The sequence below is a fragment of the Abrus precatorius genome, unplaced genomic scaffold (genome assembly GCF_003935025.1).
Source record: "Abrus precatorius isolate BTA unplaced genomic scaffold, Abrus_2018 Scaffold9, whole genome shotgun sequence".
NCBI classification, from domain to species: domain Eukaryota; kingdom Viridiplantae; phylum Streptophyta; class Magnoliopsida; order Fabales; family Fabaceae; genus Abrus; species Abrus precatorius.
The window spans coordinates 11,459,754-11,520,701 of NW_020874439.1; the positions used below are offsets into that span (position 1 = coordinate 11,459,754).

At 30.9% G+C, this 60,948-nt stretch overlaps 5 protein-coding genes across 8 annotated transcripts; 3 read left to right on the top strand and 2 right to left on the bottom strand.

Annotated features, from left to right (window-relative positions):
- The first annotated feature begins 3,772 nt into the window (after window positions 1–3,772).
- On the top strand, window positions 3,773–5,424 carry LOC113850584 (pentatricopeptide repeat-containing protein At1g71460, chloroplastic-like). The gene has a single exon (XM_027481165.1). It carries the CDS (start codon window positions 3,797–3,799, stop codon window positions 5,324–5,326), a length of 1,530 nt encoding a protein of 509 aa, XP_027336966.1. The 5' UTR covers window positions 3,773–3,796; the 3' UTR covers window positions 5,327–5,424.
- Window positions 5,425–22,359: 16,935 nt separating this feature from the next.
- LOC113850804 (pentatricopeptide repeat-containing protein At4g21065-like) lies at window positions 22,360–24,765 on the top strand. Its single transcript, XM_027481338.1, has one exon. The coding sequence runs from the start codon at window positions 22,360–22,362 to the stop codon at window positions 24,763–24,765; it is 2,406 nt and encodes an 801-aa protein (XP_027337139.1).
- A 2,860-nt stretch (window positions 24,766–27,625) lies between these two features.
- Window positions 27,626–33,528, top strand: LOC113849045 (elongator complex protein 4). Of its 2 annotated transcripts, none has more exons than XM_027478607.1 (8): window positions 27,626–27,892; window positions 28,024–28,244; window positions 28,330–28,372; window positions 29,459–29,615; window positions 30,649–30,727; window positions 32,584–32,743; window positions 32,828–32,919; window positions 33,279–33,528. In XM_027478607.1, the coding sequence occupies exons 1-8, from the start codon at window positions 27,763–27,765 to the stop codon at window positions 33,444–33,446; spliced, it is 1,050 nt and encodes a 349-aa protein (XP_027334408.1). In that variant the 5' UTR covers window positions 27,626–27,762; the 3' UTR covers window positions 33,447–33,528. The 2 variants fall into 2 exon arrangements, with proteins under 2 accessions (XP_027334408.1, XP_027334407.1); XM_027478606.1 differs by having other exon boundaries at window positions 27,631–27,892; window positions 28,330–28,405.
- Window positions 33,529–34,568: 1,040 nt separating this feature from the next.
- On the bottom strand, window positions 34,569–41,394 carry LOC113849044 (tryptophan--tRNA ligase, cytoplasmic). Of its 3 annotated transcripts, none has more exons than XR_003502063.1 (11): window positions 41,071–41,358; window positions 40,878–40,997; window positions 39,973–40,158; window positions 39,047–39,164; window positions 38,759–38,845; window positions 38,177–38,269; window positions 37,281–37,361; window positions 36,537–36,608; window positions 36,290–36,318; window positions 36,090–36,200; window positions 34,569–35,157 (listed from the first exon to the last, which is right to left on the bottom strand). XR_003502063.1 is itself a non-coding variant. In XM_027478605.1 (11 exons), exons 1-11 carry the CDS (start codon window positions 41,292–41,294, stop codon window positions 35,107–35,109), a joined length of 1,212 nt encoding a protein of 403 aa, XP_027334406.1. In that variant the 5' UTR covers window positions 41,295–41,394; the 3' UTR covers window positions 34,570–35,106. The 3 variants fall into 3 exon arrangements, 1 of the variants encoding a protein (XP_027334406.1); XR_003502062.1 differs by having other exon boundaries at window positions 36,290–36,321; XM_027478605.1 differs by having other exon boundaries at window positions 34,570–35,157; window positions 36,290–36,358; window positions 41,071–41,394.
- A 1,951-nt stretch (window positions 41,395–43,345) lies between these two features.
- On the bottom strand, window positions 43,346–59,650 carry LOC113849043 (lysine--tRNA ligase, chloroplastic/mitochondrial). The gene is made up of 14 exons (XM_027478603.1): window positions 59,377–59,650; window positions 58,435–58,653; window positions 58,096–58,207; window positions 57,204–57,312; window positions 56,731–56,788; window positions 49,973–50,041; window positions 49,141–49,248; window positions 48,536–48,628; window positions 48,036–48,140; window positions 46,074–46,280; window positions 45,756–45,850; window positions 45,061–45,151; window positions 44,324–44,494; window positions 43,346–43,707 (listed from the first exon to the last, which is right to left on the bottom strand). The coding sequence occupies exons 1-14, from the start codon at window positions 59,596–59,598 to the stop codon at window positions 43,615–43,617; spliced, it is 1,752 nt and encodes a 583-aa protein (XP_027334404.1). The 5' UTR covers window positions 59,599–59,650; the 3' UTR covers window positions 43,346–43,614.
- Between the last annotated feature and the right edge of the window lie 1,298 nt (window positions 59,651–60,948).

The window sequence follows — 60,948 nt, forward strand, 5'->3', positions numbered from 1 at the left end:
GTATGCTGTAGCTATGTGCATTAGGGGTTACCCCATTTCGGATCATGTTGTTGAATACATATTAGGGGTTTCTCCCACTTTACATAATCCATTGATTAACGTCCCATAACTAAATTGGTCCATCTGAAATCCTTGAGCCAGCGCCTTGTCACGAAAATGCAGGGCTCCACTGACGTTGCCAAAGACACAGACCATTCATGAGTGTATTGAAGGTTACAGTATCCGGCTGATAACTATCCTGGCCAATATATATAATTATGTTAATATCTAAATCATAGATATTTTTTAAATATTTTATAAATTTTACAATCAACTACTATATTAATAGTATTATTATTTATTAATAAAATTTACATATAATCATTTTACAGGTTAAATATGATAATTGATTGAGTCTTTTATAACTATATATATGTTTTTATTCAATAGACAATATTTATTAAACAAAAAGTTACAAATTTAAAAATATAAAAAATGTTAAGCATATTAATTTTAATTATAAAGTATCATTTGGTATAAATTATAAATTAAATAAACTCAGTTTTAAAAATATATATGTATTCTAAAATAATATATATTGTTTATATAACAATATAATAGAAAAATTAATATAAGTTTATATTTATGACTTTTTTAATTTAATTTTGAATATAAGAATTGGAAATCAAATTGAATAATGCAAAAAATTATAATTAATAATTTATATCAATTATTTAATTCAACTAAAGATAACTTAAAATTTATGAAAAAAAACTTATTTCATACACTTATCTAATCTTACTGTTTTATTTGTTGAATAAATAGATATTTATATTTTAAGTAATATTATTATATTTTTTAATTTATAATTTTTTATTTTCAAAATTTCTCTCTTATACTAATAAGAGATTAAAATTTTTAATATAAATCTATTTAAATTTTGTCACACATTTGTTAAAAAGGGAGAAAGATTTCATATGCTTGAAGAAGAAATTGTAGAGTCTCTCGACGACGTTGTTGTGTACAAATTTGACCTTCTCTTAATCTCACTAATAAAATGAGAATGAGAGGGGTAGAAATGCATGGTGGGTAGACACTTGTGAGAGCTGAGGAAATCATAATAAAATTTTGTCAATTACATCAATCGAGTAAAAATGTTACCAACATTTTTTTTTACAAATTTTTTGGAGAGTCATAGTGTTCACATTATGACAGATATTTTAGAGGTATGGAAAGATTGAGAATTTGTTTACTCTAAAGAAATGGGATAAGAAGGGATGTAGATTTGGACTCGTGCAGTCTGTGGAGGTCAAGTATGTCCACAATATGGAAAAAAAGGTTGAATTTCATAACAATAGATAACATGCAAATGATGGTGAATGTGTCTTGATATAGCAAAAAAAGTAGTAAGCACAGTACCAAAGGACAAACTCATGATGGGGTGCGTGTAACTTATCGCTACATTCATATTTACTTCATTGCAGGTAGTGATTTGAAGTTGTGTCTAGTGTAGGCATTATGCAAAATTTGAAAGGTCATTGCACTGAGAAAAGTAGTGGTATTTGTGTGTTTTCTATTGCTTAATGCAATTCCAGTACTGAGAAATTTAACCAAACATATATTGACGATTTCTTTATAAGCTTGTGGATTTTGTGATATCAAATATGAGAAGGTACTGCACCTTTTTTTGCATTGCGACACTTTTATGAGACTTAGATACATGGTGTTTGAATAATTTAGTGTCAGTATATGTTTACCTGAAAATTTGCATGAGACATTACTAAGTATGTGTGAAATTTCATATGGAAAAAGGAAATGAAACAGAGTTATAATGATGTGGTTTGCAGTAGTATGAATTATTTAGCTTCAAAAGAATAATATTATCTTTAATAAATGTTAGTGAAATATTTAATTCTATTAATTATCGTTCTTGAAAATGGCTCACGTCAAAACTTCTGAGAAGCTCAAATGTGTATATAAATTTGATTTTTTAACATGTATTGTTAATTTTTTTTTAGAGATGTAATGGGTTAGAGTATCCCTTAAACTTAGATTTTATCTTTAATAAAATGTTGATGCTTAACAAAAAAAATAATTTAATATAAATATTTATATTATTCAAATAAATAAACGTATGTACAAGGATATAAATATTTATATCACAAAAAATAAATATTTACATTATATATAAATGGTTAGTTTATAAGATTAGTATAAAATATATTTATTGATAAAGTCAACCACAAAAATTGTTAATTTTTTTAAATATTTTTCATTAAAAAAGTTTGTTTATTATTTTTTATTATTATTAAATTAAGCTAATTGTTGCACTATTGACAAGAATGAATATATATATATATATATATATATATATATAATTTATTATTTTATTTATCGTTAGATATAAATTAAATGAAAGGCTCAGAATAAATGTAAGAAATTTTAGACTTATAACAATGCGAGAAGATTTTTCTCTGACATTAATATAATTATATAATATTTATGTGAAACAAAGTCTTATAAAATATTTGTTAACTTCCTTGCTCTCTTTAAAATTACTTTCACAAAAGTTTAAATTTTGAGACAAATTTCTTTCAAAGTAAATTCAATTTTTTTTAAAAAATTTATAAATAAATTATTACAACAAATTAGTAAAAAAATAAAAAAAAACACCAATTTAAACTTGCCTTTATCAACATGCAGAATCTAAATATGTTAACTGATTGAATGATTTTAAAAAAATACTTATAAAATATAATTATAAAAAAATCATAAAAAAGAAAAAGATATTACCAAATTATATGAAAATACCACATAATTTATATTTAACAAATATATAATAATTTTAATTATTAAAAATTTAATTATAAAAATTTAAAATTATAAATACTTAATTAAAATTATTTAAATTATGAAGACGTAATTATAAATTAAAATACTATAGAGACTAATAAATAAATTTTATCAAAATGTTAATACATTTCAAAAAGAAATTCTTTAGTCTTACGTTAATTATATAATAATTAAATTTTATAAGTCTAATCTAAAGATATAAAATAATAAATAAATATTTTTCATTAAAAAATTAACAATCATAGTAATTTACTTTATAAAAAATTAATTTATTTTTTATACTAATTTTATAAAATAACTATTTATATATAATATAAATATTTATTTTATATTTATATTTTTTATACACATAAATAATTATAACTTGAAAGATATAATAACAAAATTTAAAATTAAAAAATTACTCATTCCAAAATTAAGGCATTAGTGCTTAACTAATGCGCATGACAAGTTCTTTCAAGAACTTGAGAATATCTAATTAATAATGTTAAAGAAATAATTAAAATCATTTTAATATACTAAAAATTATTGAAAAAATTGAAATTGAATAAATAAAAATTATTATTAAAAAATTTATAATATATAAATAAAAATTATTATTAAAAAATTTATAATACTTTAATTTTCGTGGAATATCAATGTTTGTTTTTATAATTTAAATATTAATATGTTCTATTTTTATTTTCTTTGTAAAATTTATAAATTTGTTATTATTATAATTCAGGTACAACAGAAGTGCAAAATTTTTGAAAAAAAAATTAAGATGGCTTGAATATTATCAAAATAAGATTTGAAAAAAATAATTAGTATGTTATAGTTATATTAATTTAAATATAATTAATATTTAGTTTATGTGAGTAATTTAGCTTCTAAATGAAAATAACCACGTTTCCTTGTTCCTTAAGGATTTGTGTTTATTTGCCGCCACTGTACCTCTCGTCACAGGCGAGCCAAAACCGCAACGATGTTCTGCGTGCGTCACCCGAACACGGTGGCGCATCGACGTTTCAATCCTTCTATGGAAATTCAAACCTCTGCTTCGCCCTTTCTCGTTCTTCACCTTCACTCGTTCCCTCCAACCACCGCCACGCGCCACGCTCTCTCACTCTCCAACTTCAAACCTCTCCCACTCTCTGCGCAACAAAATCACGCGCCACCCTCGCTGCCATTACCACTCCACGCCAAAACGACGCGTTTCGGTTACGACCCTTCCAACGAGGCGCGTCTTATTGATTTGTATTTTCAGCGCGGGAAGGTAGAGCTTGCGCGCCAAGTGTTCGATGAAAATTCCGAACGAGATGTTGGCGTGTGGAGTGCTATGATCACTGGTTTTGCTCGCAATGGAATGCCAAGGAAAGCGTTGGAATATGCAAGGTTAATGGTAGAGGAAGGAATAAAGCCAAATTTGGTTGCAATGACAGTTATTCTTAATGCGGTTGGAGAAGTTTGTGCTCAGAAGTTAGGTCGGGAGGTTCATGGAGTTGTTGTGAAGATGATATTGTTTTATGAGGAATTGCCAATTCTATCGGCATTGATTGATATGTATTGGAAATGTGGTGATATTGGCTCGGGAAGCCGAGTTTTGTATAGCGTGATACTGAGGAACGATGGTTGTTGGATTGGATTGATGTCAGGGAGACTTGAGGTGGCAATGAGGTCCATGATTCGGTTGAAAAAGTTCCGGCCTGGTGTTGTCGTGGTTGCTTCGTCACTTCCGATTTGTGCGCAGTTGAGGGCTCTGAGACAGGGGAAGGAGATTCATGCTTATGCTTTGAAACATTGGTATTTACCTCACGTGTCCATTGTTGCTTCATTGATGGTGTTGTACTCTAAGTGTGGTGTGATTGAGTATTCTGTGAGACTGTTTAATGGAATGGAGGAGAGGAATGTGATTTTGTGGACTGCCATGATTGATTCGTTTGTGGAAAATGGCTGTGTGTACGAAGCGCTTGATGTCATAAGGTCAATGCAATTGACAAAGCATAGGCCAGATACAGTTACCATGGCTAGGATGTTGCGTGTTTGTGGCAAGCTAAGACTTGTAAAGCTTGGGAAGGAGGTTCATGGGCAGGTATTGAAAAGGGGTTTTACATCAGCGCATTATGTGGCTGCAGAACTTATCAATATGTATGGGATTTGTGGTGTTGTTAATAAGGCGAAGTTGGTGTTTAGTGCAGTTCCTGTTAAAGGTTCAATGACATGGAGTGCTCTTATAAGGGCCTATGGATATAAAGAATGGTATCGAGATGCAATTGACCTTTTTGATCACATGATAGCAAATGGTTGTTCTCCAAACCGCTACACTTTTGAATATGTTCTGTCTATTTGCGATAGAGCTGGATTTGTTGAAGATGCTTTTAGGATCTTTGATTTATTGTCAAGATATAAAATTGAAGCATCTGAGGAACACTGCATTATAATGATTCGACTTCTAACTCGCTATGGTAAATTAGACGAGGCTCAAAGATTTCTAGAAATGAGTTCTTCCTTATAGCAGTGGGTCACATGCAATAGGATTTTCTCTTTTGAATGATTTATAGATAGTTAAAATTCTTGCACTACAGTTTTTATGAGCTAGCTGCAGCTGTTTAAAGTGACATTGAGCAGACATGTAACTTTTGGCTAGGGATATTCAAGTTTTAAGTATAGTGTCATACTCAATAGCATAACTGTATCAAAATTGTAAAGTTGCTTTAACTTAACATATGATTGCTTAAATGCTTTGATTTGCTGGAAGCAAATTTATTTTTCAGTTGCCATTTGCCAATTTTTAATGAGCGACTTCACCTGGTAGAAGCATAATGAACTTCACCTGATAGTTGAATTGAGAAGTCCAATAGTTTTTATTATTATTATGAGCATTTTAGCATGCTTATTGGATTTTCTCTGGTTGATAAGGTGCTGAGAAGGGAATTTTGTGAATTTCTTTAGGTTCAATGTATCTATTGTCAAAACTATCACATGGGTAGGTGCGTCTGTCCTTTTGGAGACCAGTGTGAAATTTGCCTTGTGCTAATGCTAAAATGAGTTTTTTTTTTCTTCTAATTCTCGGTTCCGTGATGGATGGTTGTTTTGCCTTCAATTTGCTTTTGGTTCTATTTTCCATTCATTGCACGTCTTGCTTATAGACCAATTTTCCTTTTAGTTTAGATTGCAGGGTTCTTGTAGTTTTGCCATCCTTGTGCAAGTGCTGTCTCAAAGGTGCTCTATATATGGTGAGCTGATCTTCTTGCACGTATTATAAGATCACTTCTGAAGGAATGGTATATTTTCCACACTAATTCTAGTACATGGATTATTGATTTTCTATTCCATCCTTTCTTTTTTGGTATAATGGGGCTGGACGGTAATTGATTTTGATAACCAAGTTAATGTTCCACCCTTCATCTTCAGCAAAATTTCTCTGCTCCAGGTGGAAAATCATGATGAGGAAACTCGTTTAGTTTTCGTTACTGCAATTAAAATTACAGTTCTAAATTGGAGACGCATATTTTTCGGTACTTATGCCAGTATAATGGTAAAATAACTTGGAAAAGTTAATAATAGTTAACAATTTATTTATTCTCAATAATTTCAACCCGAACTCATGGCTCTAATATTTAAAGTGCCCAAATTTTAATGTCTATAAACTACGTCTCCAAAAATTTCAATTTGCGATTAGATACTTTCAGACACAGGCTATATATCTCGGAGACAATTTTCGTGTTTTCCTTTCAGACTGTTGCAAAAGATCATTAAAATCTGCGTCGTGCTCTTTCAGCATCAATTATTTTTTATTCACAAGACGTGAATAACCCAAAATCTTCCTTAAAAATAAACCGAGATCACTGTTAACAGGTTACATTTGGTTACCCGTTCCACAAAGTATGATCAATTTGCAAGATAAAAACGCTGGCATAAATTTCTAAAAATAGTCAATTTTTTACCAGAAAAATTTCTTAACTTTTTAAAAAATACTAACTAATAATCAAACAATGAAATCTCAGGCAAGTTGATCGGCATATTTTCATTTTTCACGAAAATCGATTCTGCAGTGTATGGAAACACATGCTGAACAAATTTCGGAGACCAATTTGTGTTGGATTTTTCTTATTCTAAGAGAATAATCAATTTTGCAATAACCTTCAGAAAGATTTAAAACATACATTATTTATTTTTCCTAAAATTATCCTGCTCCGGAACACGAGTATCAAATATTTAACCCTAAACACTTCACATCAACGCGTAAGCTCCATAGCATAACTAAGAATCAGCGTTGACCCAACCACATGCTCTATCGCTTTTTTCTTTTTTAAAAATATCAAAAACTAAAAATAAAAACGAGAAGCATACAAAATAAGTTGGAATTAGTGAACAAACACAACGATTTTTGTTAACAACAATCTCTAAACTCTTTAACATAATATAAAGGGAATAAGAGCGAAACTCACATAAAAGGATAACAATAGAACCATAAGAAACGCTATCTTGAGGGAAGGTTCAAGAATCCTTAGAAGAAGGCGCGTGATCTGGGGACTTTGGGGGTGAATCGGGCCCGCGGGGCTGGCGATAGCGCGTGACGAAGATGTTGATGAGGCTGTAGAAATGGTAGAACAACTGAGCCATCAGCAACAGTACTAAGCACAAAACGATGAAATCCATTCTCAAATTCCGAAGAAGAAGTGAAGCGAACGGAGGATTCGGTTTCGGTGCAGCCTTCAAATTAGGGTAACTATGAGGAAGTTTTTACTAATATAATATAAAAATAAAATAAAATTACCTGAATGGACCGGTCCTCACAAAATTTACAGAATTAAACCCAATTACTGTAGTAATAATTGGGTAGCCAGAATTCGGTTCCTTGGCAACCGAATTCTGGAAGTTGAATTTTGATTGTTTTTCAATTTTTTAAATATTTGTATATAAATAAATAAATTTAATTATTTAAATTATATTTATATATTTATATTCTATTATGTGAAAATAAATAAAAATAAAAATAATATTTATTTTACATATTTATTAATTATTTTACATAATTATGATAATAAATAATATTTTTATTTTTGTTATCATATTATTTAATATAATTTTAATTTTTGTAAAACGGTATTAATATTATATTCTGAAATTATATTTTTGTTTATTTAATATTATTTAAAAAAATTACAATAATCTAATATTTATGTTTATATATTTATATTATGTCAATCTGTGTGACAGATTTTGATTGAGAAAATCGACTTCTAAGCCGCTCTCCAAAGTCTACTTATAAGAGCGGTTAAGTAAGAACCGTTCTCCAAAGTCTATATCTAAGAGCGGTCAGTTTTGAACCGCTCTCCAAAGTCTATATCTAAGAGCGGTCCATTTTGAACCGCTCTCTTAAGTCTAATTCTAAGAGCGGTTCCAATTGAACCACTCTCCAAAGTCGTACACGCTGGGCTGATGTGGAGGATTTAGAGAGCTGTTCAAAACCAACCGCTCTCAGTATTCGAATTTCGAGAGCGGTTCGTTTTGAACCGCTCTCAGAAGCTTCGTAACTTCTATCCACCATTACCTATCTTCTATCTTCATTCTCAATAGGAGTTCCCTGTTGGGAAGTGAGTTCTATCTCTCAACATAATGTAGCAAGATTCCTCAAGTATTAATTAACATAATATAAATATTTATTTTCACACAATATAAAAATAAAAATATAATTCAAATAATAAATTTTATTTTATTATTTAAAACTATTTTTATTATTAAATTTGACAATATATAATTATTATATAAACATAAATATTAGATAATATTTTTTATTATATATAAAAACAAAAATACAAATTATGTATGGAATTTGGTGAGATTTTTACATAAATAATATTAAAAATTATAATAATAATTGAAGAATTTTAAATTTGTATTTGATAAAAATTAAAATAATAATTTATTTAATTTTATATTTTTATAAAATAAATAAAAGTATTAAATAATAATAAGATTATTTATTTAATTTGAGATATTAATCTTTATTAAAATTTATACATAATTATTTATTTAAAAAATATTTTATTAATATTAATAAACATTATTAAATAATATTATGTAGATATATATATATATATATATATATATAATATTTAATCTAAATTACTAATACTAAAATTTAGAAGTTGCAATGACATTCATAGAATTAAAAATTACATGAAGAAAATTTTAAAGTAATAACAACAACATAAATCAATGACGGGAAGTAGAAGCTTGAGTAATGTTTGGACATGTCTTCCTTGTGTGACCAGGGGTGTGACAATAAGAACAATTTTTTTGCCGACTTTGTTGTTCTCTAATGTCCATCTCTGTCCTTATCCTACTAGACTTGGGTCGACCTTTTGAAGTTCTTTTCAGTTCTGGATTTGGACACAAAGTTGGGCCCGTGTAAGTTGGCCAATAGTCTTCATGTCTGAGTTCTCCAAACTGACCTTCGTATACCTTAGAAACTTGTTGTAAGGTATACACGGGAGATATGTATATGTCAAAGTTGTGGTGTGCGTATAAGCATGAAGCAAGTACATGCGAGCATGGGATGTGAACTTTTTGAAACTTGCCACAATCACATTACATTTCATCTAACCGTACGGTAAATCTTCCTACGGGTCGAATTTCTATCGGATGTTGCATTTCTTCGACTAAAAATCTAGTGCTTGTTCTGTCAAAGGTGATGACTCTATGAGTGTTTGCATTTGACTGTGCATCTTGAATTGCTTTAGTTGCAACCTCCGAGTACATATGTCCAGCATTAATCATTGCATTTACTTCTCTGCCTCTGTCAATAAAGAACTTATTGCAACGGGTGTATGTTGCCAGGACCATGGAGCAAATTGGCAAGTTTCTGGTTTTTTTCAAGACCGAATTGATTGACTCCGCTAGGTTTGTTGTCATGTGTCCCCAACGTCGTCCATTGTCCCATGCCAGTGTCCATTTTTCCCTTGGGATGTTGTCCAACCATTGTGCAGCTTCAGGATTATTATCTTTTACTATGTTGTAATAGTAAAAGAATCTCGGTTCAGTCATCCCATATGCTGGAAACAAGATTACAAAAAAAATTAATATAACTAGCAAAGCAATTGTATAAAATATTAATAAGAATATAAAGTACGTAAAAAATTAAAATTACCTATATTGACGACATCTTTCTTCAGTGCAGCGTTTTTGAATCGTCGCATGAAGTTTTGTGCAATATGTCTAATGCAATAGACATGGACAGAATTGTTTTCCGTCCAATCACTTCCATTTTTGGAGTATGCACTTCTTATGGCCTCGTGACGATCCGAAATGAGGCACAACCCCTCTTGCGGAGTTACGTACCTCTTTAAGTTTTTCAAAAAAAAGAACCATGCATCGCTAGTTTCACCTTCTACCACAGCAAAGGCAATGGGGATTATGTTGTTGCGGCCGTCTTGCGCAACTGCCACTAATAAAGTCCCTTTGTATTTGCCATACAAAAATGTTCCATCCACTTAAACAATTGGTTTGCAGAAGGCAAAACCATCAATGCATGGCTTGAAGGTCCAAAATAACCTCTTGAAGAACACATTCCCCTCGTCAAGCAAGCCACCCTTGTATGCTGGTTGTGTACTCAATTTCCAGATGAAGCCTGGAATATACAGTTGCATTGCAAGCAACTGTCTAGGTAACTTATGGTATGACTCCTCCCAATTTTCGAAGATATTTTCAATGGCATGTTGTTTCGCTAACCATCTCTTCCTATAGCTGATTGTGTAACCCATTGTGGACTTTATGTGGGCTAAGATTGTTGTGATGGGTGTGGATGGATCACTCTGTATTATTTCACGAATCCCATGAGAAATCATTCGTGATCTCAAGTTGTTATTATCCTGTGAAATGAGTGGGGAAGCACATGTATGGCACCCGTCAAGCTTCATTATTTCCCAGTGTTGCTCTTTGGTGCGCAATATTGCGCGACATCTCCAAGAACAGTCGTTGTGAACGCATTCCACGACAAGCCTAGTTGTGCTTGACATCTTCACCTTGTAAGTGCAATGATTGACAATGTGAAATCTATTTATGGCATCTTGCACTTGTTCTTTTGTTTGGAAGCGCTGGCTAACAAATAGTGTTCCAGGTGGATACACTACCATTTCACGTTCAAGTACATGGCCAAACTCAGAGTCATGTTCTTGTATTTGACTGGAAAAGTCTAAAAAATGTGGAGGTAGGTTGTATAATGGTAATGGTTGTGATGGTGGAATATTTGGAAGTGGGAGGGAGTCTTCTTCATCATCCTGCTGTTGAGATAGGATTTCATCTTCGTCCTCGCTAAAAGGATCAAATACTTCGTTTGGGAGACCCACAACAGCATGTTCTTCAATGGGAGTTTCTTCAAGAGGCTGAGAGGGTTGGGTTTGCTCAAACGGTTGTGAGGATATTTCATTAAGGTCCATGAATTGACCAGTTAAAAGTTGTGTGTAGGACTGAAGGTCGAAATTCATATTATATGTTGGAAAAGATGGATTTATGGTTTCGTAAGTTTGGTAAGGTGAAGATGAAGGCGAAAGTTGTGGTGGCTGTGTTTCGTTTGTAGCAAATGTAACATATAATTCTATACCTGATTGAAGTTGATTTGAATCGTGGATGTTGAACAGTGCCTCAACGTCTTCATCATCATTTAACTCAACACACGTGTAGTTACTAACTCCTGGGCCAAGTCTAATTGGGTAGCGAAAATGTATGGTTGTCAACCTTTCATTTTCGTCTCGGTTGAGTTTTGTGTGGATGATTTTCTTGAGCCTTTGTAGAGTCACTCCTCTCTTTAGATGTACCAATTTAGCTGATGATGAGGTGAACGTGACTCCTTCATAAGGACATTGGTTAATGGCACAATCAGAGTGAACAATGACATAGATTGAAGACATTTTTAGTAGGAGAAGGTTCACAAGAACAAGGAACAAGCTGAGAAGGTTGAATGAATAAAATGAACATGAATATGTCTATTTATAATGGTAACATTGGATTCTCAGTCATTCAATGCTTCACCACGTTTTACAAGTGAGAGTGACTTATCAGGTCACGCGGACCAAGAGATAGTGACTTCTGAGTCACGCAGACCAAGAGATAGTGACTTCTCAGGTCACGCAGACCAATAAATAGTAACTTCTGAGTCACGCAGACCAATAAATAGTGACTTCTGAGTCACGCAGACCAAGAGATAGTGACTTCTGAGTCACGCAGACCAAGAGATAGTGACTTCTGAGTCACGCAGACCAAGAGATAGTGACTTCTCAAGTCACGCAGACCAATAAATAGTGACTTCTCAGGTCACGCAGACCAAGAGATAGTGACTTCTGAGTCACGCAAACCAAGAGATAGTGACTTCTCAGGTCACGCAGACCAAGAGATAGTGACTTCTGAGTCACGCAGACCAAGAGATAGTGACTTCTCAGGTCACGTAGACCAATAAATAGTGACTTCTGAGTCATGCAGACCAATAAATAGTGACTTCTGAGTCACGCAGACCAAGAGATAGTGACTTCTTAGGTCACGCAGACCAAGAGATAGTGACTTCTCAGGTCACGCAGACCAATAAATAGTGACTTCTGAGTCACGCAGACCAAGAGATAGTGACTTCTCAAGATTCTAAGGCTACTCTTTCATACCGAAGTTTGTCTATAAATATGTTCATCCAAGGGCACATGTTTTCATTCAAACTTGCGTCCATCTTTGTTCTTCATTTCTCTTTATCTTTGATCTCATTACTAAAAATGTTGCTCTGGAAGCAAAATGAACACAGGTCCGCCTTTATTGGAAGAACGGTAAGTGTTATACATTACCATTGTGTAAATCAATATTCTACATATAATGTTACTAATTTATGAATAACTACAGGAAACTGAAAACATGATTTCATCTTTCTGTCATTCAATGCCAGAACCCAGTCCTCTAATTGTACCCATACTTGAACAACTTGGTTTTGCTGGGGTTGCAAAATTAAGGCATCTTAAGGTGGATCACGCATTGATAACAGCTTTGGTCGAGAGGTGGAGACCTGAAACTCACACATTTCATTTTTCAACAGGGGAGTGCACCATAACCTTGGAAGATGTTGCACTACAACTAGGGCTAAGAGTTGATGGTTTACCAGTCATTGCTCCAACAATGTTTGACTGGGAGGAAATGTGTGACAAATATCTCGGTATCGTACCAGTCAAGGGAGAGTCACTAATTGGCTCTATGGTAAAACTGAAGTGGCTGAGAGACAACATGTTGCCATTACAAGAAGAATCATCTGAAGAAGAAGTTCACACTCATTGTAGGGCTTACATACTAGGTTTAATTGGAGGTGTTTTGATGTCTGACAAAACAGGCAACAAAGTACATCTTAGGTATTTAGCTTTATTAACTAATCTTAGAAGAACAAGACGATATAGTTGGGGTTCTGCTTGCTTAGCTATGTTGTACAGGGAAATGTGTAGAGCCACGGAAGTTGGTAGCAAAACAATGGGTGGTTGCTCATCACTCTTAATGTCCTGGGCATGGTATCGCATGCCATATATTGCGCCAATTTCTAGTAATTTACCAACATACCCTCTCGTGTGCAGATGGAGTGGGGGTAGAGTACTCAACTTTCGAAATAAACCTCACAATGATGTTGTGAGGTACAGATCAATGTTTGATCACATTCAAGCTAATTAGGTAACTTTTCATATTTATTTTCTTATCTTTTATACATCATCTTAAGTAACAAAGTTAATTTTATTTGTAGTTTTTATGGGCGCCATATCAAGACTTGCAAACATCAATACCCATGGAAGCATATAGAGATGTCCAATTGTGGACTTCATGTACTGCCATCCTTTGTTTTGCAATTGTTGAATGGCACCAAACAGATAGAGTCAAATTACAGTTTCGTCTCTTCCAAGAAGTCCCTTCTCCACCGAATAATTTGAATGACCTCCACAAAATTGACATGAGAGGAAGACAGGATGAAAATTGGGTTACAAGACATGCTCAATGGATCGAGATATGGAACAACAGACGTGAGCTGATAATAACGGGTCATCCAATGCAAGGCCCATTGTGTCACACACAAGAATACATGGAATGGTACATTGCCAATTCCATCTATTTTCTATCTGTGCCACCACTACTACAAGATCCAAGGAGGAGTGACCAACAATTAAGGACTACCAACACATTTGAAATCGGTACGACTTCCACACCGTCGTACCACGAGACTGCATCAATTTCTCCGAACATTACGCCAGAAGCAAACATTATTAATACAAGACATTCGTCTGCAACAACATCGGAGGATTTTTTTACAAACTTATTTGGAGTTGATTTTACAACTCCATCTTCAGCACAAACTTACATGCAGTCTCTTTACCAACCGGATTTTGCTAATGAACCTGGTAATTCATCAAATGCATTCCAACAAGTACACCTTCATGATGATCCAAATCCTCCACAAGTTCACCCTGAAATTCCAGAGCAACAACCACAACTACGAAACCCACCACGTCACAGACGTCGCCCTCGTTGTGGAACTGGCCACCATTACGGAGATAGTTAATTATTAATGTTGTTATGAATTTGTTATCATCTTTGTTAATGCACTTTATCTTCATCAATGTTACCTTAATAATATGAAACCGTTAATATTAAAATATTTGTTTCAAGTATAAATAATTAACTTATAATTTAATATTTTATTTACTTTTTAAAAATAAATTTTTTTCTCAAAAAAAATTTATTTAAAATTATAATCATAAAGTTTTAGAGTTTAGGATATTAAAAATTATAATATTAAATAATGTCATTTTCAAACAAAATTAAAGTATTAAAAATTATAATATTAAATAATGTCACTTTTAAAAAAAACTGATTTAATTAACGTGAATGTCAGAAGGCATCTTTATTGGTTAGGATGAGACAAAGCTCGTTTGGAAGTATGTGAGATGGCTTGAATGAGAAGAGAATCTAATGTTGAGCGTGACTGACTAGTCACTATCTATTGGTTGGGAGGAAAGAATTGTGTCATGGAGAGGTCAAAATCACTCGTAAGATGTGATATGGCATTGAATGACGAGGAATCCAATGTGCCATTATAAATAGTCATATTCGTGTTCATGTTCTTCATTCGTGATACTGTTTATTATGATGGACCATGCGTCAAAGTGTCATTAACTTTACATAAGAAATCTATGACACTGCGTCAGTGCGTCAAATTGTCATTAACTTTACGTCAGGGTGTTAGGAATCAATTGCTTTATGTCAGTGCGTCAGAGTGTCATTAACTTTATGTCAGGAATCAATGACACCGCGTCAGTGTGTCAAATTGTCATTGACTTTACGTTACCAAAGTTAATCTCAACCATTGAACACATTATAAACGATCCTGACCATCCTTTTTTTTTCAAGCACCTACTTTACAAATTGTCTATAAAAGACATATCATGTAGTTAACAAACACCACACATTCATTACAAAATATAACATTAACATCCAAAACTTTAGATGGAGGACTTCGGTATAACAAACATCGACAATTTCACAAATTCTCATCTAGCTGTTACGTTTGCAAATGGCCAGATTACCCATAATCACGAAGGTGTGAGCTTGCAGTGTTCATCTCCAAAATTATTTACGATCCCACATGAGTGCACATTCGTGGAGCTGAAACAAAGAATTTGTAATGCTTTAGGCATTGATCATAACACCCAGTTCATTAACTTGTACTATCGGAAACCAAATCACAGCGGTGAGGGTTTAGTTATATTTGAAGCTTTTTCTATTTTAACTGATGTTCATGTGGCGCAGATGCTTTCCTGGAAATCCAATTTTCCAGTCTCTTTGATCATTGAAATTTATGTCATCTATCAAAGATCAATAGAACAAATTATGACGCTTCTAAACCCTCCAGCCCCAAGCTCTTCATCAAATCCTCAATTCATCACTTCTAGCAAAGCTATAATATATTTTGGGGGACCTATCCAGCATGCCACCATCATGAACTGTCCACATGGTTATGGCCTTATGTTTAAATGTCTTCACCCAATAAGAATGATCATCCAACACAGCTGGACTTTCAATCAATTGTTTCAAGAGGTAAGTGAGGTATTGGATTATGAAGACAGGAAACAAATTACAATAATCAATTATAGACGACCGATCCGGGTCATCAACCAAAAACTCGTCTATGATTGCATAGAAATAAAAAATGATTATGATGTGCAACAGATGATTGCACGATGGAAAAAAATATTTGAACTTCATTCAAGCATTCAACGTACACATAACTGGTCAAAGATTGAATTGTTTGTAGAAACAAAAGACCTACGATCCCCAACACTTGAAGAAAGACTTCGTGATTGGCATGACAGTAAGTATATTGACCATCATGGAGAGAAAAAATATGCAATAGAAGATCTTTTTTAATTTTTAACCAATTAAATGTGTATTTTGTATTTTCTTTTCTATTTCCATTTCTGTTTCATTTTATTTTAATTATGAAAGTTTCATTTAGTTGTTGTTTATCTTCTTTTATTTAATTTTTTTATCTATAAATTCATTTCATATTATCTAATAAAAATAATCTTAATGATTTCATTTAATTAATTTTGCATACAATAAATTAAAAAACAAAGATATTATCATAACTCAAATTTTTTTTTTAATATCATTTTACAAACTAATTTATTAATTTTTAAAAAATTTAATATTTTATTTTCATTAAATATAATTTTATTATTTAATTTATTAATAACTTTTATATTAATATATATTAATTAAATAAATATTATTAAAATAAATAAAAACATGTTGAGATAAATATTATTAGTTAGGTAAATAAATATTAAAATGGGTGATTGAGATAAATAAAAAAAAATTATTCAAAATAATATTATCATGACCAGTTTACGTACAGAATTCGACTCCCCTAAAGCCGAATTCTGGTCGTCAAAAATGTAGTGCCAAAGTCGACTTATGAGAGCGGTTAAATAAGAACCGCTCTCCAAAGGAGACTTCTAAGAGCGGTTCGTATATAACCGCTCTCAGAAGTCGACTTTGGAGAGCGGTTCTGATTTAACTGCTCTCAGAAGTCGACTTTGGAGAGCGGTTCTGATTTAACTGCTTTCAGAAGTCGCCTTTTTCGCCACTTATTTGAAGACCAGAATTCGGCTTTCGGGGAGTCGAATTCTGTACGTAAACAGTAATTCGATCTATTTTGGTAAATATTTTTGGGACAGGTCTATTTCAGTATTTTTATTTTTTTTATATATTATTTTGGTTAAAAATTCAAGTCTGAGAGTAAAGTTTTACCTTCTGCGCTCTATCGAACTTCATAGATAATTTTATACTTTTTTAAACCAATAATTGTAATTTTTTAATATTTTAAAAATTTAAAAATATTTGTATATTTTTATCTATTTACATATTTAATATAATATTAATAGTAATAATTATTTTTAAAGTATATAATATTTTTTTTAATTTTTTAGGCATAAGATAAATTATAATATATATATATATATATATATATATTAATTTTAAGAATAAAGTTTTGTTGACACAATAATCGTTTATTTAAAATACGTAACTAGAGTTTAGAGAAGTTTATGGAAAAAATAGTTTCAAAAATAATTCAATTTTTATTATAAGTTATTTTTATTTGTTGAGAAGGTTTTTATTCGAATTTTTAAAACTAAAAAACTTATTAAATTAAATAGATAAAATTCTTATGTTAAAAAATAAATCATAAAAAATTAAATTGAATTTTTTTTATCTTTATTAACATAATTTGTTAAAGTTTAAAATGTAAAAATAATTGTCGCTATCTGTTATTTTTTTAATTTTACATTAAACTATGTTGAACGGTAAAGAAAAATGCAAAAAATAATTTTAAATTAATATTAATTATGACTTTAATAATTTTAAATTTTAATATCTAAAAAATTAAATTAATATAGTATATCAATCTTTATAATTTAAATACATAAATATTTATTAAAAATAAAAATATTAAATCTAATAAAAAATAACTGAAAATTAAATATTTAATAAAAAAAAAGTAACGATAACGATAGCAATAAAGTAAAATTTATATTACCATTCATAATTAAAAAGATTTATTTTTTATATGTGTAATAATTATTATCATTAATTTTATACTAGTAGATAATAAGGTTAGTGAATTAATTAAAAAATATTAATACTTACAATCGTGAAAATCAAAAAGTATAAAATACTTCTCAAATCTTCTTATAGTATAACAAATACCTAAAAATAACTCTGAATTAAAAATACTTTTAGACTAAAAAATTAATTTAATATATATAAAGAAATTAAAAAAATAAAAACAAAAATTATGTTTTATAATTGATTTTTTTTTATTTTTAACTTAAATTTATTTATTTTTCTTTTTTAATTATATTTTTAGATAATTTTTATGGTGCATTGTAATTTAAGATAACATTCTACTCTTTTTTTACGTGAAATAATTATTATCATTAATTTTAATTAAACATGTATAATAGGAGAGATTAATAATATTTAAAAATATAAATTTTTTTAATTAAAGTATACAATATCTTCTTAAAAATCATTAACAATAATTTTTTTTTAATCTCTATTTAACTAAACAGGCTACGCCGTGTATTTTTAGCCGTTTATGTTGGAAGGAAGTGATAACCGGTTGGCCCACGTTATTTTCGAATATAAGATAGCTATGATTCGATTCTTAAAAAGATTTTAGATTCGTTACGTTAGCTTTTAAAAGTTAACGTTGTTTTAGATATTTTTTTAAAAGTTTTGCCAATTTAAAAATTCAAGACATGGTTAATTTTTTTCATAATCATACTTTAATTTGATAGTTATTTCAATTTACCACAATATGTCTTTTTTCTTCTTCATTTTACCTATCATCTTTTTCTTCTTTTAAACATGAAAACTTGGAGAATATATATTAAATGAAAATACGAGGAGATTAAATAAAACATTCTTAATTAAAGTACAATAATATTTTATATTAATTAAAGGTGTCTTAATCCATATATTTAATATTAAACTTCAATTGGAACTCACATGTTTTCTTCTCTTACTTTGTTTCAATGTCCAAATAGGTCAAAATGAGTTGATTAATTTAATTAGCCGGCTAAAGTTTTTTATATTTTTAATAATTTTTAAATTTATATTATATGATAAAATATTAATAAATTATATAAAATTATAACGTTTAATACTAAAGTCAACACATTCAATCCTATTATTTTTAATTAAAAAATTATATATACAATTTTCTATTATTTTAGAAAAACCTTTTTCTTAACTGTATATTATTTGCATGTTTGGAAAAAATAAAACCTTAATTTGGTAATTTTTCTATAATGCCTAATTTGGTATTTAAAAGATAAAAAAAATTAATTTAATATTTAAAATGAAAAGCATTAATTTTAGTCTTTGAACACGTGGTCTATTATTTATTTTAGTCTTTGAAAAAATAACATCTTAAAATTAATTTTTGAATATGTAATATATTATTCATTTTAATCTTTCAGCTAAAATTCATTAAAATATAGTTAGTTCTATAATTTTAATTATCAAAGTTTTATTTCAAAAGATAATTATTTTATCATAATCATAATATTTTTTGTTAAATCAAGTAAATAAATTATTCTGTTTATAGTTTTTAATATAACATATTTGTGTAAAATCTCTTCTATTTTATTTTCAATAATTTTTTATTTCTGTATGAATAACATTAACTATTTTATTAAAAATATATTTAAAAAAATATTTCCTTTTAAATGATTAGATAATATAATTTCTTATGGTGAGAAAATATGAAAATGTTGAATATGCAAGTAGATATTCCTTAAAAGATTGCAAAATGTGATCTCTAACCTAGTTTAGATACTAAGTTATGATGAACCTAAAATTACAAATAGAATAATAATTTTTTTTTGTCTTAGATAATTTTTGTTAATTAGTATGTTTATGATTTATGAAATTTAGATAATGTTAATTTATATTTTATTAAGGTAACAAGTATATAAATTGTCAATCGCTTATAATAATCTTATCGTGTTCAAATAAGATTAATTCTACGTGAGAAAGCCTATGGTCTAGATAAATAAGAAACACATATATAAATTGTTTTAATAAAATCCTAAATCATAATATAGATTGCATTAATATTTAAGTAAAATATTTTTTTATTTTTTTATTTCTTAACAACTTACTTTTATTTTTAAAAATCATAATTTTTTAATATATTACACTTAAACTTCAAAAATATAATATGATTTAAAAAAAATACTTTATTAGCATATTACATTCTTTTTTTAAAAATTAATTAATAAATTATAAACAAGAAATAAAGAAATAAATAATAAATCACACATTTAGAGATTAATTTTAAAATATTTTTAAAAAAACTAAATTGCATAGTTTTTTATCTTTCAAAAATTGAAATAAATAATAAACTACATGTTTACAATTAATTATATTTTTTAAAGACTTAAATTAAAAATATTTTTCACTTTAAAAACTAAATAAAATTTTATTAAATTCTTTTTTTAAAATAATAGAGTGACAAAATTTGTATCAAATTAAGCTTTGATTCTATGCATTAATTTTTTTTTAATTATAGGTATTTATTGTGATACCATAAATTTGAAAGGATATTCTATATTCTCTTTAGATTAATAGTTGTAATTTTTTTAATATTAGAAAGAGTATTAACATCTTTTTCATTTAAACTATTACCTCCATTATCTAATAAAATATAAAATTATCGGTCAAAATTATTTCATGTGTAAGAAAGATACTAAACTTTCTCAACCGTAAATTTTACTCTAATTATATCGCTTCTTTTATATATATATATTATAAATTAATTTGTATATATTTTTAAAAATTATAAGAAAGTTTTATTATATTTTAGTTCTTCGTATCATAGTACTATTAACAATGTTATAATAGAAGGGAAGAAAAAAAAAAAACTGTACAAGAACTTAAAATGTAAATTCTTAACTGTATCATTCTTGCAACCTTTAATGAAAAGCAAAGCCTATATTTTCTAACTTGAAGATGAGCTTTTAACATGGAAGAGTTCCAATTCCTATTGTAGTGCTCACATATTTACAAAACCAGAAGAAGATGAAAGTTAGTATTTGTTTGATGTTCTTAAAATTCTTCCTCAATTTTTTGATCTATGGAAGATCTCTATAATCTTCAAAATGACTGCATAATTGGTTCACTGTATAGTGAGGACACAGCCTATGAAGGTAAATCAACATATTAAACAAAAACAAAATTTGCAGTTTCATATAGCAACACACATTCAGAACCACATAAATTTTTCTGATCCCAAAGGAAAGATAAATTTTGATACCACAAACATAAATCCAAATGGTGGGGACAGCACCAATAAAGTGAGTTAATATTCAAAAAGCCACAGTTACAAGAAAATGTGATGGATAAGCTTGTTGAAGCTTCTCTGTTTCTTACGAAGCATCTTGAACTGAATTATATGAATCACTAAAAGTAGTAGTGGTTATTTAAAATTACTACACTTATCATAGTTAAAGTTAATTTTTTTTTAAATACTACAAAATACCAATTTTATCTTCATTTAATATTATTATATGTAATTTTATCATCAACATTTTAAATTTCAAAATTTACTCCTTTCTTATTGAGTTTAATTTACGGTTTTCACCACCTCCATTTAACAGAAGTAAATAAGGAAAAAACTAAAAAATAAAATAAAATTTTACAACCACCTGTATAAATATCTGAAAACAGAAAATTAAAAAATAAAATATTTTTTATAATTAAAAACAAAACAAAAAAAATTGAAACCAAAAGAACCTAATTTTTTTAATAACAAAGGAGCATCTTGGGTAATAACCAGTAAAAAGAAAAAAGTAGCAAACAGCAAGCTAAATTCTCGGAGAAAGAAAGCGAAGTGCAAGTAAGAATAATAAATCAATACCAAGAAACAGTCGTGAATTTCATATTGGAACACAAATTATAATATTTCAACGTTTATTTTTTTCTTATATTTCATTTACATATATATTATTTGTTTTTCTCATCTTTACTTATCACAATATTTGTTACTACTCTATTTTCTCTCCTGTTATATTTTTTTTTACTATCTATCTTTCTCTTCTTTGCGGCTATTTCAAATTCAATGAATGAGTGTAAAAAAATCATTTACCTCAAAACAAAAGCATGGCATGCTCTAAACAAGAAACCAATTAAACAAGATTCTCCTTATTCCTTCCTTATCTGTTTTCTATAACATAACAACCACATGAATGAACCTATTTGAAACCAAACACAGGTGCTTCACTCTATCTGAAACCAACCCACCAACTTGATCACTCATCTTATGCACAATTGGGTAAAGAAGCTGCAATTGAAGTTTAGGCACTTGCTTGAGATTGGTGTGAAATGAGACCATCTATTTGAAGCCTATGCTTGAGTATTCAGTGAAAGAAATGATGATGAATTTTGCAAAAACTGAAGGATTAAACTAAGATGGTTACAAGCGATTCCCACCTCTCTAGAGCTCCTCCTTCACTCTTTCCAATCTCAATTCAAAAGTTCCAAAACTCTAATCATTATCAATCCTCCACATTGAAAATCACCCAACTCCAACCAAAACGAAATGTGCCTCTCATCCAACATGAGCTTAACATAAACCTTCATGAAACACAACAACTTCATGGTCACTTCATCAAAACATGTTTTAACAGCAGTTACAAAGTCCCTTTTTCTTCTCTTGAATCCTATTCTAGCAATGCAGCGTTTTACAGCTTCCTAATAACTTCTTACATCAAGAACAACTGCCCCAAAGATGCAGTGAAAATCTATTCCTATATGCGTGGAACAGACACTGAAGTGGACAATTTTATCATACCATCAGTTCTCAAAGCATGTTGTCTTATCCCTTCAACCTTGTTAGGAAAAGAGGTGCATGGTTTTTTGGTGAAAAAAGGATTTCATGGAGATGTTTTTGTGTGTAACGCTTTGGTCATGATGTATAGTGAGGTTGGAAGCTTGGCATCTGCACGCCTATTATTTGATAAGATCGAGAATAAAGATGTTGTTTCTTGGAGTACTATGATTAGGAACTACGATAAGAGTGGGTTTCTTGATGAAGCATTGGACCTTATGAGAGTTATGCATGTTAAGGGAGTAAAGCCTAGTAAAATTGCACTGATAAGCATGATTCATGTTTTTGCAGAACTTGCTGATTCGAAATTGGGGAAAGCCTTGCATGGATATGTGATTAGGAATGGTAATTGTGGGAAATCAGGAGTTCCTTTAAGTACTGCTTTAATAGATATGTATGCTAAGTGTACAAATTTAGCATATGCAAGAAGGGTTTTTGATGGTGTATCTGGGGCTAGTATCATTTCATGGACTACTATGATTGCAGCCTACATTCATTGCAATAATTTGAATGAAGGGCAAAAATTGTTTGTCAAAATGCTAGGGGAGGGTGTGTTTCCAAATGAGATTACAATCCTTAGTTTGGTCAAAGAATGCGGCACCGCAGGATCTCTAGGACTAGGGAAGTGGTTACATGCTTTCACTTTAAGAAATGGGTTTACCATTTCTTTGGTTCTGGCCACTGCTTTTGTTGATATGTATGGCAAATGTGGCGATGTAACAAGTGCGAGACATGTTTTTGATAGCATCAAGAACATAGATTTAATGATGTGGAGTGCCATGATTTCAGCTTATGCTCAAAACAATTGTATAGATGAGGCATTTGGTATCTTTGTTCACATGACTGGTTGTGGAATTAGGCCAAATGAGATAACCATGGTTACCCTCCTTGTGTTATGTGCAAAAGCTGGATCCCTTGAAATGGGTAAGTGGATCCATTCTTACATAGACAAGCAAGGAATTAAAGGAGACATGATTCTTGAAACATCTTTGGTTGACATGTATGCCAAGTGTGGAGACATAGATACAGCTCATAGCCTATTTGCTGCCGCAACCAACCGAGACGTTTCAATGTGGAATGCCATGATATCAGGTTTTGCAATGCATGGTCATGGGGAGGCAGCATTGGAACTTCTTGAAGAAATGGAAGCACTAGGGTTTATCCCTAATGACATCACATTTATTGGAGCTCTTCATGCTTGTAGTCATTCTGGATTGTTGCAAGAAGGGAAGAGTCTGTTTCAAAAAATGGTTAATGATTTTGGTTTGGTACCAAAAATTGAGCACTATGGTTGTATGGTGGATCTCCTTGGTAGAGCTGGTTTGCTTAATGAAGCAAAGGAACTAATTGAGAACATGCCAATGAGGCCAAACATTGCTGTATTGGGATCTCTCCTCGCTGCATGCAAACTTCACAAAAATATCAAACTTGGAGAATGGGTAGCAAAACAGTTTCTCTCATTGGAACCCCACAAATGTGGATATAATGTTCTAATGTCAAACATATATGCATCAGCAAATAGATGGGGTGATGTTGCTTACATAAGGAGAGCTATGAAGGATGTAGGAATTAGTAAAGAACCAGGTGTTAGCTCCATTCAAGTGAATGGAATAGTTCACGAATTCATAACGGGAGGCAGGGAACACTCAGATACTAAAAAAATCTATGAAATGATTGATGAGATGAGAGAAAAACTTGAAGATGCTGGATACACCCCAGATATATCTTCTGTTTTGTTGAACATAGACAATGAGGAGAAAGAAACTACACTCAACTATCACAGTGAGAAACTGGCAATGGCATATGGTCTAATTAGCACAGCTCCTGGTGTTCCAATTAGAATTGTGAAGAATCTTAGAATTTGTGATGATTGTCATAATGCTACCAAGTTACTGTCCAAGATTTATGGGAGGGAGATCATAGTGAGGGACCGCAATCGTTTTCATCACTTCAAAGAAGGATCATGTTCTTGTTATGATTATTGGTAACAAAAACTGTACAAACATAAGGGTGTACACTTTAAAGTTTTCATATATAATAGGCAGCATAAAATTGATCAAACATCACAAATAATGCAATTAAAGCATTCCAAGCACCCTCATTGTTGTTCTTGACTAAAACAAAATTGTCAATGTAACATAACCTTATAGTAAAATATCTACTTTGTTTAATATTTTCATAGTGTTTTTGGTAGAATGTGCACTTTATTCCCAATTAGCATTGTGTCCAATTTGGTAGAAATTGACAAAGTGGCAACTGAATGATTTCGCTTGCAACTTACAATAGCCAATATTTGTGTAATAACAGTACGCTTTTCTCACTCATGATCATGCCACATTCCAATATAAATATCAATTCAAAGAAGGAAAAAATTTAGATGAGTGCAATGATTTCAATAAAACGTTGCTAGAATAAAGAATTTAGATAGTGATTATTGTAATTGCTGGTCTAGATTCTTCAAGTTTTAGAGGGGGCTACGGCTATAGAATTATTTCAGTCTATGTAATCTTTCCACAAAATTATGAAACTTAGCATGTATGGTTTTTTTTATTTTTATTCTTTTCAAGTAAAAAATAAGAGTAGACTGTTAAATTAAAAGTGACAACTATCAAAGCATTAGTATTATAAGTGTATAAAAAAATTTGCTCCGTGGATATATAGTCACTTATAGTCAATGAAACACTACTAGAAAGTACTTGATTTTCGAAAAAAAATTTAGGGACAAAACTATTCCTATATCTATTAGAAACAAATAATAAATAGTTGTATTATTTAAAAATGAAATGTTCATTTCATACATTAGGTATGGACTTCAGCCATGAAAATACCATTTTATGACCAAATTTGTCTCCATTAATCAATTCAATATTATAAAAGTTAAAAAAAAAATTTTAAAAATGCAATTGCAGTCAATCTTTACTTCCATATCAATCAATCAACTGAGTTACTGAGTTTAAATATTCAAATGTAATTAGAGATGAAAAACTTGTTTTTAAGTAATAAATATTATTTTAATAACAAAAAAAAACATATTTTTATCTTCTTTTCTCTTTAAATTTAACAATTACATTGATAAAAAAATTTTACAATAAAAAATATTAAATATATTATTTCATTATGTTTAATATTTGGTATCATTTGATCCTATCCCATACATACATGATTTTTTAATAATTTTATTTAACTTTAGTAAATTTTCAAGTTAATTTAGTGAGTTCAAAACAATAAAATATTTTTTAATTGATCTAGTTCAATTGACTAAATTAATTAGTTCGCTTCTTATTTAGTTTCCCATCTTAACAAATGTTTTCAGAAAGTTTTCTTTTTAATAGTTACTTGTTTTTGAAAATTATTTCTCAAGAAACCATTAAAACTAATCATTAATTTCTCCAAATAAGGTGAATTAAATATACTTTTAAACCCTAATAATACTAAATTAACAAAAATGTATAACAAATAAAATAAGGAATCCTTGTATGACAAAAAATGTAAAAAAAAATCAGTGAATTAAAATGATTTTGTTTTTAATCTTTTGATTAAGAAAAAATAAATATATAACTATAATTAAAAAAATTAAAATGGAACAAGAAACACAAACAATTGTGCGAAACCAACAAAACAGAAACTCCCTCGCTTTGAAGAAAACCCCAAACTCTCACACTCTCACTGCTTCGAACTCTGTCTCCTTCTTTCAGGTTTTCTCTCTCTTTGTTCTCTTTAAATTTTTGTTTCGTTCTTTCCTATTTCTCGTGTTTGGTTGCTGTTTGTGATTCTTAAAAGTGTTTAATATATGTGTGTGTGTGTGTGAATGCAAATACATATGCATGCGTACACACATATGTATGTTTCTGAATTGAGAAGTTTAGATTGTCTAATGTTGGAAAAATCAAAATTTCTTTTGCTCGTAGCCCATATGTTTGATAACATGTCTGGACAAGCCTATACATGTTTTTTGAGTTTTATTCACAGTTTCCTCCTTTTTATACCACTTCTTTTATTCGTCACATTATTTCTTCAATTACTGTTTTCTTTTCTCTTAGTATTGTTTAGCTTGGACATCGTTGGATTTTAACTGATATGTAGTTGTTTTCTCACATTCCTGTCCCGTGATAAAAATATTGGATACTGGTATTGCTTCTGAATAGTGAGCCTTTAAGCTGTTTGTTATTAGTTTAAGAGGGCGTTTAGTCTTGCTATTTGATTCAGTCAGTGCATCTTTAATTTGTAACTTGATCTAATGTTATTATTGTGATATGAATATTAGTTGTGTTTTTTTGTCAATTGTATTATTTTATGGATTAAATTACATGTTACTGTAAATGATATTATTTAGCATTTTATTTTATTATGTACATGTTGAAATACTATAAAATACATAACTATTTATACTATATGTATAATAATTCTTTATTTTTATTATTTACATGAAGGAAATAATTTATTGCATAAAAAATGCAAAAGTCCTTTACACTTTCTTTTTTAAGCAATTTAAAAAATTAATAAGGTGTGTTTAATGCTCCATAACATCATCCCTTATGACACATTTTAACAAAACCTTTTATCCAGTCAGTGTTTTTTGAAAGCTATGATTACATTCTGTTAAATATGCATTATGAGTAAATAGGATTTTAAGCTATTTTAATATTTTTCGTACAAATTCTTTATTAAAAAATAATTCTAATAAAAAAAGGTTTTTAAACACAAAAAAAGGAGAAAATCCTTGTGATAATATCTAGGGTTTAAAAATGTGATTTCAAGAAATCTAATAAAAATCGTCATAGAAACACATTAATTCTGCTTGTTTCTGGTTAATGATTGGTTTGGTTTCCTTTGTTGCATTTTACACATCACCATTTTTATGATGTTTGCTGATCTTGTGATTGAAAATGTTTTCTTGAATCTTGACACAAGTTGCAGCCCCCATAAACATGTACTCTTTGCTTCCTTAGGTGTCAGGGTGGTTTATCATAAAGTGTTGATGTAGAATGGCTGCAACCAGGACTCGAGTTAGTAGCTTCTCTCGCAATCTGTCAAGTGTGACATCTCAGAATCCTGGGCTTAAGCATGGCCCTAATGGGACAATGTTCATCTCGTCTGGGATTCCCGATCTGGACAGTAATTATCTCTTTGACTTCCTTTAAATAGGCAATGTAGTAAATGAATGAGTTTACTAGTTTTATTTGTTTTGTCTGTATTGTTTTTTCATTAAAGATTCTTATGCTTGCTTCTTTTTTCCTTCTGAATAGAGATTTTGGGTGGTGGTTTTTCTCTGGGTAGCCTTGTCATGGTTATGGAAGATGCTGAAGCACCTCATCATATGCTTCTATTGAGAAATTTTATGTCTCAAGGACTAGTGCACAAACAACCACTCTTGTATGCTAGTGCGTCTAGAGACCCTAAAGGATTTCTTGGTACTTTACCTAGTCCAATGTCATCCAAAGAGGATAAATCTCGAGAGCTTAGCCATGTACTTTTGTTCATCCTTTGCACCTGTGATATGCATTAAATTTTTCTAATGGTAATATGATTGTTGATTATGCTTATAACTACAGGAAAAGGATCTTAGAATTGCTTGGCAGTACAAGAAGTATTTTGGTGAGTCTCAGCCAAATCTCAACACTAATAATGGTAAGTTTGTCTTTGTACTTCTCTCCACTGTTTGTTCAACTATCATTGTGTTGTTGTTACTTCATTTCTAGTGTTAATTTTTTTTCTTATGACAAGTGACCAATACATGCCTATCTTATATCACTATGGACCATTAAGTTTACTAGTATTTGCATTGTATTTATTTTAACCGTCATGAAAAATGAGTTTTCACTCAAAAGTTCTCAGGGGTTTAAGTAAAAGTGAGATGTTATAATTTTATGATATATAGGATACCATTTAAAGATAGTAGATTCATAGAATAGAAGTATTAATATGTAAATCTTGTTAGTATCAACTAAAATATAGGTGCTGAAATTGCAAATTTTGTAACAATATGTTGCAAATTATTTGTACATATCACATTCCATAAAGTTTACAAAAGCAAAAGGATAAACAATAGCTACAGCTTACAATACTAACAGTAACAATTAGTTTCCTCCTTTGTCAGTGTCCTCTCAGTTTGCAGTCATTGCAGACTTGCCATCCTCAAGCACTCTTAATTTTAATTTAGAAAAGTAATACTGCCCTTTTCTTTGTTTTAAAATTATTGTTTGAGCAGTAGGACTGATTATTGATTGGTCTTTGTATAAACTCAATCAGAAGTCCATCATTTATATCTTAAACACCCCTCCATGCTAGAGCCATTTGGGTTTAAAGGGTGGCAAGTTCATAGGGATGCAGGGATTGAGTTCCTAACCTTGTGGTCATGAGGCTCTATTACCTTGTTAATTACCCAATACTCCTAAGAGCTTAAGTTATCAGGTGAAAGCCCATGAATGGTTTTATATCTACTATGATAATAAGCCAAAAGCAACAAAAACAAGTCATTCAAATTTCAGATGCAGAAGTAATAGTGTAAAATCACAAGGTAAATGTGTGATTTGAATGCTTTATGGACTAAATTGAAATGCTTTTATGAATAGCACTTAGGTTTTGTAGGCATAGCACTGTAATATGTGATTTTAAATGTAGGGAGCTTCATACCAAATCATGTTGTGTAAATTGTATAGTTGAATCATACTTACATTGCAGGTGGTCAGCATGATTACTGCAATGATTTTGACTTGCGGAAGCCCCTGGACCGACATTTTTTTAGTGGCAATAATGTAGACTGTGTTAGCATCCAAGATTCTCCAAACCTTACTGCTCTTCAAGATCATTGTGCTGGATTTCTAGCTCAATTTTCAAGGTGCAATGGTCTATAGACTATTTTATAAATGTATTCTTTTTTGGATATATGAGATCATTGAGATGATTCCTAGGCCTTCACCTAATCGCTAAAGATTTAGGAGAACAGGTTCTAGACAGTATTCAACTGTTTATTCATTTTGTCATACTTGGTTGAGTCAAGTTTTTCTGGATAGAATAAAGTAAAATAAGATTTAATAGAATGAAGTTTGCTGTTTGGATTTGGACCATATGTGTATAATTGCTTTTTCTAAACAAAGTTCAACCATATGTTTGATAGATCTTTCTTTTGGCACATGCAATTTAAGATTTTATTTTTGAAGAAGGCTTCATTTGACCCATGTAGCCATCTCCACCTATTGGGAAATGCCTTTGATTGTTGTTGTTGTGTGCAATTTAGGATTTAGATCATTGAGCTCTATTTTTAGTACTTTTGTTTTGCCTCTGGTTGGCACTTCATTGTTATGTTTGATGGCCTTACACAGCTAGCTGTCTGGTAGTATTTGTTATTTTGATGGGCACCTGGTGAGCACAAACACAATATAGTTTTTATGCATCAGGATAGCAATCCCTATTTGCAAGCATTGCAAATGCATGCAATTGTCACAAATGATTTTCACAATATAGTGTTTATGCATCAGGATAGCAATCCCTATTTGCAAGCATTGCAAATGCATGCAACTGTCACAAATGATTTTCAAGAAACTTTTTATCGCTATACCAGAAACTCCTCCAATGTCATTCTTTTGAATGCTCAAGCGGAAAGGATAGTTAACATTGCATTATTGGAAATTTTGAACCTCATTTTTTTGCTGATTCTGCGCCCTTCTCTTGCATTAGATACATGGACACATGATCAAGATATTAAGTAATTAGAGATGGAGATTTTCTGCAAAGCCTTTCCTGATTCCCTCTGAATTTCTTGTTTTGCATCAATTAGGTTGGGATACAGATTGTTTTGGTGATTTTTTCTGAAAAACAGCTTTCATTCTACTTAGTTTTCTATTTGCTAACATTATGGATGACATCAACAGAAATGAAGGCAGCCTACCCTCTGCTGGTCGTATTGCGATTCAATCATTCTGTTCTCCACAATGCAAGTATTCAGATATGGTGAGTTAATATATCTTCCTTGTGTTTTTTTTTTTTTTTAATGATCATGAAGATAATATAAAAACATTCAATGGTTAGATTGGGTATTCTTGCGTTCTATGAAAAGTTATTAAGTGGTGGAAGTGTTCAAGTTTGACACCTATGTCAATGAATCATGACTCTCTCTCTCTCTCTCTCTATATATATATATATATATATATATTATGATTTCATATAATCTTTAGGATTATCTTATTGTTAATCCTTTTTTGTAATCCTGGGTTGGATCACAATTATTCATTCTATAAATATTTAAGGTTTAATTATGTTTTTGGTTCCTATAAAAGTAACACCCTCTGTGATAAGTCCATAGAAAGTTTTTTGTTAGGATTTAGCCTATGCTTTTTTTAAAATGTTAGAATTTAGTCCCTACAGTCAATCCCCTTCTATTAAATGATAAATTGGCTGACAGAGAACCAGTTTATTATGTTACGTCACTGCCATGTCATTTAAATGTTTTAATATTTTATTATTTAAAATTAAGACTTGCAAATGAATCTCTGAAGACATCTTAAATATTTGCAACTAAGTCCCTAGAACATTAATCCCAATTCCCTTCCTGGCCTTCTTCTCTTTCTCCCTCTGTTCCTTCTCAACGTCACTCCCTCACTCAACCATTTTGGATTGCATCAACCAACCCGGTGTAGTTCCAGTTCTTAATCATGTTGTATGGTCTGTGGTGAATTTCAACCTCAATGGTGTGCTTTAAAGTTGAACACAAGTATACCTGAACCATTATTGTAACACCCACAACATAAGAAAAACATATAAGGGGGCAAGGAAAGAAACAGCAAGTGAAATAAATCAATCATTTGCAGCCCCAAAATAAATATTTTGAACCAAACTCACATTACGGCCCAAGACGGAACATCCACCAATCAGATTTGCAATACCGAGAGCAACAATGCTCACTGCAAATACAAAGTCAAGAATAACATTAGTCTCTTGACCCCAAAAAAAGAAGAACAGAATAACATTAATTAACAAATTTATTAGCACTAGTTGAAGTCCATGATCCATCAGATATTTTTTACTTTCTGCAATTATTAAACTATTTGGATGCCTACCTTTTGTTGGGAAAGTTACCTTTTCCACCATTATTGAATTATTAGGATTGTTAATTCGGTTTTGCATCAATTTTTTACTGGCTATATATACTTTTAAGTATATATATATATATATAGCCAGTAAGAGACAGAAAATTATTTCAAGTAAAATGTAGAACTGGAGTTGGTGTTTTGCATTTTGACTCTGATGCTTGTGCTTGAATTGGTACTTTTGGAGGAGTTTTGAGCATGTTTTCCATGAGATTCTGTACTTGGGATATTTTGTGTATGCAAAACTCAGCTATAGGGCTAAGGAGCAACTAAAATGTGTTTACGTGGGAACTGAGAGGCATTGCTATGAAGAAGTAATAGAGGGAGAAGGAGACAGAGAAGGAGAAGAAGGCGCGTAAGAAGGGAATGGGGATTAGGGTTCTAGGAGAATTTTTTGTAAATATTTAAAATGTGTTCAAAGATTTGTTTGCAAATATTAATTTTAAATAATATAATATTAAAAAAATTTAAATAACATAACAGTGAAGTAACATGATGAACTAATTCTCTGTCAGCCAACTCATCACTTATCAGAAGAGAATTGATGGCAGTAATTAAATCCTAACATTTTAAAAAGATCAAGAACTGAATTTTAACAAAAAACTTTCAAAGGACTTATCACAAATGGTGCTACTTTTATAAGGACAAAAAATATAATTAAGCCAATATTTAATATTTTTATAATTTGAAATATGTTAACTTTTCACATCTTTATTGTAGGAGTGGCATATGCTTTCCTTTATTAAGTCCTTAAAAGGTATGGCAAGGTCTTCAAATGCTGTTGTTGTTGTTACCTTTCCACCTTCTCTTCTTTCTCCATCTTGTTCAAAAAGATTGCAACATATGGCAGACACCTTGCTTTCAGTCAGAGCCATTCCAGGTTTATAGTCAACTCAGATCTTAAATTTCACATTCTTATTTATGAATTACATCAAATTTCACTAATAGACTAAATTTGTTTCAGACGAGGACAAGGAACTCGCAAAACTCCTCACTGGTTACCAGGACATGATTGGACTTTTAAATGTACAAAAAATTGCACGGTTAAATACACAGGTTATATTCATACTTCGTTTTGAATTTTTGATTTATCTATTGACTTTATTATATTTTTTGTTTACTTCTGTTTTGCACTTGTAGTTCACAATGTGACATGCATACAACTATTTGCATCCATTTACCCCATTACATAACCTTTTTGGTATGCTAGTAAACTCTACCTGTCCTCCTTTTTCTGTCTCTAATGTATTCCTAATTCCTGAATTTATGGTGCTTGCTTGCACATACACAGCATGCTTAAACAACAGCTTTTAGTATTACATGCATTGTTGCCCCTTTTTATATTAATTTGTTTGTTAACTAATTTTGACGTATCTGATCTAGCTTATGTCCACTGTCTGATTTTCAACTTGCAGGTTCCTGTGATTCTGGACGCCACAACATTCTCAATAAAATTGCAAAAACGGAGGTTTTTGGTTTTAGAATGTCTAAATCAAGCGCCAATTGACGGTTCAAGTGGGAGTTCATATGGTACATCTGGTGGTTGTTCTGGGTCAAGTAAAGCCGGGCCACTTGATTTTTAGATTATACCTTATTTATAGCAGAAGATTTGTATCACCAAAAATACGCTAGCAATAGTGACTCAGGCTCAATGTTTTTTCTCAACGCATGATGTGGTCTTTTATTTTTACTCAGGATCTTTGATAATCAACTATTTTCACCATTGGTTCCTCTGCACGTACATATCTTGAACTATATCAGAAAAACACACTTCTCACCTGTACAATTTGAGCAATTTCCTACACACGATGATCAATGACTTCTGGTTCTAATTTTGTACATGCCCGTTAATATGATTCTGGTTTGATCTGGTGGTACCTATTATGTCCTAAATCTTAAACCTTAATTTTGTACATGCCCTTGTTTATATGATTTCGGTCTAATTATGATATAGTGATATCTATTGTGCTCGGTATGATCTTTTATAATAAACATTCATTAGTCTGTTTGTGTACAAATTAAAATTGAGTTTACTATCTTTTCAAAACACTGCAATGGAGTTTTCACAAAGCCAAAAATTTTATTTTTCGTAAACGAAGGTCTAGAATGGACACCTTTTTTCGGTTAACTTAAAATGAAGACACAAACATTTAGTTGATGCCTATGTAACCTGGTTTATTATCAACTACGGAGGTTTTAAGCTTCTACATGATTGACCTAACTCTTAAGTTAGCTTGCATATAAATAGATATTTTTTAATATATATTGACACTTGATACTCTTTTTAAATTGACTCGTAAATTATGATAGAAAAAGTATAAATTTTGTTAAATTACAAATTTGAGCATCAAGCATAAAATATAAAATCAATACTAGACGAACCAAACTCGTACACAAGTCAAGCCCAAATCTTTATCATGTTAAACAATGCTTAGCTCAGTTCACTGAACATAATAAATAAATCCTACATTCATCAATTGCACGGATTTGAGTTCCCATATCCTATAATTCACTAATCATTCCTCCCCCAAAAGATCTTGTAACATGGGCTACAAGTTTGCATTATTTTGGAAAACAAGTGATTGTTCAAGAGGCATCTTGTCAGCGAACCTTCATTAATCCTTCAACCTTAGTTACTAATACTATCATAACCGACCTTTACTATTTTTCAATCGCAAGAAAATTAACCGCAATTGCAAGCATTCAAACAATTATACCGCAATGTTGTGTAAATTGTACATGTTGAATTATAAATTAGTCCAACACCTGGTACGTAAAAAAGGGCCAGGGGAAGCCAAGAGGTTAATCAATTTATTGGGTTACTAGTGTACATTCCCACTTAATTGGCATATAGATATTTCTCACGAAAATTGCAATGCCATCCATCAAAATTTCAATTATTCAGTGGCACCTTCACTACTGTTAGCTGCAATCTAATTGACAAGGACATGTTAAATTACATAATCCATTCATCCTCCAGTCAACATACAAAGCCACCTTCGAGCTTGACTAATCCAAATCAACTTCATGGACCCAATCAAGACGAATCACAAGAACTCAGTTCCTTGCCACCTGATTGGTGGTAAACAAAGGTACAAATTTTGGTGATAGCATGACCATATAACAATTGAAGTGCAGAAAATTGACAGCAAACCCAATTTTCAAGTTGATAAATAAAATAAATCCAGCTATCCAGTGATCTCCACGCAATATTTGCGCAGGCAAAAAGCTTATACGATAACTTCAGTCAAACATGTGCGGAAGTGGTCTGACGGCCATAAATGCATCCACCATCTGAAAGAATTATGAAAAAAATGAGAATATGTTTAGCACCATATAAATGAATACAGACTTATAACCTGCCAATCTTATGGAGATGAAGTAGAAAAAAGAATAACCAAGCACATACTCAGCTTTTGCTATGATTTCATTAAGAGACCAAAATTTGTTAATAGAAGCAAACAATGAACCCCAAAAATTTGTGAAAAGTGTCAACTGAGGGATACTTTTTTTTTTTACCTTGACATTGTTTGTTCTTATTAGGAGGGTGACAGTTTTGGGACAATGGTAAGGTTGCTACCTTATGACATGGTGATTAGGGTTTCTAATCATGGAGGTAGGTGTATATTTATGGTATTGTCACATTCACACAATATTCCAGCTAGGTGGACAAATTGGAGAAGTCAAGAAAGAAATACTTCAGGCATAATTTATAATCACAATCTGCTTATTAAACTTTGTTGAAGTCCCATATTGACTGTAGATATCGCTAAATAAGAGCTTATAAAAGGTTAAGGCAATCCCCACCTTACAATCTAGCTTTTAGGGTTGAGTTAGGCTTAAAGCCCAAATTCAACAAACCTAAATGCAGAGAACTTGTTTTTCTTTTTTTTCATTTTCCATTATAAAAGAGCCAAACAGACTTAGGTCTTTGTAAATTCAGAAAATCAAAATGGATTCCTACTTACAAAAAAAAAGGTAGTATGTAGAATTAGTTTTCAATCTCCACCCTCCAGAGATTGTCCTCGGCATTCAACATGTATTTTCCCTAATACCACTCTAGAAATTGTCCTAGCACCTGGGGTAATCTTTGCTTTCAGTAATACTTAAATAATGTAATTAACAATTGGGATATCAATTCAGTAGCCCATTATTATTATTCCACAATTGCAGCATAGCTAACTATGCAAAAACATTTATTAGTGTTGGATCTGTAGGATGCATACCTCGTCAGTCACAGCAGCTCGAGCCCTTTGATGTCTCTCCACAATTTCAGTCAAAACTTCACTTAGGCGCTTCTTCACCTCACCAGTTAGCATGCGTCCAGCCCCATACTCCTACGAGAAAATTATAGAAGTTAGAGAAGTCAAACAAGTCTTTTTTATGCTAATTTTTAAAAAGTAAGAAAAAAGATAGAAAATCAGACCTTCTTGATGTGTTCAAGTTCATCATCATCTTCTAGGAAAAAAGAAAGGTATTTGATTGGTATATCTACCTGAATATTGTTAAAAAATAACAAGATCAAGCTATAAAAAGAGGCAGACTAAAGAGAACTGAAGTAAGCGAAAGGATTTAGGGGAGGGAGGAAAATAATAAATGAATATTGTAGCTCACATTTTGTTACATGCAAACTGCAAATTATTAATCATAACAAGCAGCAAGAATTTCATTACCTCAAGATTTGCCCCTAATTCCCTATGTTTCTCTATAGAATCTTGGCCACCAGAAAATGCATACTTGTTCACCTGCAGAAAGCCAAACATACAGTCAACAAACATTACGGGAGGCCTAAGGGATACAAGAGACATCAGTAGCTCAGAGTAACAGATAGAAACACAGAAGAGTGAAAAATACTAGGCCCAACTTGGTTTTAGAAAACATTTTGTTTTTATTTCTTATTGTTACAAATAATAACAAAAATGTCTCATTGTTTTTTATTTTGTTTCCTGTTTTTAAAAGATTTGTACATGAAACAATAAAAACAACAAAAATCTCATTTTCACTATTTCCTGTGCAAATATTTGAAAGTAAGAAACATAGTGAAAATAAGGAAACTATTTTGTAATTATTTGTAAGAGCACAAAATGAAAACAAAACAACATTATTCTCAAATCAAAAAGGGCTTCTCTGATCATCCAGTAATGTAGAGCAAGATTTACTCATAGATCAAGTTTGGTATTAAACTTCCATGCAAATATGAAAGCAAACCTTTTTATACCTTGCATATACACATTACACAGACATTACTGTAAATTAGTAGATTTAGGATGTCACCAAGATTCCTCAACATAACAATTAAAAAAAGAAGGTTCTACAGCAAATTTTTGTCACAATGAATAAAATAGATCCACAAGACTTAAATGTAAGCAGCAGAATAACACATAAAAGCTTTAAAGAGAGTAATTTCAGTAACAAACCTTGTTCTTTATATCTTTAGCAGAATCAGTCACATATATTGCAGAATTGGGGTCACTGGCTGACATTTTTCCTGCTTCCCCCTGCAAGCATTTACATTCTAAAGAAGCTGAGCAAACAAGCAAAAAATACATCTTCACAGGAAGAGATCTTTTTCAGAGAGAAAATTTCAAAGCCTACATCTGTATCCAAAATGAGATTCATGAAAATCTGTTGACTAGAAAACATGAGCCCTGTATGTATGGGTTTTTCTGCTATGATTTCTTTGTTTCCCTTTTACTGAATGCAATAGCAATCTTCCATATACTGCTTAACTTTTTATATATGTAACTTATATATTTCAACCACTATGGGACTTCTGCTATTTACCCACGACACTATCTGCTACATGACATTGCAGATTTTGGCTTTCCACGATTTTCCACAATCCACTATTACTGAATACTCCAATAGAATTCTCTTAAGTTCTCTGAATACTTTCTAACATTTTTTCTGACTTTCTCACACAATGTTGATTTATATAATGACAACAGAGCCTTTATGATCATGAGGTATAGAGTGCACCATGCACATTTCAAGCCCAATCCCCAAAGGGCTCTAGCTGTCTAGCGTGAGGGTGTAAGCCAGAAATATAATATATATGGGCTTGCTTTTGCTTCACCTAATAGCTTAGCTTTTTGTGATATAAAAATAAATAAATTTGACTCAATAATTTATTAGATCAGCAGCAACTAACTAAATATAATTCTAGCAGACATTACTCACATGCACGTAGCCAGGATAAGCATATAAGCAAGCAAACAAAATGGCCAAGACATACATCAACATGAAATATATTAGTTGCTTTTAATCAATTATGTAAAGTATCATTGTTTTGCAAGTTGCAACATGAGAATACCTGTAATGCAGGGAAGAATAATGATTCAATCAAGGCTGGCTTGTGGTACCCTAATCGAGGAGCAACATCTCTTGTCATTCTAAAGTAAGGATCCTGAACATATCATAAAGAAAAACTATTACTGAAGAATGGGTGAATTTTTAAAATGCACATGCATCATAGACCACACATAATATCAAGAATCCGAATGCAAACTACACATAGAAGATAATAGAACATGATGTTCAAATGCATTCAAGAAATGCCAATCATAGTTGTTAATTTCGGATAGTGGCAAATAACGGCTGGCCCTCAAAACGCTATGGCGTATAGCAGGATGACCGTTATTTAAAAATTTATATGCATATATATAATATGTTATGAACACAGAAGTTTAATATAAATGCTCAAGACATTCTCTAAATTACATAATCATCATTCCAAGTAATAGTGTAAAAGTGAAAAACACTATAGCATGGCTGTTATATTAAACAAAAAATGCTAAACTGAGCTTGAACAGCAAAGTGAACAACAAAAAAGATCTTGAACAGCAAAGCAAGAATGAAATCAGCTTGCATATAAAAGAATCAAAGACCAACATACCTGGTCAATTGCACAAGGAATTAAACAACGGAGATTCTTTTTTCCAGCAAATAGGTGAGGAAATGAAGTAGGAAATGATGGAACTGCCTGTGTAAACAAATGAAGCACATGCAGTCATGCAATCATTTTCAAGTAACAACTTCAAAATATGTATCATAAGTTCATAATTATGCATTATGCATTAGCAAACAAGAGACAGTGACTTCAGAAGCAAAAAATTAATAGCCCAAGCATATAAACCACCAAAAATGAAGGGCACATTCTATGTAGGGAAGAAATGGACCATACCTGCACAGGTGGAAAACTAACTTTTCCAATATGATCTTCCCCAGTGAAACCAAAAATGCCAACAGCCTGGTTATAAGTCACACGCTTTGCAACTTCTATCATGTTTGTGTAGAAAGAACTGAAAAGGAAAATTTTTCTCAAAAGGACAGCAGATTTGCTATTTTATTTTAAATAAAGAGTTCAGAATAAACAATATATGAAATTGGGAAATTTCTCAGACATTTTATTTCAGAAGAGACAATTAAACAAAAAAATTTCACTCAATATTTTTCCTAACTACGCTGTGGGTAATATAATCCCCAGAATAATTTACAGTCACCCATGACTTTTAAATATGGGACCTGAAAAAATTTAAAAGCACGTGCATTTAAGGTTGTTGGATTTGATATTTTAAGGGAAAGAATATCATCTAGTAAACAAATTCTGTAAGACATTCAGGATGATTTGAACACTCTTTTCTGATTGAAAAAAAAAAATCCCTGTAACCGAGACTCCATTAATTTTGTAAAATAAATGGATGTATTACAATAAAGACTACTGTCTGAGTTTCTGTACTTAACAACGGCAATTTTTGCAAAATGCAAACCATGCATAGGGTTCATAATTATCTTTTTTGCTTTTGTAGTCAACCAAGGGGAAAATGTTAATGTGAAATATCAATCAGATAGAAAGCACAAAACCATTTTCATTCACCATACCTATATTTAAGGTGCTTCAATAATGTAGAATTTCATTACATTATTGTAAGTTTCTAGTAAAATTCAATTCCTTACGGAAATAAAATTACTACTAATGTATAATTACACATTCTTATAATTTCCTGAAACTTTAACCAAATCTAATATTTTACAAATCTCCAGATATAATAGGAAAGCATACTTGAAATATACATTATCTGGGCAAATCTGCATTTATAATTCACTCACCCACCAACATAATTGAAATCAGCAAAGATGAATGTCTTTGAAATGTCAAAACCACAAGCAATGATGTCCTTTGCATTCTCTCTTGCAAGTCTCCGGCAGTCCTCTATAGTAAGATTTTTCCAGAAGAACTTCTCATCATCAGTGAGCTGTATTACCAGAGGAACTTTAAATGTGTCTTGCAAATACCTACAAGCCATTCTCCACTATGTCAACAAGAATCCCCAACAATCACAAACTCAGCTTCATTTTCAAGCTTTCCCTAAATTCAAGTATCTAATTTGATCCGCTCTCACTGTAAAACTCTCTTAAGCATATCATTTATGAAAATTTCTACATCATTAAAAAGAGCTAACTATAACAACAAAAATTATAATCTGTGCACTTCTGGAGCAAGAGATCAATCTTAGTACTATTCAATGCATACCACATCAGCTCTTGCCCACATAGTTAAGTTGAGGCAATACAGACTGAATGGTGATTTCTATTGTTCAGAATGCCTCATGACATAAGAATTGACATTCTATTATAAAAAACTCGAAATTCATTAAATAACATACAAACTTCCATCAAATTAAAATTTAAAAAAATGCAATGGAATACTTATACAGTGCATTTTAGGAATCCCTTATTTCCAGAAAAATCTATTATTTCTTTAAAATAAGATGAAACCAAACAAACGCATACAAATCGGTCTTAGAAACAAGTCAACAGAGTAAACCAATTTGAACAAACAGTAATTCCTGGAGACAAAAGCAACACACATAACATCTTTCACGGGCCAAATTGTGAATCCCCTCTTTAAAATTAATCAAAACGCACTCCTAAACTCATAATAATTGGAAAAATAACATTATTAATAGATTTACAAATTGTCATCAATTTGTTTTACGAAAACGCAAACTAACTTGGTGAACATGAAGGGAATCAAATGGCCCAAATGCAAGGATTCAGAGGAAGGACCACGTCCAGTATACAAGTAAAACTTATCGCCCTTCTCGTACGCGTCCAGAAGCTCCCCGAAATCACTGCGACATAAAAACGACATGGTCAAATCGCCGTTGAAGTGAAACGACAGTGCAGAAAGGGGGAGAGACAAACCGGTGAGCGAAGAAAACGCCGCGTCGTAGGAAGGCATGAGGGGGGCGAGAAGTGATTCGGTGGAGGCGGTTAAGGAGGGCATCGTCGAGTCTCTGGCAACCGAAACGGTCGATGAGTTTGTCGTAATCGATTTTGGCTCCGTCTTTGACCTTAACCTCCCATGGAGTCACCACTTGTTCCGATTCCTCCTCCTGCTTCTTCTCTGTCTCTGTTGATGTTGTCATTTTCTCTTCGATTTGCTACAGTGAGTGGAACTCAAGGTAGCGTAGGGTTTCAGACTTGGAACTGCTAAACATGTAGTTAATCCTTTTTAAGCTGTTTCTTGTCCTCCCTGTTTCCTGCTATTACTTTTATAAAATTATTTTTAGTCATTAATGAAAAATTATTAAAATTATATAAAAAAAAACTTTCAATATTCGTAAACGCATATATTTTTTAATAATATTTTAAAGACTAATTTTTTTAATAAATTACTAATCTCGTTGTGTGTCAATACAAAATTAATAAATAATTGTTAAAATTACATTTTTATTTTTAATTTAATAATTTTTAATCATATTTCTATAACTTAATTTTTTAACCTATATAATATTATATATAATAAAATTTTGCAACATTTAATAGCATTAATATATTTAATTATATCAAAATTTTTAATTTTTAATAAAATTTTATTATATATACTTTTTTTTATCTTATGCAGTATTATATATTTTAAAAAATTATTTATAATTGTTAATAAATTTAATTAATAATATATATATATATATATATATATTAAATATTGTTATTAATACTCTAATTTTTAATTGAGTTGGTTATATTAAACTTGTTTTACCATCCAATATGTGATGAATTGCTAGGGGTTATTTCTTCAGTTTTTCTTTCTATTTTCTATTTGGAAACAATTTGTTTGAAAGCCATCCATTTTGTTGCCCATGTTCTGAGAAAGTTATTCTAAAAAATTGTGATTATTATATTTTAATTCTTATTTGTTTAATATTTTTGTTTAAAAAATTTATGTGCTTATAGTATTTATTAAAATAAATTTAATAAATATAAGGACTAAAAATAATAAGAATAACTTATATGATCAATATCTTGACTCACCAGTTCATTTGATGCACCAGAATTTTCATGTTGAGATTCTTAAAATTACCGATAACTAATTTTGACAGACAGTATAATCATTGTCAAAAATTAGACAACAACCTAATGAGAAGACAAAAATTGCTTAATTTAAAAAATAAAAAAAAACCAAGGATATGTTTGATTTTTATTTTAAAAACAGTTTTTTTATTTTTAAAAATATAATATAATACAAATTTATATTAAATTTTATTTTTAAAAACAGAAAACTGTTTTTAAAAAGGAAAACAAACACTCTTTAAAATTGCACAATTAAATATTAGAGAATTAAAATTAAATAAACACGAAAAATAGAAGATTAAAAATACAATTTAGCATATAATCAATATCTTGATTATATGATTCATCGGTGAATCACAAATAAACATTATTGAGTTTTTAGATTTAAAATTAACATAATAGCTAGACTTTTTCTTTTTATTTAATTCATGCAGTCAATTAACTTTAAAATTATTAAATTATTCTTCTAGTATAACTAGATTATTTGTACCACACAATTGGTTGATAAAATTAAATATAAATTACTTATAATTTCTTTCTCTCTTTATATATAATTTTTTAAAAAAATACTATGAAAATATCAAATGATAAAATTTTATATCATTAATATTATACTTTTGTAATATAATAAAAATAAATAAATAAATTTATGCTACGCATCTATTCATCATTTTTCACTCCAGTATTAAAAATAATCATTTAAGATTTAAAAGTATAGTTGTGAATATTGGCCACTGTGAAAACATCCTAGCTGAGCTTCTTGGTTTAAATGGCCTCCAAGCTTGGGATGAAGCTTAATCGGAACCTGCAATGCAGGATAGATTGCTTTGAAGTTATTAATCTTATTTCTGGTGATGTTGTTCTCTGTCATAAGTATGCCATCATTAAGTATATCCAATCTTTGCTTTCTTTGGATTGGAGTATCTCTGTTAAGTATACTTTGAGAGAGAATTTTTTGTGCTGATTCCCTAGCTAAGATGGGAGTGGCTAAGTTGGATAAACTTTGTATTCTTCGTCAGCTACCTATGAAATTGAATTAGTGGCTTTTTGCAGATGCATCTTCTATTTACTTTATTAGGTCTTAGCTTCTTTTATTTTCATGTAACAAAAAGACTAGTATAGTTGTGAATTAATTATAGTATTTAGGTAAGATAACAATAAATAAAAGTATTGTTGGAAAAGAACAATTAATCCTTTCTAAATATTTTTAAGGAACAAATGCTTTGATACAAATCAAAACTTCCCAAATAGATACTTTGACAAGGAGGGAGTAATTTTAAGGTTATCTTGTTCTGTGGTACACAGAGAATCCAAATGTAATTTAGGCTACTCAACAATGAAATTTAGAAACAAGCAAATGGTGATGGAGAGAACTGTAATCTCACTAACATATCACTATTGCTGGACCTTGAGTACGGGGAAGGCGATAACATCTCGAATACTGGCAGAATTTGTCAAAAGCATCACGAGCCTATCGATTCCAAGTCCCTGGAAAGAATATTCCCTTCGTAAATGGCAGTTAAAAAGAAGCAAAAAAATCCATAACAAAAGCTACAGCAGGCAACAAAAACAATTTGCTCTTCCACCGTTTGTGGGACAAATAATGTCAACAGAGATTAACACTCAATACTGAGAAGTGATAACATTGATTTGCATACACCGTGATTGTTGATTATTATACATATATCACTCAAACATGCACTAAAGTTTCCCAAATACTTAATAATTCATATGTCTAATGAAAATCACAATTATATTACTTCATAATTCTTCGATAAGAAATGCAATAACACGTTGAAACATCAATTGAAAGATAAAAATTTAGACATGACAATACGTACAATGAAATCATAATTTGACCTTAAAACACTGTATTTCTTAAAATAGTATTTTAAAATGAATTTAAATGGTTATTATAAACCAAAAACGACTTTCCTTAATGACATAAATTTGGAATTCGACCTGCTATCGAGTTATTTTCAAGACAAAAGAATTATTTATTGCATTGGACATAATTCATGGCTTCAATTGGTAAAAAACAGTTTTCATTCTTATCTAGGGCATTCCCACAACTATAGAAAGACACGCAGACTGAATGCAATACCATTCCAGAAGCTGGAGGCATTCCATATTCCAAAGCTGTTAAAAAGTCATCATCAAGAGTCACTTCATACAAGTCATCCTCATTTTCCACTCCTTCCTTCTTATCATCATTTGTCGATACAGCTGCTCTCTTTTTTTCATGCTGTCTAATTTGATCTTCCAAGCGTCCTCTCTGCCAAGTACAAAATATGCAACCATTTTATTTACATCCAACCACTCAAGATTCAATAATTAAGTTGAGACAAGTTTTTGAGTTAAATTGTCCACAAATAATCATTAAACTTCATTCTTATTCGGGACAAGCTGTCATGAACAGAGCCCCAATGTAAATTTCTGGTAGTGTTTGGTACAGATTAACGAAAAATACTCAAATCTTCTGCATATATTAAAATAAGCACCAGTTTAATTATAATGAAGCGCCAAGTTTGACTTGTTTGCCTGCTGATATGTTATCAAGTGTGCCATCCATCTTGTTGAAGTGCAATTGCAGATACAGCAAAAGAACAGGAAAAATAAACTCTTTTCAACTGACAACCACAAAAACTAGGCCTTCTTCAAAACTTACAGAGAATAGTATTTTATATTCATCTTACTAGGATCTGCTTATTTTCTCCTGTTCCCAAGCAGTTTATGATGAGAAATAGCTGATGATGACAAACACTATAGTTTACACTCATTAAAATCTACATAAGCTATGCAGCTTGAACACGAAAAAGATTGAAAACCTTGGAATCTTACCTGATCAATAGGATCAGTCAATTCGGAGAATGCATTGCCTAACTCACGACCACAGATGAAAAGTTCAAATCTCTCAGTCAAACCTGCAGACCTAATAGAGGATCAAGTGTAAGAAGATAATAATCTAGAAACAGAAAACGTGTATCACTTTCTCATTGAGTTTGATTATGATGTCCTTACAATAAATTTTATCAGTGCATGCCAGAAAATATGTAGTCAAACATGAATATCAACAATCCTTTCATAAATATTAGCTGCTAGAAGAAGGAAAAGAATAGTTTCTCTTAAGCCATAAATGTAAATCTCAAAACCATAAACCCAGAAAGTCAATATTGAGTTTATCTTTCCATATGTGAATAACCTTCTCGCTGTCAACATAATGAAGGAACAGGGGAATGGCTCAAGGGCAGAAGAAAGATCATGGAAGCATTTCAAGTGCCAGTAGAACTCAATTATAATAATTTAGGAACAATTCCCTCGATGGATTGGATAGTTTTACTGCTGTGATGACAGAAAAGGGAAAGCCAATTGATAACCACAAATATTATCTTCATTAAGTAGTAGAAAGTTGTCGAAGAATGATATACCCTTTATGAATCCTAAGTTCTAACAGATTAATATTTCATGGTAGTTTAACTCAACGACTTTAATAACAGCAAATAGCATTATTTGATTTTTTTTAAAAATGTTTCTACCTTCGATGTGATTTGGCCAGTGGAGATATCTCAATTGGATAGTCTAAAACAAATGTAGGTTGGATGAGCTTTGGTTCTACAAAAATTTCAAAAATCTAAATAACAAAAGAAAAACAATTTGGTTAGTGTATGCAAGTCAATTTGACACTATAGCATGCAAAAAATGCAATCAGAAAGGGATGTCAATATATAGATCATCACCTCAAAAGAATAAGTGTGATTACTTGCAAGATGAACAGCATTATCAAATGAAATGAATAAAAAAAATGGATGCTCATGAGTCATATGTCAGGAAGAAAAATGGTGAAGCCCATCAACCTCGTTAAGGAGGTGGCCAATGGATTGGCATGCTTCAATGGAGCCTTTATCCTTGTTTTCAAGATTCTTTCCAAGGGTACCCAGAGTAACTTGCTTTGCAACCTCAAGATCATTTCCCAATTCATTGAAATCAATCCCAGCAGTTTCTTTAACAAGGTTGTGCATGGTCTCCCTCCTCCAGGGCCTTTCCAGAGATACCTCAACTCCCTAAATGGCATCATTAGACCAATTTCAACAGTTTTGTTATAAAGAAAGAAATTTCATAAGAATGTCATCACTCATCAAACACCAGTGCAAGAGAAATGTGAAAGCTAAAGTGAAAATACAATTAGGAGTGATATTGGATAGAAAATTCATTAGGAGTGGTTTAAGAAAATTTTAACACTAAAGACCATGTTGAGGTTCACTAAACTAGCAGTTCAATTTCCAATTTAATGCTAGTAAATGCAAAACATGATAAATCATCATTGAAGGAACTAAATGAAAAAGGTAATGTCTAAAAATTTTAAAATTCCATTCAAAGCTTTAAATCAATATGTATACATAATATTGGTAAGGTGAAAATAGTAGGGTAGGTGGGGAGAAAGCACAAATTTGAAGGGTTTGGTGCTAGTGTGATGCTTGCATGGTGACCTAGGTACCACACCAAGCAGCACCTGGGCACCATACCAGCCTAGCCCAGGCACCCAACACCAGTTAGACAGCCCACCTGGTACCAGCGTCAGTTGGACAACCCATCAAGCACTGGCAAGACACACAAACACACACATACATATATATGCTAAAGGAAAGGATGGTGAAGCCACATTTTTTAAGAGAAAACAGAATACAATAGATGCCCTCACTTTCAAGGACACTGTTATTATATAGGGCTGGATAAACATTCATCTACAGCTATAAATATCTGAGGATTTTAATTTTCTGATGTCATTTTTGTTGCAAGAAAAAATAATATAAATTTTGCATTAAATGTAAGAAGAAAAAATAATTTATTCTACTAAATAAACGAAACATGATTGAGAATTTGTTTACATTTTTTGTAAAAAGATAAAAAAACTACAAAATTTTAAGAAAAAAATTGATGCATGGTTTTGGAATTTATCCAAGTCAAGATCTTTTTATTTGTTTTCAATTAATTTTCATGTGTTAAGAAATTTGGCTCTTACTCCCAAAAGTTAGCTCATACGAGGAAGACTACACAAGTCTTAATAAGAAGTATTTTGGCTGTATTCCTAGCCAACGTGGGATATCTTAACTCACCCCCTCACGCCCAAAGCTGAATATCTAGTTCGTGAAGTTTGCAAGACTAGACATCTGCGGTTGGTCCGATAGGACTAGACACGTGTAAGCAGTCCAACATTCAAATTGGATAGGCTCGGATACCATGTTAAGAAACTTGAACCTAACTCACTCCCAAAAGCTAACTTATAAGAGGACTACTCAAGTTCTTATGAGGAGTATTTTGGCTCTATTCCTAGCTAATGTGAGACATTTTAACAATATGTTTGGCTTTAGAGCCATTATTTTATATGGCTTTTATATGAGTACTGATATTGATCAAAAGATAACATAATAAACTATTATAAATTTTGATAAAATAGTAAATTATTTTTAATAACATCTTGTTAAATTTGATTAAGGGATATCTACTATTTGCTGATAAGCACAAATAAGAAGTTAAAATTAAACGCTTTTATTGCAAGAGAAAACATTTATTATATTGAAAACACACAACAGTCATTCAATATTTTCTTTTTAAAGTAAATTTGGGGTCCGCTTGGCGTACAAGATAAGATAAAAAAAGGATAGGATATGAGAGTTGGATTAGAGAAGTATAGGCTCTTATCTTATTTTACATTTGGTGCATACAAAAATAATTCCCAATCTCAGCACCTTAGGCATCCTTTCTACTACCTCTAACCAATTGAATTCTTGGTTATATTTAGTATGAACAATGTCTACCTGATAATCAATGGTAAGCTTCCCATGAACTGCAAGAGCACATTGAGTGACAATCTCCTCTGCCATATTCATCATGCTTTGATAATCTGAGTATGCTTCATACATCTAAAGTTTAACGAATATCAATACATATCAGAATGTAATTCAAGATATAATGTGAATTATCAAATGCATATTAAAATATCAACTACCAAGTAATCAATGTAAACACCACTAGCTTGAAAGTTTAAGCTATGACAAGATTAGGGGAAATGTTATATATTCTCTTACACATACTAAAACTAACTTAGGATTCTTAGGGTACATTCAAAACAAGAAGTCTTGATCCATGTCAGGATTTGACAAAGTTTTATGTTGATTAACTGACACACCTATTTTCTTTTATTTGATCTTAGTACTGGCTATGTAAAGATTGGAAATAAAGCATGATATTCAGAATAACAACATCGAATGAAATAACGGAAGCTTAAAACTTTTTCCTTCTAAAATCTTTAATTTACCTCTATAGTTGTAAATTCAGGATTATGTCGAGTTGAAATTCCTTCATTTCTAAATATTCGACCAATCTCATATACTTTCTCAAACCCACCCACCTGCCATTAAAAAACATTAAAATGGTGAACAACTTCAGTAAATCAATAACATCCCTGTTTACCAAGCCAATTTCAAATTTATAGCTCGAAGAAGTCCCCTCTATGTCTACACCACATTCAAGACAGGATTTTCAAAATGTTTGCAACTAAAATAAATGAAATTATCCTTAAACAGAAAAGACTACATTTTCTAATTGTTAGCTTTGTAAAAAAAAGATCAATATTTCAGGATGCCTAAGAATTTTCAAAATTTGATAAAAGAAACAAGATCTTGACTAGTAATCTTATTCATTTGCACTACATTCAAGGTGAATATTTAATACTCAGCATATCTGACTTTGTTAAACAAAGCATTACACACTTTCTATGTAAAATATAAAGAGGGTAATCCTTTAATACTTCCTTCTAAAGTTAAGAGTATAAAAAAAAATTAAAAAGAATGCTTTTGCAAGCTCTTTTCTGAATGCAGACCTAAGAAGGACTTCCTATACAACAAATATTTCAAATCTCACCAGCATTCTCTTTAGATGTAATTCAGTTGCAATTCTCAGATATAAGTCCCTTCCGAGAGAATTATGGTATGTAATAAACGGTCTGGCTTCTGCTCCCCCAGCTGCACCCTAGTCAATGAAATTAATCAGGGGAAAAAAGTTTCCAGGTAAAAATGTCAGACACCTTATATATAATATTAGTAGATGCTATTGAGAGTCAAGACAGAATGAGCATATGGGCACAATCCAACATAAGGACTGATATTTTGAAAAATGTATCCAGTTACTACATCGGCAAATTTCATATAATTTTATTAGTACATTTAAGGCACAGGAATACTCAAAAAGAAAAGGAAAAAGAGGAGTTAGTGAATTACAACAGAAGCAAATATGAGAGCAGCAAGGCATAAATACCAACATGGTGGAAAAATAAATTTCTAAAACAAAAGGCTATTAGATAAATAATTAGCAGTAGCATGGCTATAGTACATCTGAGATTTAGCACTGATTGATAATGAAGGATCCAAATAAACTCAGGAAACAGGCAAAAAATAAAACAGAGTAGACACAGGTCACACATATAACCAAAAAAGTTAGCTTTGTGAAAATCACATCCAAGGCATAATCACCAGTATAAGATTGACAAGTGCCATAATGACATTCAATTGAAATCTTATAACCCCTATCTCATTCGGATATGTTGGATATCACAATTATTTCTGAAAGATCAATGCTCTTTGCATTTTATAAATATTAAATGATAATATATATCACATGACTAGCACAGTCCCCAAATATTTAGAAGGTACATTTTTACATTAAAGAAAGTGTATGTACATTAAAATCAACAAACCTGCAAAACTGGAGTTTCAACTTCGACAAAACCTAAGGAATCCATTGTCCTCCGTATCTCTGATACAACCTGTTAGAGTGGAATTGATTAGAATATTAATATGAATAAGAGCTATCAGCTCAGGTAATACAAAAGTGAAGAAGCATATTATTTTATTAATCTTCCTGAAAGAAGCAGAGAAGGTGGTGAACCTATGATCTCTAAAACCAAAATTCTAAAATTTCTTTCAAATCAAATCAATACAATCTCTCGGACTGGCTAGAGGGTTTACTCAAAAGAAGAAGAAAACTTTTGTCCATATGCTTGGAGCATGTTGGAGTCAAGTGTGAATTAGTCCCACATGGAATAGAATATCAGCAAATTAGGAGTTTATAAAGAGATGGACTCATATACCTACTGCCTTAAGGTTTTTGAGTTGCATTGTAGTGTCCTACTCATTGTAAGGCTCCCTACCTAAATACTCTCCAACCCAACAGAGCATAACTCTCATATCTTTAAGAAAGTTTGATAAGTCTATATTTTGGCATATTTTTATAACTTATATATATCGTAACCATTATTTTATTAAGTTTTTCCACTGATTTTTATATTAATTGTGCAATTAAGCATTAGAAGGTCATAACTGAATTTTGGAGGCATCTTGGACCCAAATTGAATGAAAAATAGGACTTTGCCGCAATAAGCACACCTATACTTCAACAACCAGCATTGGAGTGCTTTGAGCCACATGCACAGCTGTGCTTATGATCTTCTACAGCCGTGTTTGCCTTCAAGAGATCCAACTTTGAAGAAATATTAAGATTTTGAAACCTTATTTAAAGACCCTCATGAGTCACGACTTAGACATCTACAATCTTGGTTTTGGTTAGATACTTACGATTATTGAAGCTTTAGAAGCGTGTTTTGGAGTCAAGAGCATTATTTATCTTTTATTCATTGTCAACTCTTCTAATTTGCATTTACTTTTCGAATAACTATAAATTAATTTATTGTTTTGATTTTCTATTATATTATTTCTAGTTAAATTATTGTTAGGGCTATGGTGAATCATTTACATGACTTTATGGAATCTTTGTGATTAATGATAATTTTATGTTTTCTTTCATGGTCATGCAAGACTTTAAAACAAAGGATTAGGTAGACCAAACTTAGATCATTTTTTTCAATTGTTATTAAATTAACAGCTCATAAACTTTATATGATTTCTTTTTTTTTACCTTGCATGACCATTGAAGATAATAACCTAAGAAAAAGACTATTAAAATTGCATTACCATTAGATGTTAATAAATTTAGTATGAATGATTGACAATCATAAAGAAACTAAAATTGAAATTAATTTAAAAGTGAATATAGAGAAGTGTAAAGATAAAACCATACACTTTAAGTTCTTCTCAATTAGTTTATTGTTAGAAGATACACTATTTCAAATTTTTTTAATTACTTATATATTTAAATTCTTATATTTTTTAATTATTTATATATTTAAATTCTTATTTTATTTCATTCTACATCATTTAAGTTCAAATAATTAAAGTAAGATATTCTCAATGCTTGAAATAATCTTTATAAGACGATATTCTGGAAATTTATTTTATAAATTTTTTTTTACTTTCCAAAAGATACACTTATCCATAAACAAGTTTTTAGCATCGTTGTTGGGAAAAAGTTGTTGGGAGCCCTTAAGAATAACAAAGGAGTTAGTGCACGGAGCATTGATGATATCAAGGGCCTTAACCCATCCATATGTACACATCAAAATCACTTGAAGGAAGAATCATTCCTAACTGATGGGCTAGAAGGACAACTGCATATTAAGGGAATAACCTCTGAGATTTATGTCTTCTTTCCACCAACACCTAATAGGACTGTAAGGATTGTAATATTAAGCAAACACTCATAGGAGGCAACCTGCATATTTCATTTCAATTTTATTACCTTTCTTTACTTATTTTACATTTGTTTTGTTTACTATTTTTCTTAGGATGAAGAATAAGCATATTAAAAACTCAAAGGAGTCGAGTTGATCAAACTATCATGCATGTTTTTGGACCTGTGCAATATACATGCCTGTGCATGTAGCCGTGATAGGAAAATTAAAGTTTTATACTGCGAGCATGGGCGTGCACAAGGTGCAACATGATCGTGCTACGCCATCAAAGGCTGATGTGTCCAAGGAACCCCATTTTGTGATGGGACCCAAACCCACAATGAAAGCCTCTTGGATGCAAGTCTGATGAAGCCCACTGTTTGGCAGGTTTATTCACGTAAGAAGAAATCCAATAAATAATTAGTAACAAGGGCTTATTAGGATTAGGAAGTTAGTTAGGATCTTGAATAAGATAAGTTTGGGATAGTTTGTTAGAAGAGATAAGGATTATATTAGTTTAGCTATCCTTTATTTAAGAAGTCAATTTTGATTATTAAGGGCAGTTTTTAGTTTTCTTTGAATAAGAGAATAGAGAATTTCATTCTCTGGGAGGAGCTATCGCTGGAGCAGATTCTTGTAATCCTAATTTTGCAAATAATTAATAAAAGCTCTATTTTCTTCTTTAATCCTCTCTGAATTTTGTGTTTGGACTCTAACATCTTGCCTCCCAAATAGGCACTTTCAACAAACTTATCGGGGAGTCCCTTTCTTTTCTATTCTAATTGACCTCTTCACATGCATTTAATTCTTCCAAACATTGAAAAAAATGTTTTGCTTTAAGTATGAGGGGGGTCCTAATAACATAATTGTTATTATATATTCTTAAATAAATGTTTGTGTCCTTTCTCTTGATAATTTGAAAACTTTTATCTTAAAGAAACCCAATTTTCTTAAATAAAAGAGTATGTTAAGTGATTATTACTGAAATAAGATTTTCATTCAGAAAATGATAATTAACTAATTCTCTACTTTTCTGCTTTACATTAAACTTTAACTCATAAATGTGAGTTTTGAGCCTTTATAAGAATTTTTATCCTAACTTAACCAATGATACTTCTTTTTTCACTATTTTGTGTGATTATTCCTTTAGGATTTGTACTCTTGAACTTAATTTGTAACCGACTTGAGACTACTCTTTTTGATTGCATGTTTAATATGATTGAGGTATAATAGAATTTTTATTTTTGGCCTTTAGCTTGTTTGAGAAACACCTAGTTTCCTCCCTTGAGCTTGATTAATTAATTTTCTCTTAGTCCCCTTGCATTAAATTATATAAAATATTTTTTATAATATTGAGTTTATGAATGGAGCAATTGGGTTGAATTGTTTAAGTAGCAAGATATATTATATGAGTTCTCCTCTACTACTTTTCACATTTGCAAACATAAAAGAGAATGAAAAAAATAACAAAAAGAAAAGAAAAAAGGTTATAAATGAATGAAATGAAGGAGTGAAAAAATTGATTCAATGTGAAATATAAAAATTACTCCAAGATCTTCGTTTATAGACTAAGGAGAAATTTGTTAATTGTCATGATTTATTATCCTTTTGTATATTTTTTTCATTTATTTATCTCACCCTCAATTATTAAAACACTTTGGCTACATTACAACCTGAAAAAGAACTCCTAATTTTTACTTGCATTCAATTTACTTAGTAGAAAATTAGTTTATAATTAAACATATGGTAGTACCCTCCTCTTTGAAGGAACTAACTAATATCTCCTTTGTCCTAAGACACTTAGAGAAAGGGGAAAGTAAAGCACTCCAGTCTGACATTTGAGTGAGAAGTTAGGATATATAAGATTCTAATTGGAAAATCTTTGGATTACTTATGCTCAGTGATATTACTCTTTTTATTCTTTTAATCTCATTTGTTTCAGGTTCCTTATTGTGGTGATATGTTTCAAGCTATTATCTTATTCTTAACCAAGACTTTGCTTGAGTGAGAAGTTAGTGTAAATCACGAGCATTTTAGTTTTTTAAGAGGGTCTCTCTAAGTCATGCTAAGAAATTGATGCATGTGTAATTTTCATACTATTCATATTAGGATTAGCAACTAATTTTCATATTTTTATGTATTTACAATTCATTTTAGTGTGCATTTTGTTTATTAGTGTTGAAAAGGAAGAGGAACGAGAGACATAGGATGAAATCATGAGTCTAAACTACACAACAAAGTATATATTTATAATAAGAATCATTAATACAAGAATTAAATGGATATATAGCTACCTAATTACCATAATTGTAAAGATATAACTTTCCTTATTTACAACATTACTATAACTACATAATTCTAAGACTCTCTTAAGCTGAAGCATATAAATTATATGCACCACAACACATATAATTAATACAAAGACCTCGAAATGACTTGGTAAAGACATCTAACATTCAATCATTTGAATTAACAAAACTAGTAGTGGTGTTTCTAAATAAGATTTTCTCTCTAATGAATGACAGTATATTGCAAGGTTACTAGATTATCATAGATAAGTGTAGTTTGGGTAACCTTCCCAAAACTTAGTTCTTTGAGCAATTATTTAAGCTAAATAAGTTCACAAGTGACTCAAGTCATGCCTCAATACTCTTCTTTTACACTAAATTCTGTCAATCATACTTTGTTTCTTGCTTTTCCAAGAAATCAAATTACCAACAATAAGGATTCAATAACTAGACATAAACCCCCTGTCACTAGAAGATCATGCCCAATCTACATATAAATACTCCACAACATAGGTATGTCCTTTGTTTTTCATATAAAAGACCTTTTCTTGACACTCAATTAGTATATTTCTGGGTACAAATTATTGCATCCCAATAAGAGTTAAGGAATTAACTCACCACGCTAATTGCAAATGTGGATCTAAAAGTGGCTCTCTCTAACTTGGCAAAAGTTTGGTAATAGGAGACGAATTATGAGTAGAGAGTATATTTTTATAAAAAGCAATAAGGACTTAGTCTAAGGAGACAAGAGACTTCTTGGAAGGGAAAGGAGCAAGATATCAAGTATCATTGCCACATTTCATCAAGCATTACCAGTCTCCAACCAGGACATGAGAGAGCATCACCTATAATCATAGAAATAAAAATAGAAGAAAAGAAAGATAGACAAGTATAATGGAAATGAGACAATTGATACTAAGTCAGAAACATAATGAAGAGACAAATTACGAGTAGAGCATAGACCTTTATAAAAGGCAATCGGGTCAAATTCAAAGAATGTGACATCAATCGAGACCAAATAATGATGAAGGGTCAATGAATAACATTTATAACTTTTCTGAGACCTAGTGTAACCAAGAAAGAACACATTTGTGAGAATAATGTAAGAGTTTATCAAGTCCAAGACTAAGGTTATGAACAAAACAAGTGAACTCAAAGACATGAGAAGGTGAAAATTGAAGAAATTGATGAGAATACAAGTCCTCCCACACCACAGATTCTCACATCCTTTATTTTCCTCCTTTTATGCCATGTGTTCTATTTGTTACAATTTAGCATGACAAAATTCGCCACATCATTTCCTCTGCTATCATTATACCTTATCTCCCTTCTACAATACACTTGCATGGGAGACCTATTAGGGGGCCCATCAATACCCCCTTCAATGAGCTGCATCTTGTCTCAAGGTGAAATTCCAGAAAAGTGTTGTGAACCTGATCACAGTTTTCCCAGGTGCTGTCTTTGGTGGGCAAGTGAGCCCATTTGATAAGGACCTCCATAGACCCATTTAACAGTTTCCTCACGGCCAACACTGCTTTGGGCTCCACTTGCACCTCCAAATCTTCTGCTAGAAATAGTGCAAGGGACTGGCTAGGTTGACTTGCTGGGAGAGCTCTCATAAGTTGTGAAACATGGAAAATAGGATGTAGCCTTGAAGATTCATGGGAGGCCCATTAGGTGGCCCACGTACCCAATAAATCAGAATAAAATAGAGATAGAAAAGATAAAAAGAAAGAATTGAAGAATGCAATTAGATTAGAAATTGATCAGCTTTGCTGCCTTAGTATTTTCTATTTTCTTGGTTGCTGTGTTTTTCACTTAACTTAAGAAGGATCCCTCATCCTCCAAAGTTATTGTAATATCTTCTCTTTCTCTTAAAGAAATTATTCTTTTCGTAAAAACAAAGATTAAAATTGTTACCAGAGAAGTAGAAAATATTTTAGAGAATAGAACTGTATTAAGCTTTAGAATTTAGCCTTGCTGTAACTGTATCATGTAGTTATAGATCAAGCTGTTTGCTCAGTTGTCATATTCTGTTACACAGCTGTTATATCATGTCACAGTTGTCAACAGATCTGAAAAATGAGTAGCTTATATATAGTTGATCATCATAAACACTGTAACTTTTTCAGAATTTTGTATTCAGTTTACACTCAATAATATTCCCTCAGCTTCTCCCCTCTATATATGTATCTATCTATCAACTATAAAGGATAAGATATATATCAAAGCATAGGGAATAAAAAGGAAACAAAAGAAAAAGAATAAAAAAATGTCCAACTTGTCAATGAACTAACTCTCTCAAATCAAAAGTTTATGTTGATTGTGAAGGCAAGTGAATGGTTTTATATAACATCTCTAACATATCCTATCACACGAGCTATTAGGGCTTGAAGCATTGGAAAAGTATAGAAAAATACAACAACAACAATCAAACCTTATCCCACTAGGTGAGGTTGGCTACGTGGAAAAAGTACAGAAAAATATGCAGATAAATAAACTTTATGAATCTACAATAAGTTACAATATTTTAACATTAAAACTAAACAATTGAATAACATTGGTTTTAAACTCCCAAAGAAAGTTTGGAAGATGAATCACCTTTGCTCTCTTACGGAATACATCTGCAACCTCTGGATTTGAAATCATATCTACATACCTAACCACAAACCCACAACAAACATGAAGAAGAGACATTTAAACTCAAGGACTAGCCAAATCTGAGTCCAAGAGTGGAATGGACAATTAGAGATGACATGGACCAAAGAAGTAAAAAGAAATAACAGCATAACAATAAAAATGAAAGAAAGAATAAGTTATAGTTCATAAAATAAGAACAAATAATAAAATCTGTTAAAAATGTTAAAAGATGAAAATATTTATTAGAGACAAGAAAGAAGGAAGAACAGTAGATGTAGATATTCTCTTACAAAAATAAAATAAACTAGAAAAAGAGCAATACCTAGAAAGAATTGTAGTTGTAGTCACTAATAAATACCAAATGCATTAGTATATAATGGTAATTTCAATTAGTAAATGAGAAACAAATAGAAAATATTAAAGCATGAGCTTACCTCTGACGATAACGTTTATCTATGTCAGTTAGTCCATGATATTTGTCAGGCAGGGGAAGCAGAGATTTTGTAAGGATTGCAAAAGATAGCACACACACAGAAAGTTCTCCTGAAGACAGACCAAAGAAAATATGTGGTAAACTGTTTAATAACTATAGATTGGCATTTGTCAAATGCATATTTGTCCCAGACGAGAAAGGATATCAATCTTAAAATGTGTTGACGACTATTTGATAATCAATCAGCCATTATCATAACTAGTTCTGGGTGATTACTTTACAAAACATATGAAAAAATAATTACAGGAATGACATATACTAGAAATCTGCAGCAGATAGACATTAATAAGGCAAAAGAAAACCGTGTCAAAACCAAAGATAGCTAAGAAAACTCTAGTTGAATATAATAAAACAACTATTTGCAATTCTTTTCACCAACAAGAAATTCTCTAACAAACATTGTTTGGTTTAATCTAGCTAGAGACAGTTTTGAGACTTCCAATTTGAGTAAGCATATTGTTACGTAGCAACCTTTTTTTACCTATAAAGAGAAATGCCTCTTGAAAAATAGCAATGTCCCTAAAGTCTCATCTTCACTTATATACTAGAGTTTGCATAAATGATGTCAGCATCTTAACTTTACACATAAATAACCATAATATGAGCACATGCACATGAATTCACAAGCATACAAATCATAGAAGTAAAGCAAGCTCATATCTCTGTTCCTATTGAGCTAATACATAAAACACATGAAAATCTGGGATAAAGTATAACTTTTGAGCTCAAGATATAGCATGTTGCAAATGCAAGACATATCAATTTACTAAAAACCTATTTCTTGCCTCATAAAGAAAAAGAAAATTCACTCAATATGTCAACTAGATAAATACCTTTCTCCGTGCGTTTTATTGTTCCTCTTGCACCTAGTATATCACCAATATCAACATGTGCCTTCAATTGCTCAAACTGATCACCAATTAGTCTCTCCTTATCACAATAGAGCTGAAATCATAGATTTTAACAACTTCAGTCAGCAGCTCTTCATAGCATTTACTTTAAAGAAGGGAGAAGATCTCTACCTTATCTATTGATAAAAAATGCAACTTAACAATTAAGACTCAAATAAAAATGGTGAAACAAAGTATCATACCATAAACTTAAAAGTCAAACAAGTCTTATTTCAAAGTTACCATGAATGTAGAAAAAACAACAAAAGTGTAAAACGAAACCTGAACTGTCCCTGAATCATCTCTTAGTGTCAAAAAGGCAAGCTTTCCAAATGCCCTTCTGGCAATAATTCTTCCCGCAACAGATACATGATCAATCTCACTATTTCTTTCCTCGCCATTTTCTAAATCACTATATATATTTTGCAGCTGATTAGCACCGTGAGTTTTGTCCCATCCATAAGCATAAGGATCAAGCCCCTTGCTTCTCAATTCTTCAACCTACAAACAACCGTAAAAAATAGTAAGCGTTTCTTCAAATGAGAAGGTAATCTCAAATTAAAGAGCATAAGTTTATTAGTCCTCTGACAAGCAAGTAAAGTACAACCAAAATCTATCACATTGTCCAAATCAAACTATCCATAATTGAAGAAAGAGTCACCCAATCCCACCCCAAGCAACAATATTGATAAGCAAGTATAGTCCAACCAAAATCTATCACATTGTCCAAATCAAACTATCCATAATTGAAGAAAGTCACCCAATCCCACCCCAAGCAACAATATTGATAACATGTAAACTATGTTCAATTTTCCATGATATACCCTAGCAAAAAAAAAAATGTTTCTAAATAAAATTAGTCTTAAAGAATAAAAAAGAGTAAAACAAAAGGATGGAATTCTCAAATCCTTCCCCCCCCCCCCCAAAAAATCAAATTTTCAAGCTTTTCTCTTTAACTTCCCTCCATAGTTTTCCAGAAACTTTAAACAGTTCGAGAAAACAAAATAATTTAGACAAGCAGATAACAAAATTAACTACAAAGCAATCAATCCTATATTGAAGTTCAACTAACAACCGCACAATGTGCATGTTTCAAATTCCAAACTCAACTTTAATTCAGCTTCATCGCATCGCTCACCACACACACAGAACACAGCAATTAAAAGAAAACAGAAGAAAACGACGATGTTGCAAGTGCTAGCGAAGCGAGAATCGCATACATACCTTCTTCAAGCGGATGGCTCGAACGGCGTCCCTGTCGGAGGTCGAAGTGGTTGACGGCGATGAAGAACTCCGGCGGTTTCTGCCGGCGGCTCTGGCGTCGGTGGTGGCGGAGGAAGAGCATGAGCGGAGAAGGAGCGTGCGAGGTGTTCGACGAAATGCGGGAGAGTGAAAGAAGTGTTTGAGAGGGTGACAAGATAGATTCCATAGTCTTAGCGCTTCCATTCTCTCTCACAATTGACTCCTCCCAAAATCTGTTAACGTGGACGACTATGATGTCATATACCACATAGAAAATTTTATTTTATCCTAAAAGTATTATTTAATAAATTTTTTAATAATATATTTTATATATTGTCTCATTTAAATACCTATTTTCATAATTAAATTCTGACTAATAGTTTATTATAATATACTTTTAATTTGTTGGCACTCTATTTCTATACCTGCATGCTTTTCTAAGCCTCTGTTTTCTTTTCCATTATTATTTTTTTTAGAGTGTTTATTGTTACTATTGTTTATTATCATACTTCATTTGATATTTTTATTTAAATATTATTAATAATAATTTAATTAATCAATAAAAATTATTAAAATTTATTGAAAAGAGTGTAGTAAGAGACATTTGGGTGTAAGTAGACACACCGTTATTTGCTGAAGTGAATATTTCATAGATCAATTATATAGTTAATTAAGTATGCAAGCATTAACTAAAAAAAATTAACTATTTAAGTTACCCAACAAATAATAATATATATTAATATCTTATATTTTATTTTGTTTTATCATTAATAAAAGATTAAATATACGCATAAAAGTGTATTTTATTTTCCTTTAGTTCTCTTACTATTTTGTTGCATGGATGACAAATGAGGATAAGATAATTTATTTGTTCAACTCTTTGCTTTTGCATTTTTGTATAAACAAATAGTTGATATAAGTTACTTGTCATAATCTTCTTTACATAGGGCTAGTTTCTTTATTATTTGATAACATGCTTTCTACTCGAACTGTTTTACCTGTAATTGTTTATACTAAAATACTTGATAGTCCACGGTTAAAATAAGTATAATAATTAAAGATTCAATTATAATTAAAAATTAAAATAGTATGTAAATTATATTTACTCTTATATTTTTAATAATTTAATATAAAAAATATTTTTTTATTAATTCAACCGTTAAATTATAATTATATTTTTATATTATTTTGTCAAATTTGATCAAAATTAAACATTTAAAATATTGTTATAAAAAAGTCTTTATTTTCATACATTTCAAAAAAATATTATATACGTTAATATTTTTATGTATATAAATAACATATCAAATAATTTTGAATAATTTTAAAGTTTGTAAATACAAGTTGTTAAACTTATTAGTATAAGTTAGATAATATTAAAAATAAAAAACACATTTAAATAGTCAAATTAATATAGTATCAAAGTTCTAAATTAAGTTAAAATTACACGTATAAGATTAAATATTCAAATTATAAGGTTATATAACACAAGTTTATGAAATGAATAACAAAAAATTTTAAACATATAAGTCATCATTTTTCTGGTTTTATCAT

Bases quoted from the DNA above. Each gene is read 5' to 3' on its own strand.
- LOC113850584 (XM_027481165.1), top strand. From the start codon at position 3,797: ATGTTCTGCGTGCGTCACCCGAACACGGTGGCGCATCGACGTTTCAAT.
- LOC113849044 (XM_027478605.1), bottom strand. From the start codon at position 41,294: ATGACAACATCAACAGAGACAGAGAAGAAGCAGGAGGAGGAATCGGAA. The intron at 39,165-39,972 runs GTGAGTGAATTA...TTTCCTTTTCAG, and splicing joins GATTTCAATTATGTTGGTGG to TTCTTTCTACACAAACATGA. The intron at 38,270-38,758 runs GTATGTTGGTCT...TGATATGTTCAG, and splicing joins TTCCTTGTGCAATTGACCAG to GATCCTTACTTTAGAATGAC.
- LOC113849043 (XM_027478603.1), bottom strand. From the start codon at position 59,598: ATGGAAGCGCTAAGACTATGGAATCTATCTTGTCACCCTCTCAAACAC. The intron at 57,313-58,095 runs GTATTTATCTAG...GTCTGTCTTCAG, and splicing joins AATAAAACGCACGGAGAAAG to GAGAACTTTCTGTGTGTGTG. The intron at 45,152-45,755 runs GTAGAAACATTT...ATCCTCTATTAG, and splicing joins CTGGCCAAATCACATCGAAG to GTCTGCAGGTTTGACTGAGA.
- LOC113850804 (XM_027481338.1), top strand. From the start codon at position 22,360: ATGGTTACAAGCGATTCCCACCTCTCTAGAGCTCCTCCTTCACTCTTT.
- LOC113849045 (XM_027478606.1), top strand. From the start codon at position 27,763: ATGGCTGCAACCAGGACTCGAGTTAGTAGCTTCTCTCGCAATCTGTCA. The intron at 27,893-28,023 runs GTAATTATCTCT...CCTTCTGAATAG, and splicing joins TGGGATTCCCGATCTGGACA to AGATTTTGGGTGGTGGTTTT. The intron at 28,406-29,458 runs GTAAGTTTGTCT...CTTACATTGCAG, and splicing joins AAATCTCAACACTAATAATG to GTGGTCAGCATGATTACTGC.